The following is a 71,683-nucleotide window of genomic DNA, read 5'->3' as shown; positions in this document are numbered from 1 at the left end:
CAGAGTGCCCAGTCTACCTTGGGTTGTCACTAGATTTCAGAGCACATTACTTTCTGGGTAGTGGGAGGGTTTGAGCTCTTAAACAACAGAACTATTGAGTACTCAGTTGGCAAGGGCATTAAGGCAGTGCTCCATTTATTCCACTTACTTCACAGAGAACAAAGAGGCATTACTGTTGACAATGGTCAGTCAGACGCAACTGTGTGCGGGCCGTTTGGTTTAGCTGGCTGTTGAATTTTCAACTTGAAGTGTGAGAGGGAGTGAGAAAGTCCTGCCTGGTCAGAAAGCGGAGCTGTCTTTCCAGGATGGAGTGCCACTTCACCTGTCTTCCCAGAACAAACTATAATGACATTCTAAGCAGCGGATTTTTACTGTAAAATCATTCCTAAAGCTGCATCTATTAGATGAACTGGGATTTGCGACTTTTAACTGCATGGGCAGGCAACAACTTCTCACCTGCTCTTCAAGTCACATGCCTCAGGTCTTTGAGGATTTCTGGTTTGCTTTATTCTCAATCTCCTCCCACTGGCCACCTAATCTCTTGCCCATAACCCCTTAACTCCTTTTCAAACTTTGCTATTTTTCAAACTCAGTGTGTGTGGCCCACACGCTGCCTCTGCCCCTCCTTACTGGAGAACTTGGTGGTATAGAGATTTGCTTATGGCACTACCTCTAAACCTTGGTGGATGCTGGGAATGACTTTCCCCTTTCCATGCTTCACCAGCTCCAAAGGAAAGAGGGGAGGGCTGTGGTTCCATGCAGATGTTGGGAGGGGAGAGGAGGAAGAGGATGGTAGGTGCTCAGATTTCAGCTCAATTCTTTCCATCAGTGGAATCCTCAAGGCCTCCTTGCCTCATGTTGCATAGGGACACACAACTGCCATTGCAAATAGTGTTTCTGCTTTTCAGATTCATCATATTCCTCCTGTTAAAACGACTATGATCCTGTCAAATGACAGCCCCAGCCTGTTGTGTGAAGGAATATTTGACTATTCTGCTTATTTACAATAGAAGGGCCATTTAATCAACCAGGAAATGGGTCTACTGCAGTGGTTCTTAAACTTGAATGCACATTACAGTCACCTGGAGGGTTTGTTAGACCATGGAATGCTGGGCCTCATCCCAGAATGTCTGATTCAGTAGTTCTATGGTGGAGTCTGAGAACTTGCATTGCTAACAAATCCCCAGATGACGCTGTTGCTGCAGGTCCAAGGACTATTTCCTCTATTAGAATTACTGGGATGAATGGCAATACCCTTCCTCTCCTGGAAGAAGGAAGAAGGACTATCTCAGTTCAGCCCACATGGTAGTAAGTCACATTGAAAATGCTGTACAACTCATCAGTATGTTAAAACAACAGGCTTGAGTACCACTGTTAAAAACCGTTTAGTGAAGGGAGGATATACATTATCATATACATACACATACATATACATATATCACAGAGGCAAAATACAATCACCTGGGCAGAATGCCAGCATTAGTATCTTTCCTGAGAGGCAATCAGAACTTTTCGAAGACCACCTCTTGAAAATCAAATATTTCCTTAAATAGAACTGGGTTACTCATTTGCTTATTCCCTTAAGCATATTGCTTATTCCTGAAATATGCAATGACAAAGAGTGATGTTTCAATGAAATACAGATTATACCAGTTACTTGATGTGACCCTGGGTTTCAATGAGATAATTTTCTATTATTTTTCTGTCATAAGTGTATAATACTTCATTTCTTCAAATACCTCATTTATTCTTCAATAAATATTTGTTGACTGAAGAATGAATATTCAACATTATGAAAAAGAATATAATCTTGTATAACACTGTCAACTAAGCAGGAAGAATGACATAGTCCCAGGAACCCCAAGTTGCTGAGGGATGAATAACAAAGTAATAGGTGCTCGGAAGGAAGGGTGCAGTGGGGAGAGGTGTTTCTTTGCCAGGGAGCTTCTGGCAGGGCCACTGCTGTGCCAGAATGTATAGCCAAAGGCTCAAAGAGGGCCGAGCTCCAGCCTGCACTCTGCTCACCTGCTCTTCAAGCCACATGCCTAAGCGTGGGGATGCCTCAGCCTGAGGAAAGGGTAAGTTTGTCTCATCTTCCCAAAGACATCTGATGAGCTATTGGCAGCTCAGCTTACCTGTGTCTTGATTTTTCCCCAGGAGTCATCAGTCATGAGTCAGCCTGTAAACATTGGAGGGAGCAGAGGATAACTAGTTTTTTTCACATGACACTGCATTTATGGAACAACATCATGGATTTTCAAGTCTTTCTTGTCCTTCCCCATTAGCAGAGGCCTAAGATCTTTTCTGAAAACTTTCTGTGAACATTGGGGGACAGCTTTACTTTGTGGATTCGGGGTCCTGGGAAGGCATAAAAAATTATCCCCATAGGAATCCTACCCTATTTAACAATTGAAGCCTGACTTTCCAGTTTATCGTTTTAGTCCAATGATGTTGAAATTAAAAAACTGTGAATGATTTTGCTGTTAGCACACTGCTTTTAGCACTCTGTTTATGTATGTCACAGAACTTAGTAGAGATCACTGTACGGATTTACTTTGCTGAGCCACTTCCCTCAGTATAAGATCTCTGGAAACATGCTGACTGTCAGTTCAGGTTGATAGAAAAAATTGCCATAGGCTGGGTGCCTTACAAACAAAAGAAACATTTCTCACTGTTCTGGAGGCTGGAAAGTTGACATCCAGTGCCACCATGGTCCAGTTCTGGTCAGGGTCTTCTTCTGGGTTGCAGGCTGCCAACTTCTCCTTATATCCTCAAGTGGCAGAAAGTTCAAGGAAAGGGTAGGTTTGCCTCATCGTCTCAAAGACATCTGATGAGCTATTGGCAGCCCAACTTATCTGTGTCTTAATTTTTCTCCAGGAGTCCTTAGTCATCAAGATAACTAATTTTTTCACACAACACTGAATTTATGAAACCACCATTTATGTGGTTTCATAAATGCAGTGTTCTCTAGGGGGACAGAACTAATAGGATATATATATACACACATACACATATATATGTGTGTATATATATGTGTGTGTATATATATGAAGAGGAGTTTATTAAGGAGAATTGACTCACAGGATCACAAGAGGAAGTCCCACAATAGGTCATCTACAAACTGAGGAACAAGGAAGCCGGTCTGAGTCCCAAAACCTCAAAAGCAGGGAAGCTGACAGTACAGCCTTCAGTCTGTGGCTGAAAGCCCAAGAGCCCCTGGAAAACCACTGGTATAAGTCCAAGAGTCCAAAAGCTGAAGAACTTGTAGTATGATGTTTGAGGGCAGGAAGCATCCAGCACAGGAGAAAGATGAAGGCCCAAAGACTCAGCAAGTCATCTCCTTCCACCTTCTGCCTGCTTTTTCTAGCCCAGTTGGCAGCTGCTTAGATGGTGTCCACGCAGTTTGAGGGTGGGTCTGCCTCTCCTAGTCCACTGACTCAAATGTTAATATCCCTTGGCAACACCCTCACAGACACACCCAGGAACAATACTTTACATCCTTTAATCCAATGAAGTTGACATTCATTAACCATCACAGGGCATTTTCAATAATTCTACCAAAAGCTAGCTAGTTATCTGGGCTTTTCTTATAAGGGCACTAATACATTTAAGAGTGCCCCACCCTTATGTCCTAATTACTACCCAGAGGCCCTACCTCCAAATACCATCACATTGAAATTAGGGTCTCAACATAGGAATTTTGGGGGCAACACATTCAGTCCATTGCAGGGGTCTTGTCATATTTTTGGCAGTCTCATTTTCCCCAGTTCTTAGTGCAGTCCCTGTTACACAGTAGACCCTCAGCAAATGTTTACTGAATAAATAAACAGCAAGGATCCTATCCCATTCTTTGTTCCATGACTTCAGGAAAATTAAGACTTTATGTTCATAGTCTTACAACATTTATTTATTCTTAAGGAAGACTGAAGAATAATTTGATTTCTGATCTAGATTCTAAATCCAAATCAGTTCTTCACATCTTCAGGTCTACAAATATCATTTGGAATAAAAGTTCACAAAATTTTTTATGTCATCAGCATCTGTTTCTTTAATTTGATTCCTTGTGTTTATTTTTCAAAAAATCCTAAGATTCTATTCTGGCAGATATTATTTTCGTTGCTTTATTAACATTTTTGGCATTTGCTCTGGTACTATCAAAATAGGTCCTTGCACCATATAGAGCAAAGCCAGTTTACCCAGGAACTCCATTTGCCAGTCTCTATTGCATCAAGATGTGTCCATGTTTATTGCAATAAATGTGATTAGAAAAGTCTGCTATTCCTAGGTCAAGGATATTAAAAAGAGGTATGCTTCCTCCCTGTTCTGTCCTCCTTTCGCCAGCTAGTACAAGGCAACAACGAGGCCACAGGAACGGTTAATCTTTTCTTGTTTTTTTTTTTTTTTTTTTTTTTTTTTTGAGGTGGAGTCTCACCCAAGTAGCTGGGACTACAGGCACATGCCACCATGCCCAACTAACTTTTGTATTTTTAGTAGAGATGGGGTTTCACCATATTGGCCAGGCTGATCTCAAACTCCTGACCTCATGATCTGCCCACCTTGGCCTCCCAAAGTGCTGGATTATGTATGTGAGCCACCGCACCTGGCCAGGAAGGGTTAATCTTATTTGTACCATGCATGGATTGTTTGGCACACTGAAGAATGCTCTGCATCCCTTCTCAGACTAACATTTTATTTATTATTTTTTAAATTTTAATTTTTATTGTTTTAGAGACAGAGTCTCACTATGTTTCTCAGGCTGGTCTCAAACTCCTGGTCTCAAGTAATCCTCCTGCCTCAGCCTCCTGCATGGTTGTGATTAGAGGCACAAGCCTGGCAAAATAATGTTTTAAAATGCATAAAATAAAATAATAGAATTATAAAGGAAATAAATTATACTGAATACAATTCTAAAAACATTTATAAAGTTAGTGATATGGGCTGGGTGCAGTGGCTCATGCCTGTAATCCCAGCACATTGGGAGGCCGAGGTGGGTGATCACCTGAGGTCAGAAGTTTGGGACCAGCTTGGCCAACATGGCGAAACCCCGTCCCTACTAAAAATATAAAAAACATTAGCTGGGCATGGTGGCGCGTGTCTGTAATCCCAGCTACTCAGGAGGCTGAGGCAGGGAGAATCACTTGAACCTGGCAGGCAAAGGCTGCAGTGAGCCGAGACTGACTGCACCATTGCACTCCAGTCTGGGCAACGAAAGCTAAACTCCGTCTCAAAAAAAAAAAAGTTAATGATATGATATATGTATATACTAGCTCTCTATTGATATATAAGAAATTATCTCAAACCTTAGTAGCTTAAAACATTTATTCTCTCACATTCCTGGGGGTCAGGAATCTGGGACCAGCTTAGCTGGGTGGTTGTGGCTCAGGGTATCTCACAAGGCTACAATCAAGATGCCAACTAAGTAGGCAGTCATCTGGAGGCATTACCTGGGGAAAGATCCACTTCCAAGCTCACTCAAATGGCTCTTGGCAAGCTTCAGTTCTTTGTCATATTGACCTCTCCACAGACTCATGGCATCTCTCTCCACAAACTCTCGTTATCTCAGGACATGGCAGTTCACTTCCCCTGCAGCAAGTGCTCCAAGAGGGGGTACAGAATCTAGATTCAGTACACTTAATCTCAGAAATAACATCCCATCATTTCTGCCATATTCTGTTACTGGAAGGGGATTACACAAGGGTATGAATGCCAGGAAACCAGGATCACTGGGAGCTAACGTAAAGGTTTCTTACAATAACATGCTTTTTAAAAAATATATTAAAGTAGAGGATCTAGAGGCGGGTATACAACTGCTATAATCTTGAAAGCATTCCAAGTAGAAATGATTCTTTGAAAGATCTGCAAAACAGTATTTTTTTTTTTTTTTTCTGCAATGGAGTCTTGCTGTGGCTCTGTTGCCTAGGCTGGAGTGCAGTGGCGCCATCTCAGCTCACTGCAACCTCTACCTCCCGAGTTCAAGCAGTTCTTCTGCCTCAGCCTCCCAAGTAGCTGGGACTATAGGCATGCGCCACCACACCCGGCTAATTTTTGTATTTTTAGAAGAGACAGGGTTTCACCATATTGGCCAGGCTGGTCTCGAACTCACCTCGTGATCTGCCCGCTTTGGCCTCCCAAAGTGCTGGGATTACAGGCGTGAGCCACCATGCCTGGCCTAACAGTAATGATTTTTTAAAAATCGGTTTTTTATTTGTTTCAAAGTCGTAAGTACTGGTAATACTTCTGTGGTTTTGCCTACATTCATAATTAAGGGAAATGATAAATTTTAGTTTGAAGCTAACAAGGATGTACTTGTTGCCCAGGCTGGAGTGCAGTGGTGCGATCTCGGTTCACTGCAACCTCCGCCTCCTGGGTTCAAATAATTCTCCTGCCTCAGCCTCCCAAGTAGCTGGGATTACAGGTGCCTGTCACCATGCCCCGCTAATTTTTTTGTATTTTTAGTATAGACAGGGTTTCACCATGTTGGCCAGGCTGGTCTCGAATTCCTGACCTCAGTTGATCTGCCCGCCTTGTCCTCCCAAAGTGGTGGGATTACAGGCGTGAGACACCATGCCTGGCCCCAACAGGGATGTAATTTTTCCCATACAAATATAGTGACATCTCTGGGAGGTTGGGAGAGGTTATGAGGGATACAAGACTACATACTGGGTACTGTGTACACTGGTTGGGTGATGGGTGCACTAAAATCTCAGAATTCACCACTGAAGAATTCATCCATGTAACCAAAAACCACCTAAAAAACTATTGAATTAAAAACAACAACAAATTGTAGTGACAGCTCTGAATTCTATCCATGGATTCTTTGGGAATTGGTAGACCCCTGAGTTCTACCCGTGGAGTCACAAGATGGCTTGGGGCCCTGAATCACTGCATGGAGAAAATACTTACCAACCTAATTCAATTATCTTGGACTGTTTGAGAAAAAGCTGCTATTGCGTGTAAGCCATTATGTATTTTGGAGTCGTTATCACAGTCTAGTTTATACTATCTTTGCCAATATACATTTGCTAATTACTGTATTATTACTATTGTCTTCACTTTGTCCTTCAACATACACTTTTGAGTAAAATTTCAATTTCCCTTTGTGTTAAATTTCATATACGTATCTATTATTACAAAGCATCTCATACCACTAGCAAGTAATAAATTGAATTATGTATCAAAGACATATAGAGACTAAATTATATTTTTCCAGTGACTTTTACTCTTTTTTTCTTCCAATTTTCAGTTTTATGCAGCAGATGGTTGTCACCTAGATCTCTATGAATAAATTATAAATGGCCAATAACAATAAATATTTGTATAGTTCCTGCTCCTGAGCAATTTTTAAGAATGTGAATGAATTTGTTTTCAAGCAGTAAGCATCTCATCATGGGGTCAATAGATCATCTCACATGCCATTGACAGAAATATCTCCCTGGAATATATAATGGAGAACGAATGTGTTTAGGAAAAGCTATTGGATGGGCTTGTGTGGGCAGAAATTAACCTCATTACAGTACAAAGTTAAGCTTAATAATGTAGATTAAAAAAATAATGGCACAAATACTAGAAACACAAAGTCAGGTCTGTGCTTTTATTATACTCTCTAAAATTGAACTTAAGAAATCAGCCAGTGGTGCTTTTAACTTAACTAGCCAGACCCTAATATGACAAATAGAATTTTGAAAAATAACTGTCTTGCAAAGGATTAAGCCATTTTTAGGCCTAACTATCACAGTTGGTTGGAATTCAGTATAAAGGTTCCTTTTAAATGGAAGCAAACAATTTTATATATGTTTTCCTCTTATTGAACCAAGTACTCCCCTTCATTGCTCGACAGAAGATTCATGCAGCTAAAAGAGGGCTCTAGAGCACTCTAGGAAAAAAACCCCCAAAAATCCCACAAAAACAAATCTAAAAGATTCTCTCTGGAAGCAAATATTCTCCTAGCAGCAGTTTATAATTAGGCTTATCAAGATTGTGATTTAGTAATGGATATTTTATTATGTATATATGTATGTATGTATTTTTTAGAGGCAGGTTCTCTCTCTGTCACCCAGGTTGGAATACAGTGGCTCATACAGTTCAAACTCTGGGTGTAAGTAATCCTCCCAATTCGGCTTCCTAAAGTGATGGGATTACAGGCATGAGCCACCATACCCATCCTTATTCTTCTTATTAAATGAGAACTTTTACACTTGATTTGGAAGAACCATACACACACACACACACACACACACAAACTCTTGCTGGGCGCGGTGGCTTATGCCTGTAATCCCAGCACTCTGGGAGGCCGAGGTGGGCAGATCACCTGAGGTCAGGAATTTCAGACCAGCCTGGCCAACATGGTAAAACCTTGACTCTACTTAAAATACAAAAATTAGCCAGGTGTGGTGGTGCATGCCTGTAATTCCAGCTACTTGGGAGGCAGACGCAGGAGAATCGCTTGAACCCGGGAGGTGGAGGTTGCAGTGAGCTGAGATCGTGCCGCTGCACTTTAGCCTGGGCAACAGGGCAAGACGCCGTCTGAAAAACAAAAACAAAACAAAACCTCTCAGTTTTCAGGTCTTCATTATCTCACACAATTCAAATAAAATTCAATGGTCTACATTTTTAAAAGTTTTTTTGATATTAATATTATAAAAGTAATTTTTACTGTAGAAATTTTGGAAAATACAGAACAGCAAAGGAAGAAAATGGTTTAAAAATTGCCAATAATGTGGCCACTCAATACAAACGCAGATCAGTATCATTTTGAGGTTGATTCTTCTGTTTCTACAGATAGATAAACTCTTAAATGAGATTTTTAAAATGACTTATTTATTTATTTATTTTTAGAGACAGTCTCCCTATGTCACCCAGGCTGGAGTGCAACTTCAAGGTACCCTAAGCCAGAACCACCCAAATAATCACTCTCAGATTTCTGACCCACAGGAGCTGTGAGATAGTAAACATTAAGCTGGTAAATTCAGGGTCATTCATTACGCAGCAGTAGATAATCAATACATTTGATTTCACTTACTTCCTACTTCATAGGAATTGAAACCAATACATTTGATACTAAGTGAAACCAATACATTTGATTTCACTTACTTCCTACTTCAGTCTCCTTTACTGGCTTGGCCTCCTCTTTTAACAAATCCCTAAATGTTGGGATTCTTTAGGGTTCAGTCCTGGGTTGTCTTCTCTTGTCTGCCTATATTGCTCATCCTAGGATTTTATTTTATCTTATTTTATTTTATTTTTTTTAGAAATGGTCTCGCTCTGTCACCCAGGCTGGAGTACAGTGGTGCAATCATGGCTCACTGCAGTCTCAACATCCTGGGCTCAAGAAATCCTGCCTCAGCCTTCCAAGTAGATGGGACTACAGGTGTGCACTACCACATCCAGCCAATTTTTTTTACTTTTAATAGAGACGGGGTCTCCCTATGTTGCCCAGGCTGGTCTTGAACTCCTAGGCTCAAGCCATCCTCCTGCCTTGGCCTCCCAAATTGTTGGGATTACAGGCGTGAGCCAATGCACCAAGACTCATCCAATAATTTAATATATAATCTTTTTGCTTTATCTCTTGGCTAGAACTCACCCCTGAACCACGGATGCACACATTTAACTTCATACCTTCCCTCTGTACTTAAAAGTTTCACACATGTATCAAGCTTAATATATTCAAAATTGAACCCCTGATTTCCTTCCCTTTTCCCAATCTATTCCATTCTTCCCTTCCCTATCATTCTCTCCAATCTGTCCAACTATTATAATGGTATTGGGAAGGGTGCTGTGGCTCAGGCCTGTAATCCCAGCACTTTGGGAGGCTGAGGCGGGAGGATCAAGAGGTCAAGACCATCCTGGCCAACATGGGGAAACCCCGTCTCTACTAAAAATACAAAAATTAGCTGGGCCTGGTGGTGTGCGCCTGTAGTCCCAGCTACCCGGGGGGCTGAGGCAGGAGAATCGCTTGAACCCAGGAGGTGGAGGTTGCAGTGAGCCAAGATTGTGCCACCGCACTCCAGCCTGGCGACAGTGGGAGACTGTCTCAAAAAAAAAACCAAAAAACAGAAAAAAAAAAAAGCATCACTGATCATTAGAGAAACGCAAATAAAAACCACAATGAGATACCATCTCATATAGTCAGAATGGCTACTCTTAAAAAGTCAAAAAAATACGAGACGCTGGCGAGGTAGTGAAGAAAAAGAAATTCAATATACTGTTGGTGAGAGTGTAAATTAGTTCAGCCCTTGTGGAAGGCAGTGTGGCAATTCCTGAAAGATCTAAAAAAGAAATATTTGACCCAGGCAGGGCACGGTGGCTCACGCCTGTAATCCCAGCACTTTGGGAGACCAAGGCGGGTGGATCACAAGGTCAGGAGTTCAAGACCAATATGGCGAAACCCCATCTCTACTAAAAATACAAAAATTAGCCCGGTGTGGTGGTGCGTACCTATAGTCCCAGCTACTCAGGAAGCTGAGGCAGGAGAATCACTTGAACCTGGGAGGCGGAGATTGCAGTGAGCTGAGATCACACCACTGCACTCCAGCCTGGGCGACAGAGTGAGACTCCGTCTCAAATAAAAAAAAAAGGAAAAAAAAAAAAAGAAATATTTGACCCAACAATGCCATTACTGGGTATATACCCAAACGAATACAAATCATTCTATCATAAAGATAACATGCGCACACACGTTCACTGCAGCACTATTCACAATAGCAAAGATATGGAATCAACCTAAATGTCCATCAATGATGAACTGGATAAAGAAAATGTGGTACATATACACCATAGACAACTATGCAGTCATAAAAAAATAATGAGATCATGTCCTTTACAGGGACAGGGATGGAACTGGAGGCCATTATCCTATGCAAACTAACATGGGAACAGTAAACCAAACACCACATGTTCTCACTTATAAGTGGGAGCTAAATGATGAGAACATATGGACACACTGAGGGGAAAAACACACACTAGGGCCTTTAGGAAGGTGAGGGTGGGAGGAAGAAGAGGATGGGTAAAAACAACTAATGGGTACTCAGCTTAATACCTTGGTGATGAAATAACCTTTACAACAACCCCCCAGGATGCGAGTTTACCTACGTAACAAATCTACACTTGTACCCCTGAACTTAAAAGTTAAATAAATAAATAAATAAATAAGGTCTCCTTCTTTGATTTTATGTCACTTCCTGATTGATAGCAGACTTTGTGTCTGCTTACATGTGTTCTGTCTCCCTCACAGAGAGGAAGTCTACCTGGGAGCAGTGTCAGCGTTAGGCTTCATCACTGCTCCATTCTGAGCACCTGCCTTAGTACCTATAAATGACATATGCTTCAGGCAAATTTGCTGACTAAATAAACAAATTAATAAATGACAGGTGAAATCCCACTCATTTTTAAAATGCTAGTTCTTTCCCTCTTTCACCATTGGTACTTGCTTCCATGTAGATCTGATGTGAGAGTTATATCCTATCTCTGCTGGATTTTGAGTTACAGCAGAGAAGCAGCAATGATGTCTTATACTGCTTTGCAGGCTATAATGGCGGTCTCCAACCTTTTTGGCACCAGAGACCGGTTTTGTGGAAGACAATTTTTTCACAGACTGAGGGCGGTAGGATGGTTTTAGGATGATATAAGTGCATTACATTTATTGTGCACTTTATTTCTATTATTATTACATTGTGATATATAGTGAAATAATTATACAACTCACCATAATGTAGAATGGAAATAGTTCAGATGTTCCACCTAAAAAGATAAACAAAACAAACCAAACAAAACCAGTCAGGTCTTGGAGCTTGCCTTTGTGCTAGACTTCCAACTCCATCCTCATTCCTATCTTCTTGTTTTTGTCCTTTTCACATATCCATTCTTCTCCATTTCTCTTTTTCCTTTTCTTTCTTTTTTTTTTTGAGATACAGTCTTGATCCGTCGCCTAGGCAGGAGTGCAGTGGAGTGTACTCCTTGGCTCACTGCAACCGCCACCTGCTGGGTTCAAGCAATTCTCCTGCCTCAGCCTCCCAAGCAGCTGGGACTGCAAGAGCCCTCCACCAAGCCCGGCTAATTTTTGTATTTTCAGGAGAGACAGAGTTTCATCATGTTGGCTAGGCTGGTCTCGAACTCCAGACCTCAAGTGATCCGCCCGTGTCGGCTTCCCAAAGTGCTGGGATTACAGGCGTGAGTCACAGCATCTGGTCCATTTCTCTTTTTCAATTATCTTAAAATCAAACCAAAACAAAAGGAACATCTCTCAAGAAAGAGTTTTATAATCATATTAACAATAACTTCTCCATGACCATAAATTAAAATTACCTTGCCTGGTGCGGTGATTCACGCCTGTAATTCCCACACTTTGGGAGGCTGAGGTGGGTGGACCACTTGAGGCTGGGACTTCAGGACCAGCCTAGCCTACATGGTGCAACACTGTGTCTACTAAAAATACAAACATTAGCCGGGCTTGGTGGCAGGAGCTTGTAACCCCAGCTACCTGGGAGGCTGAGGCAGGAGACTTGCTTGAACCTGGGGTGCGGAGGTTGCAGTGAGCGGAGATCGCGCCACTGCACTCCAGCCTGGGAGACAGAGCGAGACTCTGTCTTAAAAAAAAAAAAATTAAAATCAGCTTACTAATTTATCTCAGCATTCTATTTGTATCTTCTTAGCAGTTTTGGTCATTTGTTTACAACTATATTTCTTCTTGAGATAATGTTCTATTTTTCCCCAATGCCCATTTGTTAAATGTGCTCCTTTTTCTTTTTAGCGTTTGTATTTTAATAGGAAAAAACATTTATTACAAAGAATGAATATGTAATGGTGGAATTTCAGGTTTTGAAAATAAGAATGTGCATAAAACATCTAAATTCAAGAACCTCCTACTTTGTAGATTGGGAAAGCATCACGTATCAAATGGATCTATTTCAAGAGAAGTCTGGATAACTTCCATTTACTAAAGGCTTTGTTTCAAAGGATCTCCTTTGTTACTACCTCATGTTATGTAAATAAAATCATAATCAGTTATATTGCCTCAAATAGACGACTTCATTTTCAACACATGTGCAATAGAACTGCAGAGGGTGGTTCAAGATAATATCCTAGCCTGTGATTTGGTGTATTTTGAATAAATGAATAAAAGCTGTCGGCCCTGAGCGCCCCGACTCCCAGTACATGCAGAATAGCAGAGGTGTATTGAGCCTTTATTTATTTATTTTAATATAGTTCATTCACTCAACAAACATTTACTGGGAATATCTCAGACCAGCTGACGCTTAGGGAAATAGAAAAGAACAAACGTTGAATATCGGGGGTGGGGTTTCCCCTGATACCTGCGAATGCTTGGGACATCAGGGCACAACAAAAAGGCTAAAGATTCCTGTGTCCACATCCTGAGGTGGTAATGGGGTGACGGACAGATTGTACAATAAAAACCTAGGATTCACTCCATGAAAATGTTGTCGTTTTTCTAGTTGAGCTGGTAAATTGGACTGTGAAGAAAGAATGCCCTAAGCACAGTGGTAAATTCACAACCAAGGCCCAATACTAGATTCGATTCATTCACTGACACTCTGGTTGCTAATTACAAGTCTGAAATCGATTCATCAAGGTAGTTAACATCCCTAAACATCAAAGTAATAGCTGTTTTAGGCCCTAAGAAAGTGCAGCCCGGAGAAGTATAAATGGAAAATGTGCTAAGGCTGTTATTTAAATTCTATTCAAATCAAATGTGGCTTGCCTATTTTCAATCTGACTTATAATTTTGGCCAACCAAGCTACGTTGGGCTGTGTTCCTCGGCTGCCACAAATCATCCTCACAGGCTGAAAGCTCAACTGCTTCGTGCTCTTTATTTTTTTATGCCTATGCCAACGTTGCCGATGTGGTAAAGCTGTCACCACGCCGTCAGGAGGGCTGCCTCCTCTGGCGCGAGCAGCCTAAGAGGCTTCCGGCTGCTGCGGCGTGAGCTCCGATTTGATCAGACGCCACTCAGGAAAGGGATTTAGATAGTGGCCATTTTTCAACTAAGTGCGTCTGCCGCACTTAATAGCAAAGCAAAAGCCACGCTTTCTAATCTCCAGTTAGGCGTCCAAGAGGAAGAAAAGTGGCACTTGCTGGCTGAGGGAGCAGCGTGTCTGCAATCACAGCCGCGTTTCGCCTCCTGGTCTTTTCCTCAATGTGGGATTGTCTTTTTGTTTTCTGCCTGGTCTAAGCTGGCCCCACAGAAAGAACAGACCAGACAAGCTTACTGAGGTAAAAAGTGCGGGCGGCGGTGAGGTCTAGAGGGTCTCCTCGGAACTAGGCAGAGACGCCAGCAAAAAGCGCCTTACGGCCAAGCTAACTCAGGCCTAGCAAAATACCCACCCTACTCTACCGCCTCTCCGGCCAAGGCCGTCGCTACGGACCAGAGGGCGGGGCCGCCACACCTTCGCGCGAGACCAGCCACGCGACTTCCCAGAAGGCCTCAGGCAACATCTTAATAGCAGCCAGGAAGCCGGACCAGAGCGGAAGGGTGGGCGGGGCTTGCCCGCATATTTAGCGGCACCCGAGGCCACGCCCCACATCGGAAGTGACGGAGACGAGCTAGCGCGTCGAAGGTACCTCTATGGTTTTCCTCGCGTTCTTGAGTCGGGAAATGGCCGCTGTGTGGTTGCAACGGAGATAAATCCCTGGAACCGCGATTCGGCGTGTCAGGTAGGCCTCGCGCTGTATTCAAGTTACTCAAGAAGCAGTGAAGACCGAGGACAGGCCATATTTTTGACTCTTCTGTGGGTGGTGACGGGTTGGCGGCAAAAGGAGAACCAAGGAGACGTTGCGCCGTTATTTGTGCGTTTTTTCGTCAGCTTCCTTAAGGTTTTCGAGGCACTACGAGCCGAAAAGGCCGGGCGGGGGCGCTGAGCAGTGCTAACGGCGCGCGCGCTCGTGTTTGCGAACCTGGCTCGAGACCCAGAGCCCGCGCGGCCTCCGGTGCGCGTGCGCATATATTCCTCTTCCACCCTTCCCCCATTTCTTCAGCCTGTATCCCTGCGCGCGGCCGCCTGAGCCTTCCGCGCACGCGCGCTCGTTCCTTTCTTTCTACCCCGCCTACGGCGCCGACGGCCGCCAGAGGTGCAACTTGTGTCCGCCTTTCATTGGCTGGGACTGCCACGTTTCTTCCTGGCCTTTGGGGTTTTGAGAAAATAACTGTGACCCGCAGCAAAGTGCGTTGAGTAGGTCTGCCCCTTTTCTCGTGGTCTTTAAAACAACTCCCCAGCTTCAGACTACCCGTCAGTTGATGCCTCGTTTTTGTGATGCTACTAGGTTTTAGGGCTCTGTTCTGCCCCTCGCTGCTGACCCTGGTTCTCTGGAGTTAATTTCAGTACCCCCTGCAACCCGCTGTTTTGAAGCTAGCGCGCGCTGTTGACTTGTGGTGGTTGCCTAGTTACGTTTCCCTAGCGAGGGGATTGGGTCTTAGCTGGTGGTTCTGAGCCTGGCCCTGCCCCATCCGGCTGAAAGTGCGGTTCTTCACGAGTACTAGCGAAGCCGAGTCTTCAGCAAGTGATTCAGCCCGTTTAGTCGTGTCAGAAAAGTTGCAGCCACAATTGCTAGACAGCTGGTGTGAGAAATGGGTGGGAGTGGCGAATTGGACTTTGCCTTCATTTTAAATTCATGAGTTGGTTTTTAAGATTCGCTTTTAAAATTTATTTCTTCAGAATCAAGCTGAAGTACCAGCAGCTACTTTGCTACCTCAGACGTTTTGAAAAAGCATTTTAGAATTGGAAAAAAATTAAGACAAGTTGAAAGCAAGTGTGGCTAACACTGATGAAAAAGATGAACTACTTGAGACTTGTATCTCATTGCAACAGCGTCTTTCAAATTTTTTGGTATTACAAAGCAAAACAAAATGTATTGCTCCTCGTGTGAATTCTCATTTCAGTTCGACTCTAGTTGAAATGTTAGGATACTGTTTAGGCAGTAAATAACCTTTACGTAGGAAAAACTGCTACAAGGTTTGTGCATTTTTGATCATAACCAATTCAGGATAAATAATTTGATGGGAGGGAAAAAGTGACTCCTCGGCGGGAGTTGAGGCTGCGGGGAGCTATGCTCGTCCCCCTGCACTCCAGAGGGGGCAACAGAGCGAGACCTTGTTACTTAAAAAGGTAGCTCATGGTAAACAACCTTGGAGCATCTTCTCTTAGTGATATCATACTTTAACCATTACATTGTGGTGAACACTGAAATATCTTCTTTAATTCAGGTAATTAAAATGGTGGCAAAGGAGACTGTTTAGCCAGAGCCCTTCTTGACTTTGAAGAACAGTGGTATTGTAAGACTTGGTGACAGACCTGTAGGTCTGATAGGCCCACTGGTAGGCTCAGCTCAGGTCTGGTTTATTTATTTATTTATTTATTTTTGAGACGGAATGTCGCTCTGTCGCCCAGGCAGGAGTGCAGTGGCCCAATCTCGGCTCATTGCAACCTCCCGTCTCCGGGTCCAAGCGATTCTCCTGCCTCAGCCCCCCGCCCCCCTTCCCCCCCAGCAGCTGGGACTGCAGGCGCCCGCCACCACACCCGGCTAATTTTTGTATTTTTGGTGTAGATGGGGTTTCATAATATTGGTGTCGAACTCCTGACCTCAGGTGATCCACTCACCTGGCCCACCCAAAGTGCTGGGATTACAGGGGTGAGCCCCTGTCCCCGTCCTCGGTTGAATTTATTAAACTTTTGTGGGCAGCAAGCTGTAAGAGGTTAATTATGTGATGAGAAGACTTAGAAATGGAGAAAGTTTTATCAGTTCTATGTAGGGCTTAGGTTGGGAGTTTCCGGAAACTACGTTGGAAATCAGTAGTTGCACACTAGCTGAATTCAGCTGTGTAATTTACAGTGGTTTGTTATTTAGTAAATAAGTAGAAGAGGGAATTAAGAAGCTAAAATCTCTGGGTACTTGTTGGATATGAATTTGTTAATTGTTTACACTCAGGTAATAAGTGTTACCTCAGTCATAGCATTTAATATGTTCTGACTGTCCCTAAGGCTGAAAACCAGCTAGTATACTAACACGAAGATAATACTAGCCTGTATTTGTGTAGTATTTTAGAGTTTTCAAACACCTTAATTTTATTTATTTATTTGTTTGAGACAGAGACTCGCTTTGTAGCCCAGGCTGGAGTGCAGTGGCGCCATCTCGGCTCACTGCAACCTCCGCGTCCCTGGTTCAAGCGATTCTCGTGTCTCAGCCTCCCAAGTAGCTGGGACTACAGGCGCCCGCTTGCCACCATGTCCCGCTAATTTTTCTTTTTTCTTTCTTTTTCTTTTTTTTTTTTTTTTGAGACACACGCTTGCTGTGTCGCCCAGGCTGGCGTGCAGTGGCGTGATCTTGGCTCACTGCAACCTCTGCCTCCCAGATTCAAGTGATTCTCATGCCTCAGCCTCCCCAGTAGCTGGGATTACATGGGATTACAGGTGCACGCCACAAAGGCCGGCTAGTTTTTCTTTTTCTGTTTTTGAGATGGTGTCTTGCTCTGTCATCCAGGCTGGAGTGCAGTGGCATGATCTTGGCTCACTGCAACTTCCACCTCACGGGTTCAAGCGATTCTCCTGCCTCAGGCTCCAGAGTAACTGAGATTAGAGGCGACCGCCGCCACGCCCTGCTAATTTTTATATTTATAGTAGAGACAGGGTTTTGCCATGTTGGCCAGGCTGGTCTTGAACTCCTGACCTGGGGTGATCCGCCCACCTTGGCCTCCCGAAGTGTTGGGATTACAGGCGTAAGCCACTGCATCCAGCCCAGACATTTTATTAAGCATGTCTGGAAAGACTTCTAAATGATGCTGATTAATGCTGTATCAAAAATATTAAGGTAACCTTACATGCAAGAATCATTTTAAGTAAACGTGGTTAGCTTGTAGAAAGGCTGCCTAAACAAGGTTTACCAATAATGATGGCTAATGCTAGATTGTATACCATGAGCCAAACATTAAACTAAGCTGTTTACGTACCTTAGTTCATTTAACCCTGTACTTGTAAGGAAGTACCATTAGTAGCCTTAAAAAAACAAACAAAAACAAAAAACAAAAAAACACCAACAGAATTTGAAGCTGACAGATTAAGTTAACTTGTTCAGTGTTGGTCAGTTAGTTAATGGCTGAGCCAGGATTTGAATCTAGTCAACTGGAATAATAGTCATGGGCTATATTTTTAGGATTTGAAAAGATGGAAATAGCATTACTTTGTTTACAACAATCTGGGGACCAAACTCCTTGAGTCTGCTAAAATGAAGACTAGGATCAAGTATGCTTGAAATCGTAATCTTAAAGAATTCATTTTGGGTGGCTTTGTCTTGGATATTTTGTTGAATCCAGTTTCTTTGCTCTGATCAAATTTTCTCTTTTTTTTTTGAGACAGCCTCGCTCTTGCCCAGGCTGGGGTGCAGTGGTGCAATTTTTGCTCACTGCAATCTCTGCCTCCTGGGTTCGAGTGATTCTTCTGCCTCAGACTCTGGAGTACCTGGGACTATAGACGTGCACCACCACGTCTGGCTAGTTCTGGTATTTTTAGTAGAGACGGGGTTTCCCCATGTTGGCCAGGGTGGTCTTGAACTCGTAACCTCAGGATCTGTTCACCTCGGCCTCCCAAAGTGCAGGGATTACACGTTGAGCCACCATGCCTGGCCTGATATAATTGTTTTCTAGCTAGTTTCTGATCACTTATGTTCTAGCTGGTCATTATGTATTATTTCATGAAAGATAGGCTCTGTTTAGATATTTAAGAACCTTATTTTTAAAAATAAAACCTGCTTTATTTTATCCTGTGTTCCTCATTGGTTAGTGTGTCAATTGGCTAAAGATACGTACTGCAATTTATTCCTTATCTCTCTATACAAGTGGGAATCTATTAAATGATCTTGGTTGTAATAAAGGGAAGATTAATTTGGCATTTTTAATTCTGTATTTGGGTTTTGGCCACCTCAGGCACCTTTTAGGGTATTGAAGAAAGAGCACTGGAGTTGGAGTCAGGAGATTTCAGTCAAATTTTGGATTAACCATTTACAGTCCGACTATGGGCACAAAAAACGGCAAACATATCTTTTGTTTTCTCCCTCAAACTTGTCCTTCTCCGAGATAGGGTTTCTCAACCAAGTAAAATCCTGACCCCTTTTGGTGATCTACTAGATGCTATTTGATCTGGTCCATTCCTCCTCCTGCTGCCTTATTTCATACGCTCAACTCCTTGATCACATTGCCTCAACCTTCTTATTGGTGTTTCTGTCCAGAATTTGCTAAGTTTGTGTCCTCTGCCTAGTATGCTCTTTCCTCTGTGGATCTTTTCTGTGTTCCCTGTCCTTAGACCCAAATGTTACCTCCTTAAAGAGGGCCCAAGGATCCACCTAAGTAGTGTCCCCGCCCACCTCCTCTGCATGTCAACTTGTACTTTTTCCCCCCTCTCCAATGTGGCACTTGCCACTATTTGATTTTTTTCTTGTTTTCTGTCTTCCCCTCTCTGAAAGCTTCAAGAGAGTAGGGAACTTAAAGTCCTTCTTAAAATGCTGTATTCCCAGCATTAGAATAGTAGTGTCTGTCATGTAAGGCACTTACTTCAAGTTATTTGCAAAGTTTAGAGTTCTCTGTATTTGAAAGATGGGATTAATATGTAGCTCATGAGATTATCAGGATCAAATATGAGATTATTTTATTTAAGTCACCTAGCACGGTTCTTGGCACATGGCTGGTATTTAGATGTTTAGTTTACTATGATTTATTGCTGATATCTGTTCTTGCTTTGGTTTTTGGAAGGCAGGGACCACTTACAGAGACATATTTCCTATAGTAACTAGTATTGTGCTTTGTATGTAGACTTTCATTTTTTAAAAATTAGCTGAACTAATCAGCTTTGATACTGATTTATTTATTGTATCACATTTTGTGTGTTATTTGAGTTATTGGTGTGGATCCTTGAATATATTTATAGATTGTGAACAGGAATGTATATCCACTGGTCTAACAGCCTATGTTCCCTCTTCTGTCAGTTTTTTGTATCTAGTGTTTATTTTCTTTGAACTTCAAAATATCATGACTTGCAGTAAAGAGATCTGGCAGTTGAGTCTTCTTTGGATATATATAGAAATTAGCCTTTTGAAATTGTTTAGGAAAATGTTAGCTAAAATGAGCCTTGTATCACTTCTAGGAGTGAATCAGTAGTAATGACTTTCCAGGTCAGAATACAGTTTTTTATCAGTACTCCAGTTTAAAATACTGCCATTTTTTTCCTCTGGCCACTTGGGGTTTTGATATTTTAAAAACTAAACTTATATGTCCTTTAGAAATCCTTTTGTTTTGTACCCAGCCTTACTTGGCTTTTTGACTTTACTACTTTTTTAGTATGTTTCCCATAATAGGTTCCGATTCCTCCTTCCTAGCCTGAACTTCAAATCTCTCCCCAGTTGGAGGGCCATGGATATTTTAGGAGACACTATTCTTGATTCACCAGTTTAATGTTACTATTTCTTCTTTGTATTTCCAGTCTCATTTTATTTTTAAAATTGGATCTTGGTGAGAGTTACAGATTTCCATTTAAACTTGTTCATGAATTCTTCTGAGTGCTGGCATATATTAATCTTGTATTCTTTAGTTTCTGTTCCCCTAGTGCTTTAGACTATCCTTTGCACATACTTGATGTGAATATACACAGAGCTAAACCTTTCAGTATTGGTAACTTGAATATTTTGTGCAAAGTGTATTTACAGAGTAATGATAAATTATTTTAGGAAGAATACTTTCAATAGATAAAAGTTTCATTGCTGACTGTTCTTTTATTTGAATATACATGTATCAAGATGCTTTTAGGCACAGAATTTGAAGTTACTATGATGGCTGTTAATGTGGATTTTAAAATCAGTTTCACATGAAACTAAATTGTGTGAAAGGAAGTACCAAAGAGAATAAGTAGCAGAACATTAAACTCATATTTTAGATGTTATAAAGTAGAGCATTATGAAAATTATAGATTACATTTTTTTTTTTTTTTTGAGATGGGGTCTTGCTATGTTGCCAAGGCTAGAGTGCAGTAGCTAGTCCCAGGTGTGATCACAGCGCATTGCAGAGTGCAGTAGCTAGTCCCAGGTGTGATCACAGCGCATTGCAGCGTCAAACTCCTTCTGCCTCGGCTTCCCAAGTAACTGGGACTACTGGCTTGTGCTACCTTGCCCCTCTAACAAGATGGCATTATGTTAGCTACCTTGGAATTTTCTGATGGAACGACAACATATCATGTTTCCTAAAGCTCAAATTGCTAAAATTAGAATTCAGGTAGTTAAAAGTAAAAAGATGCTGTCAGTTTCATAATACACTACTGCATTGTGGTTTACAAAAAAGTTGAGTTTTAGGCTTTTATGGTTAAAAGTTTCCTATTTCCTGAATTAGTTTTTCCTTCCCTGACATTGTAAGTGCATTTATTAGAGTTTATTGCAGTGCCCATTATATGCATTGTAAATAATGGTTATTTAATTTAACATAAATCAATATAATGTTTTTTTGTCTTCGCTAGGAATTTGAATTTAGAGTTTAATCTCTCAGAGCATTCTCTCCAGGAGGAATATTTACAGTATCTGAAAGACTTCACTTGACTTCTTGATCCTGCTTAAAGCCAAGGTAAAGAGCATTCATTTTTCTAGTTTTCACTTTTGACTTTTTTGAGGAAATGTCACTACTGAATTGATGATTCAGTTTTGTGTTTATTTTGGTGGCTTGTGTGAAGTAAGTCAGATATTAAGTTAGTTTTAGGAAAAAGGTTCTTTTTCTGTCTTCTTCCAGGTTGTGTTCCTGCTTTTTCTATTTCTATAAACACATCTACTAAAAGACTCAGGACATACAAGATAAACTCTGTTACTTAACCCATTTTCCCTAATGTAAACAAGAGGAGATTCATAACTTGTTTCTACTGTAGTGTTTAGGTAATTCAAATTGATTGTTTCTTATGTGCTAGGTGTGTTAAGTGAATTAAGTTTATCAACTCATTAAGTCCTACAAGTCTGCGAAATAGGCACTGTTATTTTCTTTGTTTTACAGTTGAGGAACAGGCTCAGGGAGCTTAAGGAGTTTGAATTCATGTAGTTTAAATGCAGAGACCATGTTCTTAGCTTTTTTCCTAAGTATATTTTTGCAGTAGAGCAGAAGATATCCATTTCTTTTAGACTGCTATTTGATAGGCATGCTTTCTTTCCATTAGTTTTTGAAGTTTCAGGTGTAGCTATTAAAAAACAAAGCAAAACACAAACCTTTAAAAATAAACTTGCTGCTTTAAAAAATATCCAGGTTCTGGGGAATGCATACATTTGATAGTTACTTATTAAATACCTGTTGTGCTTATGTGCCACAAGCCCAGCTACATCCTGTTGACTGGAAAAGCCTACAGAATTCATGAAACCTTAACAGAAATTACCATCCAAAAAGCCTCGAGCCAAGAACAGAGATTCTGGAGATGCAGCACAACACAGCATCTCTAGCTCTTAGTAAACTCATAGTGTTTTATTTATGAATTAATACAATGGAAAAGAATGTTGCCTTATTGCTGGACTGGATCTCCAAAATCATTTCCAGCTCTGGTTTCTTCTTACAGTGTGTCTGATTATCTCAGAGTGGGATAAAAATAAATATCTTAAAGTAAATTTGATCACAATGAATGTAAATTACGTATTTATATTCTTCTAAAATGTTTGGGAGGACAGAATTTTGAAATCAGATAGCACTAGAATGTCGCAGTTCCCAGTGGCCGAGATTCCTTCCTTTACAGGCTGTAAATTTGGTTTTTGCCAATTTCATGATGTTGTCAAAACTACAGTTGCTAAACCAAATTTGTGTTCTACGAGGTATCAGATCTCCCTATGTTAATGCTAAATTTCTTTCTTCTGTGTTGTGGAATTCTTATTCTGCCTTTTTGAACCTTGAACCTATGTTTTATTTCTGTCTTTATGTATTTCTTGCTCCCTTGGGATTCAGAAGAAGAGTGAGAGAAGACAAAGGTGGTAGTCTATTAGAGGATAGTTATGTTCTGTTTTGAAATCAGCATGAATTTGTTATTTATATTGTTTGATGAGGAACTATCCAGGTATTACCATTACCTCTTCTATAAGTGAACTCATCTTAGTACCTCCAAGTAGTATTTTATTATACTGAACAAAGTCTAGGTAGGTAAAATAAGTGCCTTCAAAAATATTTGGTTGTAGGAGATACTATTTAAGTATTATGGGAATTGCAAGCTGTTAGAAGTTTAATAAGTTGATTTTTATTGAAATAAATACTTTTTGGTAAGTTAGTGTAAATTTGGAAATAGTTCTATGCAGCAAAAACAAGCTTCAGAGGCTAAGATATCTCAATCATTGAAAAGTTGAAAATGTGACATTTGGGATGTACATGCAGTGATTTGCTATGTATGTATATTTTTTCAATTTTGTGAGGAGTAGATCTTATAAATCAATTAGTTCTGACAGTTACTGATTTCTGTACCCATTGAGGTCTAATTATAGCGTTGGATACCATGTAGTGTTTAGAAAAGTTAAACTACTGGTGCCCAAGATTTTTTTCTTGTAGTTCTGATATATCTTTCTTGAAGTAATCCCTCCAATTCTTTATATTTTATTCTTCTTATATCTTCTTAACAAAGCTTCAGGGTGAACTAGTCGTCACAAAAGTCCACTTTATTCTGTAGTCATGAGTACTGAGAGCAGACCCACGGCTCCAGCTGTTCAGAAACTTTGTGTCCTGTATACTATATAGTACCACTCCAGACAGTATTGTGTATATGGAGTGGTCAGCTCAGTCTCATTTTCAAGGCCATAAAACACAAGATAACAGCCTAGTAGGTTTATTTTTTGTTAGTATTGTGACACTTTATTTTATTTCAGTTGCCTTATCTGTAATACCTTTATTATTTATTTATCTTTCTTACAGGAGAGGTAGGCATTTGTATTGGGCATGGAATAACACATAACATGCTGCTGCAGTCTGATCTCATTGCTCTTTCTGGCTTCTGTAGCTGCTGCCTTTTTGGATTGAGGCACCTAAGTGGGGCAGCCCATAAAAATCTTCAGTTGTGTCTTTAATCTACAGTATCTATCATGCAGGTGAAAACAGTTTTAGTCAGGGATAATTGACTTGTCTTCTGAATACTGATTTGAAAATGATGGTGAATAATAGCCTTTGAGAAACTTGTAAAAATCAAATTTTATCTGAAAATAACGTAAAATTTAAAAAATCATATTGTAATTTTAACCTTTTTTTGCCCTATCATTTGATTAGGAGAAAAGAAATGGGTCGCTCCAATTCTAGATCACATTCTTCAAGGTCAAAGTCTAGATCACAGTCTAGTTCTCGATCAAGATCAAGATCTCATTCTAGAAAGAAGCGATACAGGTGATTTAATGTGCTTTAAATTTTTAAAATAATGATATCAGTTATTATTTGTTGAATGCGCATCTTAAACACAGTGCTAAACCCCAAAATGTATTTTATTCTCTAAGAACTCTGAAATGGATCTGTTGTTACCCTTATTGTAAGCGAGAAGTTGAGAATGTTCAACTAACAAGCTCTAGTATGGCAGAGCTTGGATTGAAATCCAGTTAGTCTGACTCCAGGTCTCAAATTTTACTATATAGTATATGGTAGGTTTCTTTGTATTTGTCCACAATGTTAAGAGATGAATTGGGTAATGCAAGAATTTGACAGTGAAAAATCTGTGCGTATTGTTTTATAGTTTCTCATTTCCGACTTTGATTATTTGAATTCTAACAAAATAATTCTTTTTGTTAAAAAATTAACAATTCTGGTTATTTTTCTTTAAATAGTAATACATACTTAGCATAGAAAACAGAAACCAGAAGTTGAAAATACAAATGACCATAATCCCATTAAGAATTAATAGTAGTTGATGATTATTCTTTTTTTCCCCCCAGGCTTAACTTTATTTTATGTATATATTTAATTAATAGTATCTCACTGATACAGTTTTGTGTAATCTTTTCCCCCATTTAACTGTATATTATGTCATCCCATTAAATATTCTTTCACAATTATCAGTTTAAGTGCTTGCCTAGATGTACTACAATTTGCTAATATGTCCTAATGTGTGTGATATATATATAACACACGCACGTGTGTGTGTGTGTGTGTGTTTTGTGCCTTTATTTTTAAGGTCTTTAATGTATTCTCTCAGTATTTACCTTAGGCTTTTTGATTAGAAACCATAAACTTTTGTACAGATGAGGTTTTTTAAAAAAGTGTATTTTTATCTTTACCATTTATTTACATGTTATTTTCAACCAGAGTATTTAGAATGGTAAGATGAAATGCTTTATTTTTCTTGCATTGATATTTATTTCATTTTTAGTTCTAGGTCTCGTTCCAGAACATATTCAAGGTCTCGTAGTAGAGATCGTATGTATTCTAGAGATTATCGTCGTGATTACAGAAATAATAGAGGAATGAGACGACCTTACGGGTACAGAGGAAGGGGTAGAGGGTATTATCAAGGAGGAGGAGGTAGATATCATCGAGGTGGTTATAGACCTGTCTGGAATAGAAGGCACTCTAGGAGTCCTAGACGAGGTCGTTCACGTTCCAGGAGTCCAAAAAGAAGATCCGTTTCTTCTCAAAGATCCAGAAGCAGATCTCGCCGGTCATATAGATCTTCTAGGTCTCCAAGATCATCCTCTTCTCGTTCTTCATCCCCATATAGCAAATCTCCTGTTTCTAAAAGACGAGGGTCTCAGGAAAAACAAACCAAAAAAGCTGAAGGGGAACCCCAAGAAGAGAGTCCGTTGAAAAGTAAATCACAGGAGGAACCGAAAGATACATTTGAACATGACCCATCTGAATCTATCGATGAATTTAATAAGTCATCAGCCACATCCGGTGATATTTGGCCTGGCCTTTCAGCTTATGATAATAGTCCTAGATCACCCCATAGTCCTTCACCTATTGCTACACCACCTAGTCAGAGTTCATCTTGCTCTGATGCTCCCATGCTCAGTACAGTTCACTCTGCAAAAAATACTCCTTCTCAGCATTCACATTCCATTCAGCATAGTCCTGAAAGGTCTGGGTCTGGTTCTGTTGGAAATGGATCTAGTCGATACAGTCCCTCTCAGAATAGTCCAATTCATCACATCCCTTCACGAAGAAGTCCTGCAAAGACAATCGCACCACAGAATGCTCCAAGAGATGAGTCTAGGGGCCGTTCCTCATTTTATCCTGATGGTGGAGATCAGGAAACTGCAAAGACTGGGAAGTTCTTAAAAAGGTAAAAACTAAAATACAGAATCTACAGTATAATATTGTTTTTGTTCTTTGAATTCTATTTGGAATTAAAAGACGTAAATTTGTGATACATGTTTAACTAGCGGTTTTTACTCTTGACTTCCTTCATTTTAAGATAATTCCAAATTGTTTTTACTTTGGTGAACTTTGGAAGCTAAGTGTTTTAATAAAAATTAATGTATCCAGCTACTCAGGAGGCTGAGGCGGGAGGATCTCTTGAGCCCAGGAGTTCAAGGCTTTGGTGAGCTATGATTGTGCCTACTGCACTCCAGCCTGGGCAACAGAGCAAGACCCTGTCTCTTTAAAAAGAAAAAAAAAACAACCACTAATTTCTTTTCTCCTCTTAATTTTACCATTTTCAGTCCAGAATTAAAAATACAGATGAGGAGAAGTTGAGTAGCTTAGAGCATAACTAAATGATATATGTTAATAACTGTAAATCTTTTAGAAATTTTGTTTATTAAAGCATTGGAGGCTTATTTTGTTCTTTTCATTATTAGAATGTGACCTACATAAATAATGCAGCTATATTGCATGTTCTTAGGTGGCATAAACAGTCTGGCTGTCAATATTTAATGATTTCAGCCTGACTATACAGAAGGTAATGGTATTTCTCACTGACTAATGACGTTTGAAACAGATAACATTGTTTAAATTCTGATCTCAAGTGTTGCTGAAAGTTGCTAACAGTGAAAATTGGTTGCTTCATATATTGTGATTTGACTTAAAAGTGAGAAAATAGAGGAAACATGCTGTTTGTGGAATAGCACTGCACAACCTAGAATTTATGACTGAGCTGATCATTAGTTTCTATGAAACAGTGCCAGAAATCATTATTTTTGTAGAGCAAGTAGATATGAACTGTTTTGTGATGCTCATAAAGAGTATTACTGGAATGGTATTTAAATCCATTTGTGTGAACTCTTGTTTATATTAATAGATAAGTAAGTGAAACAGTCTGAATTTTGGGGGGTAGTTATCAATAGAATTCTAACATAATGTGTATTATCCTTAGTGGTTCTTAGCTTCAAAAATTAAATTCAGGCAATCTCTAGAAGTTCATGATAGTGCAGAATTGTGGATTGTGACTAGGACAGGTTTTTGGTTGGCTTTATTTTTTAAACTTCAGAAGTCAAATGTAAATTTATTTTAAAAGTTAGTACATAAGTTCTATATGGATGCTTTCAATGATTTTTAAAAGTGGGATCTGAAAAAGCACTTTTCAATAGGGTTTTTTCTCTCTTGCTGGTCCTGAGGGATTGGGCAACACATTTAAATATGGAAGCGATCTACAGTGAATGCAATCCAGAGTTACTATCCTCTTCTTTGCTTATTCGCAGGTTCACAGATGAAGAGTCTAGAGTATTCCTGCTTGATAGGGGTAATACCAGGGATAAAGAGGCTTCAAAAGAGAAAGGATCAGAGAAAGGGAGGGCAGAGGGAGAATGGGAAGATCAGGAAGCTTTAGATTACTTCAGTGATAAAGAGTCTGGAAAACAAAAGTTTAATGATTCAGAAGGGGATGACACAGAGGAGACAGAGGATTATAGACAGTTCAGGAAGTCAGTCCTCGCAGATCAGGGTAAAAGTTTTGCTACTGCATCTCACCGGAATACTGAGGAGGAAGGACTCAAGTACAAGTCCAAAGTTTCACTGAAAGGCAATAGAGAAAGTGATGGATTTAGAGAAGAAAAAAATTATAAACTTAAAGAGACTGGATATGTAGTGGAAAGGCCTAGCACTACAAAAGATAAGCACAAAGAAGAAGACAAAAATTCTGAAAGAATAACAGTAAAGAAAGAAACTCAGTCACCTGAGCAGGTAAAGTCTGAAAAGCTCAAAGACCTCTTTGATTACAGTCCCCCTCTACACAAGAATCTGGATGCACGAGAAAAATCTACCTTCAGAGAGGAAAGCCCACTTAGGATCAAAATGATAGCGAGTGATTCTCATCGTCCTGAAGTCAAACTCAAAATGGCACCTGTTCCTCTTGATGATTCTAACAGGTAATTCCATATTGATCCCCAGTAAATAATCTGTGGGTAGTTAATATTCCAGTTAATTATCTTAAACTTTCTGAACATACCATTTTTTTATTTAAACCAATGGTATATTTTGTGTGTGTGTGTTATCAATATGTTCCAGACCTGCTTCCTTGACTAAAGACAGGCTGCTTGCTAGTACACTTGTCCATTCTGTCAAGAAGGAGCAAGAGTTCCGATCCATCTTTGACCACATTAAGTTGCCACAGGCCAGCAAAAGCACTTCAGAGTCATTTATTCAACACATTGTGTCCTTGGTTCATCATGTTAAAGGTATGCTTAGTATGTTTAGTATTGTGAATTAAATTTCTCTTGCATGCAAATAAAAAAATGAGTAATTATGCTTAATAATTCATGTACCCCAGGGCTAGCAAATATACATCAATGCTATTAAAACTTGGAAAAGCAGTTTCATGGAAGAGTCCCTAGTCTTGATAGCATTGAAACTTAGGAAGATAGTTAATAAAAAGTGATTGAAATGCTGGAGAAACCATACCCTAAAAATCTGTATCATGGTAGAACATGATGTAGATTTGTTGAATGCTAAAAGTGTTTTTTAAGTATGTCATTGTAGTGTATTTGAAGTGCAGAAGGCTTACAGATAGTCTTTCATTGCATGCCTATGGCTTGTGATAGTAAATCTTGGCATAGATTTATAACAAAGTCAGACAGGATTATTGAATATTATTTACTAGGAATTTCTTTTCAACTTTTAAAGAAATACAAAGTGGAAAAACTTTCTTTTTTGCGCTTAATTTTTAATATATAAACTTAAAATGATAAAACAAAATTTATCAGGATTTTTAGAGGAAAAACGTTCAAGAAATTTAGAAGAATATTATATAAATACTGGCTACATGAATAGTCACTAATTAGGATGATGATGACACTTCTTTAGGTCCTAAAGATAAGGGTGTTTATTTCAACTAAAGTAATGATTTTTTTTTTTTTTAATTTTTACCAGTATGTAATTATAGTTGCAAAGTTACTAGTAATTTTCAAAGATTTTTAGGTATCTCTTTTGGGTTAGGTTAAGTTTTGTTTTTGTGTTTAAAAAGCAACTTACTGTGAGACATGTTCTTTCCCAGGAACTTCAAAGACTGTTGTCCTTTAAAATTAATCCCCTCCTAGCTTTTAAAAAATTTGTCTTTTGACATGAGAACAGCTCACTGTAATAGATGAAACTTGGCTCTAGCAGTTCTTTATGCAGTTGATATATCAGAACAGTGAACCAGTTAAATGAATTTCTTTTGGGCTGTAATTATTTAAACACGGTAACAAGACAGTTTTGCTATTTGGCTCTAAGTAGGTTTGTGAACCAGTTTATGACCATATTACTGTGGTACATAAAATATGAAACATTCTTTTTTTAAATTTTTTAATCTTTTTTGGCCTATCTCCACATTTTACAATTTATTGCTGAATTTTGAGATCAGGTTTTGATAAATTTTTTCCTTTTTCTTTTTTCTTTTTTAAAAAAAGAACTGTAGTGATGTTTCATAATTGGTATTGTGCAACCGATCTGAACAGCTCTTACTTTATATAGAGCTGAAAATGCCCAGTGATGTTTTCTTTTTCATTGTAACTAGGTCCTGGAATATGTTTTGAAATGGCAAAATCCATGTTTCAAAGTAAAATAGCTGTTGAAAGATACAGGCAAAGTTGAATCTTCTGTCTTCCTGGCAAAAATGGCATAAAAACTGAGTTGCTAGCTCAAATTCCTGGGTTTCATGGAATTATGATTGAGGCACTACCCTTGTAGTGGCCGTTTCAAGTTTTAATGATTGGTTATGAGACATGTGCTGGATATTGGGCGGTAAGTTGACACAGATGTATGTTGACCTGTTAAGCAGATAGCTTGCTTCATAATGTGACATTTCATGGCTCATGACTTTATACGTCTTTCTATTTTACATTTACAACATATCTTTAACTGGTTTTTAAAATAATCAGTATTGATATTACTAGTTTGAAAATTGTTTAAAGAGAGACAAAACAGCAATATCAAATGTGCTGTTGGGTTTGCCAAGATGCCAGATTTTTGGATAATTATTGAATGTTAGTTGATTTAAAAATATTTTTCCAATTTCAATGATAGTATTCAGTGTTTTTATAAATCCATTTTTGTTGATATGGCAGCATAGTCACTGATGAAATTTAATAGTTTACTCAAACTAGCTTTTTGGTTAACTCCATATTTTCCTGTTAATTTTTGTTTTCTGCAAATGATTACTTGAAGTAACGTCATTGGTTCATATTGGCAAGGTATTAGAACATCCATAGATTGTGTTCCTTTTTATTCTGAGGAAGTAGTGTATTAATGAAGTAGAATTAGAGACTCTTGATTTAATCTATTAATTGCTCTTGGATTAGATGTAGTATTGACAGGGACCTGTGAGCAACTTTCGAAGCACTTTCCTGTTGAGGTACAAGAAATTGAAAGGGTAGGAGTTCCTGGTAACACTTGATTCTCTTTTGCTAGGTTTCTTGAGTATTTTTATTTTCTTTTCACCTGCTACATGCCCTTCTGTCACAAACAAATCTCTCTTAAAGTAAACTAAACTAATTGGACAGTATTTCTTCTAAATCAACAGAGCAATACTTCAAGTCAGCTGCAATGACCCTAAACGAGCGGTTCACTTCGTATCAGAAAGCCACTGAAGAACATAGTACTCGGCAAAAGAGCCCTGAAATACACAGGTATGTATCCTGCTGAATTGACATATAAAAACGTTGTTTTGGTAGGAAGACTCTGTTAAAACAATATTGTATTGGAAGTTTGCTTTTGTCATTGATACAAATTTGGTTTTATTCCTCATTTATGCTTTAAATGTATTTCTAAGTCTTGAAAATTCTGTAATTCTCAATTTTCAGCTTAGTTGAAATTGGTTGTTAGAACTTGAAATATTAACTCTTACTTCTCTGCAGTATGGAATTAAATAGTTATCAGTTAGTCTGGTTTTTGGGAGGGGCAGTGAAGGCCTAGAGTAACCTTTGAATTTCTAGTAAGTTTGTGAAATAAAAAATGTTCCATGAGAGAGAGAGAACAAAAGCATGAGCACTGAAGTCAGATAGTTGTGTTGAAATCCTGGCTGTGTCTCTTCATTGCATTGTGATGAACAACTTAATCCCTGGACATCAATTTTTTCATATATGAAATGTGGATAATCATACCCATTTTGCAGGGTGGCAGTGACAGTGATACTGGCTATGAAGTATCTGACTTGGTACTTCATACACAGTTGGTGTGGTTTTAGTGATGACTGCTAAAGCAGCACTGGGTAGTTGCAACCGATACTGACTTAAAAAGGAAAGGCGCAGAATAAAACCAAAGGGGCACTGAATATCTAAAAATATTGAAGACAGGAGCAAATAATCCTATTCATGTGTGTTTGTTGATGTTTAAAATGATACCCAGTTAAAACACATTTTTTCTATTTTTGGTCAATAAGTTGGATGTTTTAAAGGCCAGACTTCTATATAAAAATATCTGGTTGGAGCATTTTAATTCATTCTTCGTGGATATTTTTTCTTAATTATGTATTAGTAAATTAATAGTCTTGGTGTGCTCAATTAGTTGATTGGGAGAGAAATAACTGTCTTAGGAAAATGGATAATCGTGTGGATGTTTTCAAACCAAAAAGTTAGTAATATGACTAAAAATATACTTTATTTTACATTAAGGAGAATTGACATCTCACCAAGTACCTTGAGGAAGCATACCCGTTTAGCAGGGGAAGAGAGAGTTTTTAAAGAAGAAAATCAGAAGGTATGTTTTTGAATGTAATTTTTTTCATGTTAAGTTCAGCTTAGTTAATGATATTGTACCAAATATAGTTTCTCAAGGTAAAATGTCTATAGATATCTTCTACTTTTAATTCATAACTACATCATGGTAGTATGCATACTGTTCCTTCCTGGAAGAAATTAAGCTGACACTATGCTATCTTAAATTTAAACCAGGAGTATTTTTTCAAAACGCTAATGAAAGGAAAAAAAATAGTCCTAAGAAAAGCGTAAAGAATCAGTGGGTAGACAAAGGAAAATTACAAAATCAAAGATACAAATTAGAATTTTGAGATGAGATTCATTAGCGAGAGTAAATATTTCTCGATTTGTGTGTCTAAATTTAATATCTCTAGGTTCTTCACAGATAACAAGAAGTAATCCCCATGCTACTGGGCATTTTTGATGTGGATTAAGAAATAAGCATTCTAAGTACTGATTTACAAAAAACGTTTGGAGCAAAGACTGTTACCACTCTTGGAATATTTGGGGAATGGGGGAATGTCTTTTAAACATGAGAAAGGAGCCTGTGAAAGACATTGAGGGGTCTTGGTGAGAATGGAATTCAGTGGTTAAGGGGTCTCCAATATACTCTGACAATTCAAAATGACCTTTGCCAGGTAGACTAATCTATATCAGGCCATAAAATGTCTAGTAGTAGAAATGTGGGGAAAGATAGGGAACAACTGTTTTGAAGAGATTAGGGGACTTGGAAGTACTGCTTGATTCTAATTCTGGCTGTCACTAAGTACTATCTACATGATAACTGGAAAATAACCTCTTGAACTTTGCTTTTCTAATTAGAAAAACGAGAATGCTTCTGTTTTGCAGAGTTGTTGAATAATTGGGTTATTTTGAAAACAGGCACATTTGTTACTAGAAGCTATTACGGACAGTGGTAGTGTACAAGTTTAATAGGGCATGCTATTACTAGATGTGGAATCTAGAGCTTACAAATAAGGTGTTTTTTTTGTTTTGTTTTGTTTTGCATGGGGTGTATTGATCTTGAAAGAACAGATTCTGAGAAGTGAATGCTTTTTTTGGTTTTTAACTTAAATAACACCTTGGGTTCAAAGTTGTTAATTTAGTTTTCCCAACAGTTTAGTCTGTCCTCATGCTCTGACAGTGAGTATCTTCTCTCCTGATTACTTAGACCAGATTTTGATCCAGAGGAGAAAAAGTAGAGATAACTGATGAATAGATAAGAGGATATGCCATTGGTTTTTATCTTCCTGTCTGGATGAATAACATGTTAATATGTAATTATGTATATATAGTTTGTAATTTGCAAAGTGGTTTCACTTATATTATCTTGTTACTTGTGGACTTGGTAATACCTAGGTGAATAGGAAGGTTTTTTTGCTCTTGATTAGATTTTTTTCTTTGTGACTTTGGGAGCAAATAGGTGAGTAGTTGATACCATTTGGAGATACGTACTTTCAGTTTTATGAATGCTTATGAATATTATAGCCAGACTTCCCAGAGTAAATACTACTTATTGTTGAATACTAGCAAGGATGTCCACATTGCTTAGCATCTTACTGATGTATAATTTCTCTTCATTCCTAGATGCCTCTTTCCATCTTCCTAAATTATATAGTATTTGAAAAAGCAATGGAACAAGAAGGAGGTGAATTGTGACCCAGTTAAACTAATGTCCGTTGCAATACCTGAATTGAGAAAGGGCAGTATATGGCCCAAGATACTGAGTACAGGATTGCGAATATCTTTCTGGCTTTGTTTCTACCCTTGTTCAACCTCAATTGGTTTCATTAATCATATTTTACGTGCATGTTATGGAAATTATAGAATTCTTTTGAAGTTTTTTTTTTATTGGGTTGGTCAGATTATTTGGGAAGAGCTTGATCATAATGAGGCTTAAGTAATGAGAACCATTATGTTAGGATCTCTCTTTTTTAGGTAGAAGGCTACATCACAACTACAGATTATAACATCTGTATTCAACTATTGAAAACAGCATTTGGAAGGATGAGGGATAATAGGATATGCTGAGTGGAAAAAATATTTGTATCATTTACTGTACAAAAATTTATTATAGATTGTTTTGGATAAAAACCTGCAAAATTCTCAAGATACTTAGCTTTTAATAATTTCCCCAGTTCCACTGCACTTTGTATACCCTAAATGTTTAGTAAAAATAATCAAGTACTTTTTAACAAAAACTAAGTGATAGTATCTTATATGATTCATTATTTTCTGATACTAAAATGCCAGTTTAGAAGCTGGCATAAAATTTAACTCTATAATATGTGTATATATATTTTTTCTATTTCTCCCCTGAAATCTGTATTTTACGTCTGTCTTTTATAGGGAGATAAAAAATTAAGATGTGACTCTGCTGACCTTCGGCATGACATTGATCGCCGTAGAAAAGAAAGAAGTAAAGAACGGGGAGATTCCAAGGGCTCCAGGGAATCCAGTGGATCAAGAAAGCAGGAAAAAACTCCAAAAGATTACAAGGAATACAAATCTTACAAAGATGACAGGTAATTGTTCAAACTGACTAAGATAGGTTTTAGCTTCTAATTAGCCTTTAATAATTGTCAGCTTAATTGCTTTCAATTTTGACTGTGTAATCGAATGTTTAAATTTAAACAATTAAAATTATTTGTTTTACAGCAAAAATGTATTTGTCTTTTACACGGCTTATGGTGGATGAGGACAAAAACTTTGGAATAGCAAGCTAACACTGAAAAAAAAAATGACAAATTAATGTGTCCTATTATCCAGGCTACATCAGGAGGTTGGACTTCAATGCAGTGCATTTCTAGAAACAGTTTGTGTAAGAACTTTGGTTCGTTATGCTTGATTCCGCACTTTTTCAACTCATAACACCCAGAGTACAAGAATTTTAAACTGATATCTAGTGGTTTAACATGGGAGAGATGGGGGGGAGGAAGGACTAGAAATAGCAATGTGTATTAGTCTTTCAAAATAATATTTCCATGGAAACTGTTAGCAGTGGTAAGAGTTAACCACAGGTATGACCTTTTCGGGTGTTGCATTAAATCATGTAAATTTGATCATCATAGAGGCAAATAGGAACACAAAGTATTATAGATAATCTTTTTCCTTGCTATTCATTAGGTAAATGGTGGATTTTATTTGTGTTATTAAATTTATGGCTGTTATTTGTAATGTCATATGCTTTTTATTTGCTATAATGGTACTATAGCCCAAACTATACCAACTATTTTCACCCAGAGTGTACAAACTGCAGTCATTTTGAAACTTGGCCTTAAGAACATCCTTACTTTTTCCTACTCTTCTCTTCCTTTCGTTAAAGTAATAAAAGATATAAGTTAATTTAAAAATACTAAAGAACTGAACCTTATTCTTGACCTTTACAGACTACTATTTTCTAACTGGCAGGCCCTAGCATGTTTTTCATTATTGATGTAAAACACATATTGAAGGAGAATGGAAACAGATTGTGTCAAAATTTAACACCCAATTATTTTATTTACATAATTTTATTAGGGGATAGTGTTTTTGACTTGAAAAATATCTCTTCTATTGTAAGATTCAGCAGGGTCTTTATCTTTTTAAAAGTAGCACATTTTTTGTTTTCTTTATTTTGCAGTAAACATAAAAGTAGAGAGCAAGATCATTCTCGATCTTCATCCTCTTCAGCATCACCTTCTTCTCCCAGTTCTCGAGAAGAAAAGGAGAGTAAGAAGGAAAGAGAAGAAGAATTTAAAACTCACCATGAAATGAAAGAATACTCAGGCTTTGCAGGAGTTAGCCGACCACGAGGAACCTTTGTAAGTGAAAAAATTATCTTTGATTGTTTGGTGGGAGTTTATCTTAGAGTATAATGTACATAAGGAAGGTCATATACATGACTTAGAGATGTTATGTGTGTCATTATTCCTAAAGTCAGAGGTAGTATTGAAACACGAAGTGGTGTTTGAAGTGCTGTCTTCATTTAGAAATGCCATTTTGAGATCTAGAAGCATCTGTATAAACTAGGTACTTTTCTTGACTTCGAGATCAATAACTGTACCTAGTCCTTAAAGACCAAGAGTCAAGGAAAGTTACTGATTGGTAATAACATTTCTTTAATCACTTAGTTTTTGAAAAAGTACCTTAACGCCTTAATAAAACCCCTGTATGTTCATCTCTGTATTACAGTTACATTCATTTTGCCTGCTTTCTTCAAATCCTTGCTTATATGGGTATCAATCATAGAAATCACAAATATTTCATATAGCGTATACATTATCCCCATGTTTCCGTAAGTCGTTATAATTATTAATATAATGACTTTATGGTAGTGCATCTTCTTGCCTCTTTAATTTCTAGATTCACACTCCTACCTTGAGCGAGTATCTAGTTGGGTTTTGGTGGAGTTCATTAATTAGATAATTTGGGAAAGAGAAGAGCTTTGCTTATGTAGTGTTAGGTATGGCTGGATACTTGGGGCTTCTATGGTAATTCAAAGAAATTAGATAACTTTTGGCTAGTAAAAAGGAAAAACAGCTTGATTATTTAAAAATGTTAGTTCAGGCCGGGCGCGGTGGCTCATGCCTGTAATCCCAGCACTTTGGGAGGCCGAGGCGGGTGGATCATGAGTTCAGGAGGTCAAGACCATCCTGGCTAACACGGTGAAACCCTGTCTCTACTAAAAATACAAAAAATTAACCGGGCGTAGTGACGGGCGCCTGTAGTCCCAGCTACTCGGGAGGCTGAGGCAGGAGAATTGGCGTGAACCTGAGAGGCAGAGCTTGCAGTGAGCCGAGATTGTGCCACTGCACTCCAGACTGGGAGAAAGAGCGAGACTGTCTCAAAAAAATAAAAAAATTAGTTCAGTCCTTGAAAGTACAGTATTCTAACACTTAGGTTGATCATTTCTTCTTAACCTACTCAACTTTTAGTTGGCAGAATTTTTTGCCTATGATATAAAATGGCCATCCTTTTCATCCTCAATGGCTACGAGATTTAGATAGGAAATTAGGGCATATGTTTTTTGTTACTGCAGTAAAATTAGAGTTTGCATGTAACTAAATACCTTTTGATTGCATCACTAAACAACTTTGTTAATGTTAATCAGTTTCGAATTAGAGGCAGAGGAAGAGCCAGAGGAGTTTTTGCTGGGACAAATACTGGTCCAAACAACTCAAATACTACTTTTCAAAAGAGACCGAAGGAAGAGGAATGGGATCCAGAATATACCCCAAAGAGCAAGAAGTACTTCTTGGTGGGTGTTAGACATCTGTGTTTATTTGGTTTGCATTAATTTTCAAAGCATACTAGGTGAATACATTTGAGTACAGATAACCACTATTATAAGAAGATTCACCGTTATGTGGGAAACCTTTTTTAAAATAATTACCCAGATGATTTGAAATTTTGAAAAATGTGGGTCCCTTTAGTCCTGTTCATACTTTCTTGATACTAAACATAGGCTGATCAGGGTAAGCGAAAAATATACCTGATTTGTTACCCACATTCAGAGAAGAACATCATATTATAGTTGAGCTTAATGTTTGTTTTATATCTGTCTATAAGACAGTGACAGTTGTAGAAACTTCACATTAAGATGTACCTTCCATCATCATAGCTATTTGTTTAAATGAAAAGGAGAAGAATTTTTTCAAAGTACGTGTAATTAAGAATTTTAGGGAGGCTGTCAGCTTTCACTGGTGAAAAAAGATGATGAAAAATTACAGAAAAGTTGCTGCTAGGTAAACTAATTTGGTGCTTCCTGTGGTAGAGGTGCTTTTCCCTCTGAAATAGTTTTTCAAGGATGAAGCTAGAGGTGATAGGTCTTGAAGGATTCTCTAGATAAGGATGGGCATTTTCTGCTGTTTGGCATGGGGAAAAGGGTCCCTGCTGCATTATAGAGGTGTACAAGAATATACCAAAACTATTACCAGAAGTATTCATTTTTTTATCATGGCTTTTCAGAGAATTTATGTTTCAGAGACTAGTTCTGAAAACTAGTTGCTTCCATGGAGGAAAATTGTATTGGACTTGGAAGAGTTGACTTTTTCAGTTGGCTTTTTATGAATATATTTGAATAAACCTCAATGTCCATGACATACCTACTTAGAGATTATAGCTGTAGTTCGAAGTGGATCTCTGTTTTGTCTGGAAAAACAATATATTTGTTTCAAAAATATATTTCCATTTGCCTCTTTTTTGGCATGTTAATGACCGAGAACCAAAAAAAAGGTTATAGAGTGCGTTATGCATGATGTTTTCTCAGTTTATGCTTCTTGAGTGGCTTGAATTGACATTCTGGAAAGTAAAAGGCATTTGATACGTAGAAAAATGTGAAAGATCCATCTACTTCTTGGTTCAATAATTTATGTATTAACAGACATGTTTATGGTAGGTACTAAGGATGGAAAGACAAGTAGGATTATGTTTATGCTAGGTACTAAGGATGGAAAGACAAGTAGGATGTGATTCCAGTTTTTGACTTAGAGGCTAGTAGTAGAGAAACAGACATTCTAAATATATATGGTGGCTTTTTGCTTTTCCCAAAGAAGGAATAGGTGGATTTTTGCAAAGGAGAGAGTGATTAGAAGAGACTTTTGTAGAGGAACTTGACCTTAATTAATCTTGAGGTTAAGAGGTAGGCAAGTGTACTGCACATAGCAGAAGGAGTGAAACAGCATGGTATAGAGGACTATAGTATTCAGATGGCTAGATGGTTGGTATAAGTTTGGGAAAATTGAGTACAAGGAGTCACAGTGTCAAAGGTCTTAATACTTTTAAGAAAATAGAGTTTTAAGCAGAGTTTACATAAATCATGGGTGTTAAAAGTTAAGCAATTTGAGAAAATATAGTGTCTGAACTAAGGGGCTAGATTTGAGAAAAAGTAACATTTATGGGGACTTGAATTCAGGGGTGTTGGTAGTGAGAGGAAGGAATCTAAATCTATAGGAAAGAAGCTGCTTTAAAAAGATTAAGTTCTGTTCTGAACAGGTTGAATTTGAAGTTCTTGGGAGAAATGGATCTGTCCAGTGGATAGTTGGTAATTCAAATTTAGAGAAACAAAAAAAAGTGCTGTAATTTTATAGGTCACTGTTAAAGCTGTGGTAAGATCACAGAAGAGAAGAGATAAAGACCAACATATCAAAGGTGGGGTGAAAAGTAAGAGAGAGAGTAAAAATGCCAGAGAAGTAGACCAGGTATGATAGGTCAGGAGGTGAAGAAGGAATGAGAGGTGAACATGTAGATAGTAATTGTTTACCACTTTTAACAACTTACAAATACAAAATTTAGGCCTTTTTTTCTATGGCATTCTCTTAAGAATCTGCTATCCCTTAAAAAATACATACTCATTTTAGGTTGGCATTTAATTAGGCAGTAGTTTCATTAAGAAGAGTGTCTTATTTTAAGAATTTAGCCATATATAAGTAGCAGTAGTATTTTTATATGTTGCTTTGCTGGGTTATATTTAAAAATCTTGGTCTCTGTATAAAACCGTACACATTGATTTGCCACAGACTGATCATGTTCACTAGAATATCAAGCAAAATTACACACTGTTTCCTTATAAATCAATTCCCAAAGTTAATTATTTTCGTTTTTACTTAATTATGAGCCATTGAAATGGCAACTTTGGTTTTCACATGGATAGTTAAATTAAAAAATTTTGTATCTTACATGTAAAGGAATGTTGAGGGAAAAAAAGAAAAATACGATTCAGAAGGAAAATCTTCTAAAACTAGACATTCATTCCCTTAGGTTCTTTCAGAACAATTGACCAGTTTAAGAGAGTTTGCCCATTTGGATGAAACATTAATACTTAGTAATAACAGGCCAGGCACGGTGGTTCATGCCTGTAATCCCAGCACTTTGGGACACCGAGACAGGCAGATCACGAGGTCAGGAGTTCAAGACCAGCCTGGCCAACATGTGGAAACCCTGTCTCTCCTAAAAATACAAAAAGTAGCGGAGCGTGGTGGCGCGTTGCCTATAGTCCCAGCTACTCAGGAGGCTGAGGCAGGAGAATCGCTTGAACCCAAGAGGCGGAGGTTGCAGTGAGCCAAGATTGCGCCACTATACTCCAGCCTGGGAGACAGCGAGAATCTGTCTCAAAAAAACAAAACAAAGCTTAGTAATAATAGATAACATTTATTAAGCATTATGTACCATGCTCGGTGCTGTTGTGAGTGTTCCGTACGTATTAATACTTTAAAAAGCCTTTTGAGTTGCGGCTGTTACTCCATTTTTGTGGATGGAAAAAACTGAGGTACAGAGGTTGAGTAGCTTAACCAGAGTTATGTGGCTAGTAGCAGTGGGGTCAGGACTTAACTCATTGGGCTCCAGAGTCAGGGTTCTGAAAGGTCTTGTTTGTACTATTTGTTGTCCAATACTGAGTTATAGTAATCTTTGTTGCATTCTTTTCTGAAATTTCCTATCTCTAAGATTTGTTTTATGCAAAGGTGTGATAATGTTTTCATAATAAAAATTCCAGGAAAGATACTAGTTTTAGTTAGAACCTGAAATTCTATGGAGTGATGAGTGTGAAGAGTTGGAGCAAGTGGGAAAGTACTGAAGGTTCTCAGTGTTGAGTTGCTGCCTTCAAAGGAAGAGAAAATCCCTGGTGGGGAAGGGGGTTCAGGATTGGAGTTTTGGTAATTAACTGTTTGAAACTTGATCCTTGTATAGAGAAGAGAGAAGATGATTCAGAAGGTCTTGGTTCTAATACAGACTCCTTTGTTAACATGTTCTTAGCTGTGTATAAATATCTAACTTCTGGCCCATCTTAATCTGAGATAATTAAAATTTAAAAATTTTAATAATGAGATTGAAATCTTCGATATAAAACTTGAGTATTAAGAATATGTTTAGCATCAAAAATCTCAATTAAGTAGCTGCCAGGATACCCTACGAAAGACACAGTTATTGTTTAGGTGCTGTTGTGTTTGCCAGGTTTCAGATGATTGTATATTAAAAGCAATGGCTAGTTTAACCCCAGTGTTTAGCTTTGCCATATGGCTTTTCTGTTTCTGCTAACTCTTAACTACCTGGTGTGGTAATCATATATTGCCACCAGGGTATCTGGGAAATGTGTTTTATGGGTGATGGTCACAAGGGGTAGAAGTAAGGGCTAGCTCTGTGACCTTGGGCAAGTTACTTAATTTCTTTGTGCCTCAGTTTATTTATTTCTAAAATGGGGATAGTAACAGTATTTTAGAGGGTTGTTGTGAGGATTAGATGAATAAGTACATGTAAAGTGTTCAGAACAGGGCCAGACCCATATTACACACTATAGAAACATTATTGCCACCGTTTGTTGAGTGCTTGCTTGTCAGACACTGGGCCAGGCACTTTCTACTGATCTGTGTTCCCTCAAGGAACATATTATTAAAATGAAGTAAATTCTAGAGAGGTTGCCCAAAGTCACACAGTTTGTGGTGATTTAAATCCGTGCTTCTACTTCAAAACCTCTTCCCAGAATCCATGGCGTATTGTGTAAATATCATAAAAAAGCTCTCAAGAGTTGGGTATGTTAATGTGATAAGGGAGCATGAAATTATGTAGTCAAGTGGGCATTATTTTTAGTGGCAGGCTGTTTTAAAGTAGTTTATTTTGGGTTTGCAATAAACTGCTGTATTTAAATTTACACTTTTGATAGTTCCAAGATTCATTATAGAGTCATGTACACCTCTACCTAGTAATCTTTGAATGGTTTGATAAAGATAGATTATTAGCAGTTGGTAAGTTCTCTTTCATATAGCCTGTTAGTTACCCATATAATTGAACTTTTCAAGTCATGAAGGGGGTTAATCAGTTAAATGAATATGTCCAAAGGCAAAGTCTTCTGTTTTGGGGAAAAAAAACTCATATCACATATTACGTAAAAAAAGTTTTAGTGGCTTTTGGATGATTGCTCACTACTAGTACTCTATAGATTACACAACATTTTGTTTGCATTATACCGCTTTTCTCATGCAGGGGCATTTTGCTTTATTTCTCATTTTTGTGGGTGACAAAGTTAGTAAGTTAGCAGTTAATTAAATTACATACAGGACTCCCTTGGCCTTTTGTATGAATGTAATACCCATCTCTACTCATCTACAAAGTCTAGTACTTTTCAGTTTTGCAGATTGTTTTGCTTAGTAGAACAATTCATAATTTAGGGAACATCTGTATTTGAATATAATTAATAATTAAAGCTGGGATGTGATAACTGCAGTACTTTAGATTGATGAAGAAGAACTGAGTGAGGTGTTAATTCTAGGGACCATGTCATGATTTACCGTTGAAATTCTCTAACCCAGAACATTGATATGTACTATACATTGATCTAGATTTCAATCTCAGTATATTTAAAATCTACTTTTATATGTAAAGTATAAAATTCATACCACCAGTTTCATTTTAGTGAACGTTAGTGATATTTTTATGACTTTCTGCTGCATCTTTATGACTAACATGGTTAGAAATAACCAGAAAAACTGGTTATTTTATCTCATTGCATTTGGTGTAATAAGTGGACTTGGATTGACATAATATGAAAACAAAACTGAGAATTCTAAAAATCAGTGGTAATTTAGCAGTTGAGATTCTCCAAATGATTGGGTAACCCTCAGTGCTTGGGTTGCTAAGTAGTAAGATGTGGTTATTCTCTTGACGATGGAATATATTTTTGTTGAAAAATGCAGTTTTACTGGTTTTGTTTTAGAATATTACCAATCTCATATATCCAATCTTCAGAAGATTAATACTGTGGTTTATGATTGGAGAAATGATCTTTACAAGAAACATTTCATTGACAATTGTTTTTAACCTTTCTGTAGCATGACGACAGAGATGATGGTGTGGATTATTGGGCCAAAAGAGGAAGAGGTCGTGGTACTTTTCAGCGTGGCAGAGGGCGCTTTAACTTCAAAAAATCAGGTAGCAGTCCTAAATGGACTCATGACAAATACCAAGGGGATGGGATTGTTGAAGATGAAGAAGAGACCATGGAAAATAATGAAGAAAAGAAGGACAGACGCAAGGAGGAAAAGGTATAAAATTTCACCTTGTGATTCTGACAGATTTTTTTTGATACAGGTTTGGTGGGTGAATTAGTTATTTCATTTTTAGGAACAATTATTAATATGGTTCCTTTTCACTCTCCACATCTTGTGTTAATCTTTAATTTTTTTTCTCTCTCTTTTAGGAATAATAAATAATGAAGTAAGATTACAGCAGAGCAGAACTTGCACCCACCATTTTTTACCTGATTTTTGTTTTCAAATAAGAATGTAAGCATTTTACTTAAATTTTACTGTTTGCAAGTAGTCTATAGAAATTTTGTTTTAAGTTTTCAAATATCTTGAGAAATAGTAGACTGTATGTTGAAAATTGTACTGAAATAAAGTAGAAAATTGTTACGTACCATATTTGTAACTATCAACTTTTAAAAAAAACTTTTAACGTTTTTGTTACATGCATTGTAATTCTGCTTTGTCTATAAGATACGGTCAAGTACAGCTCTGTGAAAGTTCTGATTCTCTTCCTTCCCTGTTTGTCAATGTTTTATTCTGAAGTAAACGTTAGCTCTACATATAAATCCTGGAACAGAAATTGTTTATAGAGATTACACTAATTATTTTAACTGTATACATCTGTTTAATTTGAACACACTACATTGTAGGGTGACTAATTTTTGAAGTATACCACAGACAAAAGGTTGTTACTTTGGTAAACTAAGCTAGTTTAACACTTGAGCAAATGCTTAAGAAGGAGTAAAAAAAAAAAAAAAAAGCTTTGCCAATAGCTAAAAAGTACAAGCTATTAAAAATTAGACTGAAAAGTTTTGAGAAAATGTTATTTTTACTGAAAGCAAGCAGTGGCCTATAAAGAACATTCTTAGGAGCCTTTTCTATTTGCGTTCAAAACCGAGTGTTCTCTTTCTATTCCTATTTGATAGTTTGAGTCATGGTCTTAGATATTAGCTATTTGTGAGAGGAAACTGGTTTGTAATAATACTGCAAATAGAAACCCCATTTCTACTGAACATCCTAGTTTTAAACAGAAGAAAAACTGTAATCCTGGGGTTGGTATGGAGGAGGTTTATCCTGCAGAATAAGTTGATACATTAGTACCTGATTTCATATCTTACATATTTATTTGAGCTGAACATTAGTTTGTAGTGTAACTATTAGTAAAAATAGAGAAACACAACATACTGTTCATTAATAGTATTTTAAGAAAATTGTTTTTCAAATGTCACCAATAAAAGTTTTGGCAGGAAGCTTGTTGCCGCATTGATCTAACTTGTTTCCCCCCCCCGACCTCCCCCCTTTTCAGTTGCAGTTTGTGAAATGGCTTTTTCTTTTTTCTCTTAAGGGTTCTATTCTTCAGGTAGATAATTTTTCAAATGTGAATTATCTTTTGTGTCTATATATTGATAGCTCTTAAAGGAGTGAAAATCTAAAATATTAAATTTCAATGTTAAGTCTATCTGCTTTATGGGCATATATAAAAGTAGACACATTTCATTTGTTAATTTAGTTGTGTGTGTTAAAAGGAGCTAATGCTTATTCTGTTAATGTAAACTTTTGAAGATCTTAAGTGTATTGCTCTTTCATCTTAAAACATTTTCGAGGATTTGCAATGCGTCTAGCACCTCGATTACAGCCAGGGACGTTGGTTAAGAGCTGTTGGAAACAAAACTAAAAGCAAACTCAACATATGTGATGTTTATGGCCCTCAGATCCTTAGTATTGTGTGATTTTTTTTCCCCCCTTAACATGTCTTTCTGAAATTGTCTATTAAAGCAGAGGAAATACCTGCCAAAGGAAGTATGTATTGCATTAATCAGGACATAACTGATATTTTCCTGTTCAGAATAATACGTGTGAAAGCAACATGGATGTGATCCCCAACACAGAATTTTCATGACCCTTTTATTGTATACAAATAAATACATAACAGTTACTTGGTTAGACATCAAATCTGTGTGCATGACTATGTGCTCATCCACTTAAGACAATAGATAAAAGGGGATTTGAGAAATTATTTAATAGGGAGTGGAAATAAAGCTACTTAATTCCTGTGGGCAGGTTATATTTTAAGTTCAAATGCACTGCTTTAACCTTTGGTTACTTTTATTCTATTAAACAAAATTGAGGAAAGAGTGTTATACCAGAATATAGTAGGCTAGGGTGATGGTAAGAACTCTGTAATAGAATGTCATTATGGATGTTATCTTTTTCAGATCAAGCATATAAAAAGTAGCCTGTATATTTTTTTAAAACACATCTTAACTCCACACTTTACGACATAAAAGTTGAATGGTTCCTCTTGGCAAGGATATTTGCTTACAAATGCTAGGAAATAACTCATTGATACCTGCGTTAACATATTTTGCCTAGAGAAGGGCAATAAAAACTGAACCAAAGGATATTTCCAGAAAGGATTAAGAAAGCTGTTTAAGAAGGCCATGACTCTTTAGGTGTGTATGTGTACCTTTCAGCATCCTAGGAATTTTTATATTAAAAGCAAAACGTTTTTCCAATTACAGTCTACTTCAAGGAATTACTATTCTTCCTTTTGTCACAGGTAAAATCAGTGTCGGGAATTATAATTTGAGAAAAATATTACCCAGTAAGTAACATTGAATGTAGATGGCTAAACGATTCTTACTCAGTGTGATGTATAATGCAACAGGGACCCTTGTAAATTGTCATACGCCAATAAAATGTCACAAGTAATAACCGCTGTTGTTTGTTTACCTGTGTCTGTTTCACACAACTTATTTCCATGGCCTATTTTAGAATACTAGCACATCTGTTAGGAAGATTACTGGTGTGGTAAGGCTTGATAAATGCTTTATAAAATCCCTCAAACCTCTCTGTACTGTTTTTGTGTTTTGTTTTGTTTTTGTTTTTGTTTCCCTTGTCTCCCCTGGGAAAGTGGGAAATTTTACAGTTGGTAAATCTAAGCCATTATTTTGAAATATAGGAATTCTGGATTTCTAGTTTGTCCTCTTTTTCTTATGTTAATCTGGGACCTTACACCCATAATAATATGGTGATTACTTCTCTTTCTAAAAATGCAGTAGCTAGTGAATAACTAAAAAGAATGGTCTTTTCATTCACTTTGAGTAAGATCTGGTATAATTCTTACCATGTGCCATTCTGTCACTTTTAACAAAGCATTTTCATAGAAGTTTGCTATGACAAACTGACACATTTTGACTCATGCAAATGGCAAATTAGTCCTTAAAAATTCTGTGAGAGAAATAAGAACACTGTGTGTACATATATATGCTTGTAAAGGGTTGTGTAAGATCATTGGTAGCTTAGTTATACTGGATAATTGTAATGATATATACAAATTTCTTATATAAGTATGCTGCATTATTAAGGACATTTATTAAACTTACTTTTTCTGGGTTTCAACTGGAATCCCTTTGGTGGGGATGTACCTATAATTTCCTTGTGGAATAATACACTGTCACATCCAGAAAGAGAAGTACAGAGGCCTTTCTCAGTTTACAAAGTTGAAGGGGAAGGCAAATGGAGAAATAAACTTGTCATTGGGATTAATTTGGCTAGACTCAATCTCTTGAGCCTTAATATGAGAAAGTAATATCCATTATATGTTTGGAGTTCTCAAATAGTTGATACTATTGTTAAATCTGTTTCAAATTTTATTGGGGTAGATACTAAAAATTAGTACACTGTCCTAATGAAGTTTAAATGAACAAGTTTTACATTTCTTAGGATTCGGGAATATATGGAATCTAGTTGTATTTAATTGAGAGCCACAGAGATTGTTGATTTATGAGTTGGACTCCTATTGTTTTAGAAACAATTTTGTGACGGAGTCTTGCTCTGTCACCAGGCTCGAGTGTGGTGGCGCAATCTTGGCTCACTGCAAGCTCCACCTCCTGGGTTCAAGTGATTCTCCTGCCTCAGCCTCCCAAATAGCTGGGACTACAGGCGCCCGCCACCACGCCCCAGGCTAATTTTTTGTATTTTTAGTAGAGACGGGGTTTCACCAGGTTGGCCAGGATGGTCTGGATCTCTTGACCTTGTGATCCACCCACCTCAGCCTCCCAAAGTGCTGGGATTACAGGCGCGAGCCACCGCGCCTGGCCTATTACTCATTTTCAATGTTAAACTTTCCTCACATTATTTTAAATACCACTTTTATTCAAAATTTCCAAGCTTACAATTATACAAAGTTCTCTTGCCATTTTACTATTTGAATATTCCAAAAGATAAGCTATTGTTTAAAAGGAAGTAGAAAGGCAATACAGATTTCAGATGAAGCCCTGAAAGTAATTGGAAGAGCCGTAAAGAGTTTTCATGGTGCAGTCATATTTCAGGTTAGTGTTAAACATGTTCTAGCACTTCAGATCCAGCATTTCACAGGTATTGTCTATGACTAAGTTTACAAAGTGAGGGGGTAGCAAAAATTAGTAAATAACATTGGTATGTGGAAGGAACAAGAATGGAAGTACTTTGTGAATGACAGATTTTCAAACATTTTTATCTAGATGGTGGTGACTCTGAAATTTACCTCTTAAACTTCTCTCCTGAACTCCATTTTTTTCTCTCCACCTCTTCCCTGGATAGTTCTGCTGGAACTTCAACACTCCAAACTGAATTCATCACCTGTACCCCATCCTACTGCAAACTGATGTTCTTTCCTTTATCCATTAAGCTAGTTGGACATCCCTATAAAGTGTATGTTCTGTCTTTTCCTCTCTACTGCTGCCCCCCCCAAAACCCCCACCCCCAATAATAGATGCTTATCACTATCCCCAACTGCTGCATTGGTCTCCTAGTTTGGACTCTACCCATAAATTTAATCTTTATATTGCCATCTCTGGGATGTTTTTCAAGTACAAAATTACAATCATTTTAAAACCAAAATTTACTCATTGATGTCTTCCTGTTGTCTGAACCTTAGCCATGATGAACTATAGGAACTCCCTATGAACTGTTTTTGGCCGCTTTGCCTTATGCTACTCCTTGTTCACTTATCTTAAAGTCTTACACCCTAGCAAAACATTTCCAATTCCTGTTTTTGTTCTGAGGCCACTGAATGCAGCACATATTAAACTAGTAATTCATTCCACATATGTGTCTCCGCCAGAATAAAATATTAGCATTTAGTATTGTGCTTGGCACACATACTGTAGTTATGTAATAAATGGTCCTTGAGTGTATAAATGAAAGAATGGTAATTCCATATTTATAAAGGCTTGATTTAATTTTATGGCTGCTGCTGCTTGAAACATGTACAGTCTGAGTTGTGTTAAAAATGTGCTGGGATTACAGGCGTGAGCCACCGCTCCTGGCCAAGATAGGTTCTTGATTGCTGTGTTGAAATCCTTAAAGGGCATTCCCAGATAAGAGACACTTTCAAATCACATAGGATCAGGAGACTGGTATTTGATACTTCCTTGTCCGATCTCCTCATTTTAACATGTTACATGTTTAAAGGACAAATCAGTCAGTAGGTAAAAAATCTTAGGGACATAGGCTTACCAGCTCAATATAATGAGCTAATTCAATATAATGAGCTAATAATTGACAACTAGATACTTTTACATGCAGCTTGTGAATAGCAAGTTTTCTGCCTGGATCAAACTGGGGGAGGGGAACACAGGAAAAACCTCAGAAAGCAAGCCACCATATTTTTTAACACTACTCAGAGACAACAGAAAAGCTAGCTTTGTGGTGTCAGAAAAGCTTTCTTGGACCTTATCATTCTAAGAGTTCAGGAAAATCTAATTTCATGTAAAAATGAGCAATGGAAAAAATGTCCAATCACATAAAAGGATTTTGTCAAAATGGAATTATGAATGCTTTAGTAAACCGTGGAGGAAATACCTCTGAAGAATTTAGAAGAAAGTTGTCAGCAAAGCATTCATGGATGTAGTATTTGACCTGGGTCCTCCTTGTTATCTAAATCAGTTGGAATATTAAGCTATGCTAATAGTGCAGCTGGAACAGTAGTGGTTCCCTTCTTATTCTGCAGGAATGTTTTCATTCTGACTCTGCTGTTTGATAAGAGAGTGGGAAAGGGAGGGGGTTATAAAGCCGTGATTTATTCACAAGGGCATAGGGAAGGACAAGGAACTTGAGAAAATGGTGACTTACTCCATGTGGGGTTTCTGATCCATCATCATCCTTGTTCTGCACTTTCAACCATATCCAACTCAGACTACTGGGCATATCACTGTAATTGCTATCAATTGTTTTGCTAGTTGTTTAGTCCCAAATCATTCTTTATCATCTTTTCTGTCATACCACATTTAGGTATTTTATTCAACAAACGAACTGAATGCCTATTATATACCAGACACTCTTCTAAAGCACTGGGGAAAGATACAGCATGGATCAAAACAAATTCCTGTTCTCCTGGAGTGTACAATTTTGTTTGGTGGTAGGGGAAGCATATCTGAATATGACGGTAAGTGCTATAGAGAAAAGCAAATGAGGGTTAGAATGGAAAGAGATGCCCCACTGGCATGTAAGCTCCAGGAGACAAGGACCTGCCCTGCTGATTAAGGCATTTTTCGTGCTTAGAATGGTGTCTGCTACGTAGTAGATATCCATTATTGGTTGAATGAGTAAATGATGTAAATTAAAAACTTATATTTTCAAATTATGTCAGTAGCAGACACACATCTTAAATTGTTATATTTACTCCAGTGCACGTCTAGCTGAAGTAAGTTCAGAAGAGGAAGCTATTTCGTATGAAGCCAATAATCTCAAATCAGAAATGAAAACAGATACCACCTGTCATCACTTGCCGTCCTCGGCTAAGCCAGGAGTGTCCGACCCATATTCGGTAGCCTGGATAGGTGTATTTAGTGAACTAACAAATGCATCCTAGCCACTGCAAAGCTTCAGAACCCTCGGGGGTAGTGCTTGGCTTCTGCTAGTCCCACAGGTATTTTAATATTAGCTGAATAAATGAAATAACCAAAAAATAAATCGCAACTGTGTCAGGTGACCTTGGGAAGGCGGATGCGCTTAGGGTCCGGCTGTAGTGAGCAACGCACTCCCTGCGAAGAGTTATATGGAGTACGAACTCTGGCCTGCGAGTCCAGCTCACGGCTTTGTACCTAAAACCTTGCCTTGCGCGAGCGCCGCCGCGCTAACGCGACCTGCCCTGCCCGTCATCTCCTATTGGCTGCCTCTTGGAAGACCCGCCTCTTGAGAAGGAAAAGCCGTCCCTTCCCGAATTGCCTGACGTCATGCAATGACCAATCAGAAGCAGCGATCTTCAGTTTTGCCCAGTGAGACTGGGTACGGGTCCTGGCCCGCGGAGTTTGATTTCGTCCTGGGATGCGGAAGTAGCTGTCCCGTCATGCGGAAGTAGCAGTCCAGTCCTAGGGACTAGAAGGTGGGTTGGTTGGGTGCGGGAGGAGGTGGGCGAGCTTCCCGTAACGTTACCCTGGCTGAACGGGAGGCTCCAGAGCTGGGCACTGGGTCGACCTCTTGTTCCTCGCTGAGGTCATCGTTACCGCCTGTGGCTGCAAGCCGAGGCGCGCGGGTGGAAACTGGGTCGAGGTCTGGGTAGACGTCTGAGCGATGTGGACAAGGAGTGGCGCAGTCTGGAATTTGATTGAGAATTCCTAACCCCTCCGCTTGATGTTCTGGTGATTCCCGGGGTCTCGGCTTCGGAGGAAGGTGAGCAAGGCTACCACGCTGTGTTTGGAGAGCACCAGGAAGCTTGTGGCCAAAGCGAGGGACGCGATCCGGCTCTGGTCACGGCCTGTTACTAGATGAGTGACCAAGTCACGTCACCTATCTGGAATTCATGCTCGTTATTTTAAAAGAGCGAGGAGGGATGGGCAGTACTTCGATATGTGTGTGAGAAGAGCTGTTCATTTTTTAAAAACTTTGAGTCGGGCCCTTGCCTGCTTTCAAGGGTCGGCTAAACTCACCCATCTGCTGAGTCTCAGCCCAAAGCTTTCAGGAAAGCGAGCTTCGCTGTGGCATGTAACTTGAAGCCTTGCCTAAGTAGATGTCCAGTTTGTTCTTGATTGGTCTCTGTTAACTAGGCCCCTTCATAAGCTCAGACATCCTATGAGGTTTTAATGTAATTTAACCAATAAATTGAAATTTTCTTTACAACCCTCTCTTTCCCCCAGACTTCCCCTTCCTTTCTTTTTCTTTGACTTCCTTCAAAATAGTGCTGGCTAGGAGAAATTAGTTGACGGTGTAGTGTGTATCAAGAGGACTTTTCCAGGTTATGTAGTACAATTTGTGTGGCATTTATTTGTCAAGAGTAACATTTTCTAAAATTTTCCCCAAAGGCACCAAGAAACTGATAATGTTCCTTTGAATTGGCTTCTGTATTTGCTTCATCAATGTCTCTCATACTGAATATCTTAAGAGAGATGCTGGAATATTTTGGCGTTCCTGTAGACCAGGTAAATATCTTTTAATGGATTGGAATGGATCTGTTGTATTTGTTCTTGGGTTTCATTTTGAAATGACTTGTATGTAGTCATTTGATTTAAGGCAAAATTGTTGCTTCTTTTTAGGTGGGACAAAGGTGAGTTTGCAATAGTATAGCTTTGATGGTTTGAGTTAGAAGAGGGATGAGATTATTGAGAACATATTTACCTGATAGGACAAATGCCAACAGAAGATACAAAGGAAGCAAAATACAGACATGACCTTCACAGAATTACATTTATTGCACAGATACATTAAAACTTCTATTCAGGGTAATTTATAAACAAGTTCAATATTTAAACCTCAATAAATCCAGAATAAATCTAATGGAAAGAGGGTGATTTAGGCCTGAGAATTATAAACTGTATTAGTCTGTTCTCATGCTGCTAATAAAGACATACCCAAGACTGGGTAATTTATAAAGGAAAGAGGTTTAATTGACTCACAGTTCCACATGGCTGGGGAGGCCTCACAGTCATGGCTGAAGGCAAATGAGTAGCAAAGTCACATCTTACATAGTGGCAGACAAGAGAACTTGTGCAGGGGACTCCGTTTTATAAAACCATCACATCTCATGAGACTTATTCACTACCATGAGCATAGTATGGGGGAAGCTGCCCCCATGATTCAGTTATCTTCACCAGGCCCCACCCTTGACACGTGAGGATAATTACAATTCAAGGTGAGATTTGGGTGGGGACACAGCCAAACTCTATCATAAGCAAATCAAATTTTATCTACTTGTTGAACATCTACTGTATCTAAAGACAATATGCTTGTTTCTGCAGGTAATACAGAGGAGTAATACATGGTTCTTGTATTCATAATACTTAAAATATGAAGAATAAGAAACAATAAAGATAACTGTAATATGAGATTGACTATAAGGAAAACAGGTGGGGTGAATTAGAAGAAAGTAGTCACGGATAATTTAATATTTTTTTTAAAGCAAAAGTAAGTTGAAAAATGATGGTGCCATTATTATAAATGGGCATATTAGTATGAGAAAGTAGTTTGAATATGGAGATGAGGTGAGTCAGAGGTGATGTTAGAACATATAAGTAGAAATATCCTTCAGACAATTGGATATATATATATGGTTTTAGAATGTAGGAAAGAAAAAGATTCAGTTTGGGGAGTTACCTGCTTTGTTTTGATATTTGAAGCCATGGACCTTGATAATGGCAAATGTCATTAGATGTGATTGAAACATTTTACATTTCAGTAATCAAGAGACTGAAGATAACAGCTGAACAGTTGTTTATCACTACTGCATTATTGGTGCCCCTAAGAATTTCTGTAAGTGGAGAATGGGACTGTGTTGGAATAGTTTGAAGAATGTCAGGAAGGGAAGTGGGATCAGCAACCTTCTTTTGAAAAGTTTGCTTGTGAAAAGAAATTGAGAGAGGCCATCAACCTGAAGGGGCTGCAGGATGGAATTTTTATTTTTATTTTTAAAGTTAAAAGTAACTTCAGCATATTTGTCATCACTCTGGAAGAAACAGACAGGAAGAAATTTAAGATACACATGAGAGAGTGATTGAACAACACCTTTGAGAAGGTAGTTGGGCAAGGGATCTAATTAAATAAGTCTTGGAAAGGAGAGAGACTCTTCTGCCTTAAAGAACAGAATGAAAGTGAGAGAGAGTGAAAAGAGATTTTTTTTTTTTCCCCTAAGGTTGAGTCTTGCTCTATTGCCCAGGCTGGAGTGCAGTGGTGCAATCTTGGCTCACTGCAGCCTCTGCTCCCAGGTTCAAGTGATTCACCTGCCCCAGCCTGCTGAGTAGCTGGGATTACAGGAGCCTGCCACCAATGCCCAACGATTTTTATATTTTTAGTAGAGATGGGGTTTTACCACGTTGGACAGACTGGTCTTGAATTCCTAACCTCAAGTGATCTACCTGCCTTGGCCTTCTGAAGTGCTGGGATTACAGGCGTGAGCCCCCGCGCCCGGCCTGAAAAGAGATTTTGAATGGAGCTAAGTAAGAGAAATTAAGTTGAGGTATGTCAAATTGAAGTTCTCGGTTTTCTCAGTAAGAGCAGAGACAAGGTCACTTGCAGGTAATGAAGTGGTGGGATTTGAGAAGGGATTTCAGAGATTGGAGACTGCTCTGGGCAATGTGGTATAGAATCTAACTTGTTATGAAGGGATTTCAGAATACCTGTGAGAACCCAGCTGAAGTCATCGTGGAGTCATAGTTTTTCTAAATATTGTCGTGTTTTTTTTTTTTCCCTAGCTAAGAGTAATTAGGGTCGTGTATTCATTAGCAATGTGGGAGCACATAATATCAAAAGAATGAACCATTTTTGAGTGACGTTGAACATATTACTGAAATAATTAACCAGAAAATCCATGCTTGGTAGGAAAATTAGTGAAGTCGAAATGTGGATGCTAGACCAGGAATAGAGGGAAGATGAAATAACAAGAATGATGAAGATGGCCAGATGTGGTGGGTCACTCCTGTAATCCCAACACTTTGGGAGGCTGAGGCAGGCAGATCACTTGAGCTCAGGTTTTCAAGACCAGCTTGGGCAACATGTTGAAACCTCGGCTCTATAAAAAATACAAAAATTAACCAGGCATGGTCGTGTGCACCTGTGGTCCGAGCTACTTCAGAAGCTGAGGTAGGAGGACTGCTTGAGCCCAGGAGATGGAGGTTGCAGTGAACCCTGATCATGCCCCTGCACTCCAGCCTGGGTGACAGAGTGAAACCCCATCTCAAAAAAAAAAAACAAAACACCTCAAAAAGCAAACAACAACAACAACGAAAGTGGTGAAGATGTCCAGGGGCAATGAAGGAATGAGAGGAAGGACAGGAGTTTATTAGGATAGAAACTGCCGAGCAAGATAGGAAGGTATCATTTAAATTAACTAAGAGCTAACCCAACTCTTGGGTGACTGTATATGCCATAGGTAGCCCTCATGGTAGCAAAGCCTCTATGCCTGTGGTTCTTAGCAGGGCTACGCAGATGAATGGTCTATAGAATATTTTAAATATAAATGCTCAGTCCTCCAAATATTCTACTAGTAATAGGTCTGGGATCTATATCCTCTAGGCTGTGAAATCCAGTATGATAGCCACTGGCCACATGTCACTTTTAAGTACTCAAAATATCTGAATTGAGATCTTCTGAAGGTGTAAACTATATAAGGGATTTTGAAGACTGAGTGTGAAAAAAATGTGAAATACTCTTAGCAATTTAAAAATATTATCTGTTGAGCATCACTCAAAACCTGAAATCTGAAATGCTCCAAAATCCCAAACTACTTGAGTGCCAGCATGACACCACAATGGGAAAATTTTACACCTAACCTCATACGATGGGTCACAATCAACACGCAGGTGCATAACCCACAGTTTACTTAGCCTGCTGTTGTTGGTTGTTGCTGTTGTTTAACAGCTGAGACAGGCTGTTTATTGGATGTTTTAACGAGGATGCTTATAGGATGCTACTTATATCTGTTGGGATATTAGGAAAAATGTCCAATTTATTATATCTTTTGGCTGGTGGGGGAGCGTGGTTCCTGTGGCAATGGTTTACACTAATTTGGGAAGCCTACACTAAAGGACGAAGTATTATTTGAGCTATAGTGGCACATTTTCACTTCTAATACCTTTTCAAGAGCTTACTGCCAGCAGATACATTTTGCTTTATGTCAATAACTCTTTGAATTGTCTAGGACCTGATTTATTTATTCCCTTTTTTATTTCTCCTTTAAAGGAAATTACATAAGTATACTCTGTATTACCTCGTTGCTTGATAAATTGAAATTGTCAATTTTTGGCTGGGCCAAAAAGATGAGATTTGTAGCTGGAGGAGGGGATGCAATTTTTTTGAACAAAGTTTCCTCCAGGGTATTTGAACATTATCAGAAACAGAACAAAATGAATTGTGCTTTTTAAAAGATCTTCCTGGAATGTATATATGTTTACTACCATCTTTTTTTTAGACAAATACTCATAAAGTTCTATTCTTGAAGAGAGGCTCTGCCATTCTATACTTCTTTTTAAAAATAAATGTATTTTACAGGACTCCCTGTATTTTAAAAAAAATGCCACCGCATCTTTTTTACATCTCCTTTTTTCATACTTATATAAATCTGCTTAATCAGAGTGCATTTTAATTCATACTTTATGTTTAAAATAGGTTTTGCTGATTTGGGAAAATAAAGACTATGGATCAACTAGGAGTATTGTTCGTATCATTGGGAAAATGCTTCCATTAGAACCTTGTCGAAGACCTAATTTTGAGGTAAGTCAGTCAACATAAATTGTTTAAGTACCAAGTACAAAATAATCCTAGGTACTCTTACAGATACAGGGTAGAACAACAAAGGAAGAAACATTTCCTGCAAGCCAAAAACCTTTAATTTACCCTTGGGAACAAGCCATTTCATATATGTTTTTGTGGTTTTGTTTTTTTAAATACAATCATGCATCATTTAATGATGGGGGGATACATTCTGAGAAATGCATTGTTCAGTGATTTTGTCATTGTGCAAACATCACAGAGTATACTGGCACAAACCTAGATGGTATATGGCCTACTGCGCACCCAGGCTATGTGGTAGGACCTGTTGTTTCTAGTCTGCAAACCTGTACAGCATGTTACTGTACTGAATACTGTAGGCAGTTGTTACATAATGATAAGTGTTTGTGTATCTAAACATAGAAAAAGTACAGTAACAGTCTAATAAAAAGATAAAAAATGTTACCTCTGTATAGGGCACCTACCATGAATGGAAGACGGGAAGTTGCTCTAGGTGAGTCAGTGAGTGGTGAGTGAATTTAAAGGCCTAGGACATTACTGTACACTACTGTAGACTTTATAATCACTGTACACTTAGGCTACACTAAATTTATACAAAAACTCTTCAATAATACATTAACCTTAGCTTACTGTAACTTTTTTGTAAATGTTTTTATTTTGTAAAAACTTTTTGACTCTTTTGTAGTAACACTTATCTTAAAACACATTGTACAGCTATCCAAATATTTTTTGTATCCTTATTCTATAAGCTTTTTATGATTTAAAAAATTTTTTAATTTTTTGTACTTTTTAAATTTTTTTGGTTAAAACTAAGACACAAGCACACATGTTAGCCTAGGCCTACCCAGGGCAGAATCATCAGCATCACTGTCTTCTACCTCCACATCTTGTCCTATTGGAAGACCTTCAGTGGCAATAACACGCATGGAGCTGTCACCTCCTACGATAACAATACCTTCTGGAATACCTGCTGAAGGATCTTCCTGAGGCTGCGTTATAGTTAACTTTTTATTTATTTTTATTTTTTTTTTAGATAAGGTCTTGCTGTCGCCCAGGCCAAAGTGCAGTGACATGATAATGGCTCACTGCAGCCTCAACCTCCTGGGCTCAAGTGATCCTCCCACCTCAGCCTCCTGAGTAGCTGGAACTACCTGGGAGGTGCATGCCACCACACCTGGCTAACTTTTTTTTTTCGTCTGATAGAGACAGGATCTTGCTATGTTGCCCTGGCTGGTCTTGAACTCCTGGCCTTAATTGAGCCTCCTGTCTTGGCCTCCCAAAGTGCTGGGATTACAGGAATGCACTACCATGCTCAGCCAACTTTTCTTTTAAAGTAGAAGGAATATACTCTAAAATAATAATAAAAAGTATAATATAGTAAATACTCATCATAGGAATATTTCAGTTTCATTGTAATCTTATGTGACCCCATGTATATGCAGTCCATCATCAACCTAAACGTTACGTGGTACATGTCTGTAATGACATTCACAGATGGGCAAGTGTGAACAATAACTGAAGAGCTTATTTAATTTTATTTTGCATTTTATGATAGATGAAATTAACCAGAGGAGAGAATATTGCTTAGTGCTTAGACTTCAGCATAACATTTTTCCCAGTGTTCTTTCTTGCTAACAGGTGCATGTGTTTCTATTGAATATTCTTTTTCTTTTTCTTTCTTTTAGATCATTAACTAATTTAATACCATGGGGCATGTGTCTTCTCCTGACTCCCTGCAGAGCTCTGACTTTTTTTTTTTTTTTTTTTTTTTTTTTTTACTTTAGTTGATCCCGCTCTTGAACTCTGTAGACTCTGAAAATTGTGGATCTGTGGTTCCTTCTTTTGCTGATATTTTGTATGTGGCAAATGATGAAGAAGCCAGTTATCTCAGATTTCGGTAATTTTATATGCTTACCTTGGGAAGTGGGCTATAAACTGAATTCTTGCTTGTGTCGAAGCTTGTTCCGATTGATGGAGCTTTTTTTGTTTTGTTTATCTTCAAACTGTGCTGTGCCCTACTGTATCTTCCTAGTAAAGAAGCCTGGCTGGTTTTCATTTTTTTAGCCAGTTTTTTTTTAAAATGCATATTTAAACCTAACACCAGGCCTAGGAGGGAGTGGTTATCAAAGGGATATTAGAATCATATATTTAGCCAAAACTTACATAGTGTTTACTGTGCACCAGGCAATGATGTTAAATGTAATTCAAAATTTGGATGTGTTACTCCTAGAGAGTATTGCCTTATATGTTAGTATATTCAGATACAGGCTCTAAGCACAGTGTCAATTCTTTAAGTATTCTGGCTGATGTATCAAACTGGCACCAATTTTCAAATAGTTAAAAGAACATACATTTCACCCTAATGTAATCCTGAATGTAAGACTCTTTATTAACTTACATAGAACTTCTAAATAAATTAACTTACCTGCATTTAAAGTTAATAAGTAGAGCAATTGCAGAATAATTATTTTTGTTTTATAATCTAAAAGCAGGGTTTCTTTTGTTCATTCCCTGGTCACTGAATGGTCCTTTATTGGAGGCTACGTTCTGTTTATATTGGGAATACAAAGCTAAATAAGATGTCTTCCTTGTCCTCAGTGACTCTAGAAACAATCATGGGGGGTGGAGAGTAGTTTTTTTTTTTGGAGACAAAGTTTCACTCTGTCAACCAGGCTGGAGTGCAATGGCACGATCTTGGCTCACCGCAACCTCTGCCTCCCAGGCTCAAGCGATTCTCCTGCCACAGCCTCCCAAGTAGCTGGGACTACAGGGCCACGCCATCACACCTAGCTAATTTTTAAAAATATTTTTAGTAGAGACAGGGTTTCGCCATTTTGATCAGGCTGGTCTCAAACTCCTATCCTCAGGTGATTCACTGCCTCAGCCTCCCAAAGTGTTGGGATTACAGGCGTGAGCCACCGTGCCTGGCCTGAGAGTAGCTTTTATTTTGTTTTATTGTCTTTTGATTTTCATTTCTTGTTTTTTTCACCCACAGAAATAGTATATGGAAAAATGAAGAAGAGAAGGTGGAAATTTTTCATCCTTTGCAACTAGTTCAGGATCCATTGTCACCTGCTGTAAGACAGAAAGAAACAGTGAAAAATGATATGCCTGTAAATGAAGCTGCAATTAAAAAAATAGCTGCCCTTGAAAATGAGCTGACTTTTCTTCGCTCTCAGATTGCAGCAATTGTGGAAATGCAGGAACTGAAAAACAGTGCAAATTCTAGTAAGTAACACCAGGAGTTTTGTTTCAGTTAGATGATACTCATGGTATAGCCTATACCAACCTGTACAGCATGATACTGTACTGAATATAGTACATACAGTAGCATACAGGAACATCTAATATTTAAGTGAGTACAATTCTGAATAAGTACCATGAAAACATTAAATGCACATAAAAGGATGTTGGATATACAAAATTATTATATCTGATGTTTATTCAAGATAAATTAAGACACATTTGTAGTGAGGGGATGGCTTTGATTTAAAGAAGAACTAGCTTTACTATACTAGAAGATTGTATTTTTGTATTAAAAAGTCTGTTGTCTTCTATGTAAGCTTTTCTTTTCTTTCTTTATTTTTTTTTTTTGAGACGGAGTCTCCCTCTGTTGCTCAGGCTGGAGTGCAGTGGTGTGATCTCGGCTCACTGCAAGCTCTGCCTCCTGGGTTCACGCCATTCTCCTGCCTCAGCCTCCTGAGTAGCTGGGACTACAGGTGCCCACCACCATGCCTGGCTAATTTTTTGTATTTTTAGTGGAGACGGGGTTTCACCGTGTTAGCCAGGATGGTCTCGATCTGCTGACCTCGTGATCCACCTGCCTCGGCCTCCCAAAGTGCTGGGATTACAGGCATGAGCCACCGTGCCCGGCCCTCAGAAAGCTTTTCTAACTCTTCATGAAAGCATTGGAGATTAAAGAGGAAGAATGCATTGGTTTGAAAGAGGATATAGGTTTGAGGATATATGTTTATAGTTTTTAGTTATTGCTGCTACACTTCCAGCAAGTTGAGGTGAGTAATGTTTTCCTGATGATTGTTTTATAAATTTATAGAGATACAGCTTGCTTTAAACATATGCACACACACACACGTGTATGTATTTGTGTATGTGTGTATAAAATGTAAAGCAATCTAGGTACTGAATGCTTTTCACAACAGATTTGGCTGTAAAGGGCTGTGTGTAAATATAATTGCTAAAAATTGTTTAATATGTATACAAATGCATAAATACACATATAATTTAATATATTTATACAGTATATATTTATAACATAATTTACATATAAACACATTATATAATATACAATAACTTATATTTATACATAATAAGTAAAATGATATATAACTATACACAGTTTTCTTAAGCAATCATGTTTACCCACAGTCCTTTAAGAGCAAATCTGTTGTGGAAAAGTTAAATACTCAGTACCCATCTTAAGCTTTGCTTAGAAAATAATATGCTTATTTCTCCAATGTCATTATAGAGTGAATACATCAATTTGTATTTCTAACTACAAGTTGTTGATTATGTTTTAGCTTTTTAAAATAGAGGATGAAGTTTAGAGTGTATGTGAATTACTGAAAAAACACATTTTTTTGTTTGTTTGTTTAAATGCATTCTCCAACCCCCTCTGCTCTTGGGCCTACACTGAAAATTCCTAACTGGATTAAAAATGAATTCACAATTTGACCTGACTCTTAAATTACTAAGCAGATGGAATTGATTCTCTTTCCTTGCTACTATATCGCTACTTTTAGTAGCATTACAGAAATTGCTCCTGTTTTGGTTCTAATTAGTGTTATTAATATACATTACGTTAGAGATAATTGTGCATGATTTTGTAATCAACCACTTTGTTTGTAGGTTCCTTTGGCTTGAATGACAAGCCCATTAGTTTGGGCCAGTTGTCATCATCGCGGGCTGCCCGTCTGAGTGTGGAGCCAGATCAGTTTCCAAGTTCAGTGCTTTCTTCTCCTCCTCCTCCACCACCACTTCCTCCTCAGTTTTCATCTCTCCAGCCACTGTGTTTTCCTCCAGTACAACCAAGATCTAGTAATATTTGTGACTCAGATAATCCAGCTACTGAAATGAACAAACAGAACCTGGCTGCTAATAAGACCAATTATAGTCATCATTCAAAAAGCCAGAGAAACAAAGATATTCCAAACATGTTGGACGTTCTAAAGGATATGAATAAGGTTAAGCTTCGTGCAATTGAGCGGTATGTTGTTGTGATTTGAAAAGTGAACTGAAATTTTGTCAATTATATGTTTAGAAAAATTATTATGTTTATGAAAATTAACATATGTCTTTTTTCTTATTCTTTACCCCTGAATACCTATCCCAGAGATAATGACATTCAATTATTTTTGACTACTTCTTCTACTGTCTCTTATCACCATATTTTTGAAACAACATACTTATTTGCTATTTCTTGATATTTTAATTATATTGACTTCCAATTGTAGGATATTAGGAATATATTTTCTTAGATATTCTACACACACATATCTTGCTACGTTTTCCTGAAATAGTGAAACCACAATCTTTAGTTAAATGAGTATTCAAAATTAATATCCTTATTATAATGGTAAACATCCATAGTAAGCCATTTCTCATATTGTAACCCAGGCTGGAGGGCAGTGTTGAAATTATAGGTCACTGCAGCCTCGACCTTCTGGGCTCAAGTGATCCTCCCACCTCAGCTTTCTTAGTAGTTGGGACTATAGGCATGTGCCACCATGCCTGGCTAATTTTTGTATTTTTTGTAGAGATGAGGTTTCGCCATGTTGCCCAGGCTGGTCTCGAACTCCTGAGCTCAAGCGATCTGCCCATGTTGGCCTCCCAAAGTGCTGGGATTATAGGTGTGAGTCACTGTGCCTGGCCCCATTTCATATATTTTGACTACATTTTGTTTGTTGAATAATTTTTTTAGAGTTAATAATTGCCTCTCTGAGTTGCATTTGTGTGTGTGTGTGTGGTGAAAAAACATAATGAGCTCTGTTCTGCTAACAGATTTTTATGTGTGTAATACGGTATCATTAACCATAAGCATAATGTTGTACAACAAGTCTGTAGAGCTTTTTCATCTTGCATAACTGAAATTTTATACTCATTGAACAGTAATTGTTTCCCTCTCCCCTCATCCCCTGGCAACTGCCATTCTTCTTTCTACCTCTATAGTTTGATTGCCTTATTTTTTATTTTATCTTATTAAAAAAAAATAGAGACAGGATTTCACTGTGTTGCCCGGGCTGGTCTTGTATTCCTGGGCTCAAGCCATCCTCCTGCCTCGGTCTCTCAAAGTACTGGGATTACAGGCGAGAGCCACTGTGCCCGGCCTAGTTTGATTACTTTAGATACCTCATATAAGTGAATCATGCAGCATTTATCTTTTTGTGACTGACTTATTTCACTTAGCATACTGTATATTCTATTATATGTATATATCCTGTTTCTTAATCCATTCATCTGTTGGTAGACATTTAGTTTGCTTCCATGTCTTGTCTATTGTGAATAGCGCTGCAATGAATGTGGGTGTGCAGATATGTCTTTGAGATACTGATTTCACTTCTTTTGGATAAGTACCCAGAAGTGGGATTGCTGGATCATAGGGTAGTTCTATTTCTAATTTTTGGATGAACCTCCATTTAGTTCTTGGTGGTTCTCCTTGAGGATCCCTCTGTGCCCGAAGGATTTTCTTCGCTTACCTCTTGAGCATTCTTGCCCCCTTTTTTTCTGTGCTGCATCACTGATTTCCTAAATATCGTATCTTCCTGTAGCTTCTGGAGAAACATAAAAGGTAGATTAGTTTAATACTTTGCATGTCCAAAAATGTTCTTTTATTCTTTTTTTTGAGATGGAGTCTGGCTCTGTCGCCTAGGCTGGAGTGCAGTGGCATGATCTTGGCTCACTGCAACTTCTGCCTCCCAGGTGTTGGTTCAAGCAATTCTCTTGCCTCAGCCTCCCGAGTAGCTGGGATTACAGGCACGTGCCACCATGCCCAGCTACTTTTTGTAGTTTTAGTAGAGACGGGGTTTCACCATGTTGGCCAGGCTGGTCATGAACTCCTGACCTTACGATCCACTGGCCTCAGCCTCCCAAAGTGCTGGGATTACAGGTGTGAGCCACTGTGCCTGGCCCACATTTTTAATTTTTAACAGCTGTTGCTTTTTCTTCAAGTGCTTCTTTTTAAAATCTTTTTGGTTTTATTGGTCTTATCCCACTGACAGTATTAAACGTATAGGTTTGTTTTAAGTTTTTCTGTCTTCTTGAATTACTCTATTTTTTGTGAGTTTCTTTTTTCCTTTTAGCTTTGATCTCTGTCTTTAGTTTTGTAGCCTTGTGTAAGCATCTGGTGATTCTTATTTAAAAATGAGACAAGGAAAAGCTGATTGCATGTTCTTTGTGTGAGGTGGGCTTATCAACTTGGGGGCTTCACAATTTAGTGTTTAGGGAGAGGACCATTTTGTTGGCCACATCCCAGAGCTGTATGTCTTTTCTTTTGGGCTACAGGATTTTCCTTAGAAAGTTCTTCAGTCGCCCTTATGGTCAGGAGGGGTGGGGATTACACAGTGGGTGCAAGCCAGGTCATTGGAGAGCTGAGTGGGGAAAGACGAGCAAGAGAGAAGTGTCTATTCAGCACAGACTTTTCACTCATGCCCCACGCTCTCACTTTCATCATCTTTCCAGCTTCCAGCATCTGGTTGCAATTCTTATCTCCTGTCCCCCTTCTAATCTCTTTGTCCTTGTGGATATATAGACCTTTTTCATTTCTTTACTGTCATTTTAGTAGGATTTCACAAGGGATTTGCCATGTTTACCTGGAAATCCCTTAGTGAGGTTTTTGGTGAGAAAATAGATGTATTTTCTGTATAGTAATAGTCCTAGGACAGATAAGTCAGTTCTGTTTTTAATGAGGTTGTGAGTTTGTTCCTTGCAATGATGCAGAAGGGCTCATTTTAAGTGAAATCCTTGTGAAGAGGAAAGAGAAGGGAAACCAGTAACCAAAGGAAGAGCCTGAGGCAGCTTGTTGAGAAAAATCCCATGGCTGTAGGTGCATGCCTGGCCCCAGCTAGATCTTGTACTTATGTCATCAGGCTTAGTATCAAACAGCAACTCTGTGACTGTTACTATCACTGGAAAAACAACTAAAAGGCCAGTAGACTCTGCCTCCTGTCCGCCTGCTCTCTCCTGAATTGCCTGTACAGCTAACTTTGTTTTGTACCTTGCTGAGCAATCAGATGAGCTCTCTTACCTCTTTACACCTACAGATTCCCCATGCAGATTCTCTGCCTTCTGTCTTGCTGTTGTGAGCGAAGTGTCATCATTCATGGCCAGGCTCTTCCTTTGGTTACTGGTTTCCTTTCTCTTTCCTTTTCACAAGGATTTCACTTAAAATGAGCCCTTCTGCATCACTGAATCTTCCTTCTTTACCTCATCCTTCTCCTCATACCTAAGTACTTCCCATCTTCAGAACACATGTACTCTCAGCTGTTGTTCTGTTCTGCTCCCCTTTCTGATAGGAATTCTTGAAGTCATCTATAATTTGTTTCTATTAATGCCGCCTTCTACCCACAGTGACTCCATTGGAAACTGCTTCACTAGTGACTCTCCATGTGGCTAAATCCAGTGGTCTCTTTGCGTTGCTCGTCTTACTTGACTTCTTCGCAGCATTTGATACAGCCCATGGTGGTCCCCATCTCCTCCTTGGACACTTTCTTTTTTTTTTTTTTGAGACAGAGTCTCGCTCTGTTGCCAGGCTGGAGTGCAGTGGCACGATCTCGGCTCACTGCAACCTCTGCCTCCTGGATTCAAGTGATTCTCCTGCTTCAGCCTCCCAAGTAGCTGGGACTACAGGTGTGTGCCACCATGCCAGGCTAATTTTTGTATTTTTAGTAGAGATGGGGTTTCACCATATTGGCCAGGGTGGTCTCATCTCTTGACCTCGTGATCCACCTGCCTCGGCCTCCCAAAGTGCTGGGATTACAGGTGTGAGCCACTGCACCCAGCCTGGAGCACTTTCTTTACTTGGTTTCTGAGAAAGCATACCCCCAGGTTTCCTCTGACCTCATCGGCTATTCCTTCTTATTCCTTTAACTCTTCCCCCTGGGCCTGGTCTTTAAATGTTGAAGTACCTGGTTCAGACCTCAGTCCCCTCTCTTCTCTGTCCATGCTGTTTCCTTTGGTGAGCTCACCTAGTCCTGTGGCTCTAAATACTAGCTGTATGCTTATGACTCAAATGTTTATTTTTCTAGCCCTGATCTCTCCTCTGAGCCCGGGTGCATACACCCAAATTCCTACTTGACATCTTTATTTGCCTGTCTCACAGGTATCTCGTTTCACAGGTCCAAAATAAGACTTTTCCTTCCTACCTGTTCTTTTCCGCCACCTTGAAAACCTGTTCTTTCCCATGTCTTTTGCATCTTAGCAAATGGCAACACGATCACCCGGTTGCTTAAGATCTAGGAATCAGGCCAGGTGTGGTGGCTCACACCAGTAATCCCAGCACTTTGGGAGGCCGAGGTGGGCAGATCAATTGAGGTCAGGAGTTCAAGACCAGCCTGGCCAACATGGTGAAACCCTGTGTCTACTAAAAATACAAAACTTACCCGGGCATGGTGGCGCACACCTGTAATCCCAGCTACTAGGAGGCTGAGGCAGGGGAATTGCTTGAGCCCAGGAGGCGGAGGTTGCAGTGACCCACTGCACTCCAGCCTTGGTAACAAAGCGAGACTCCGTCTCAAAAAAACAAAAACAAATATCTAGGAATCATCATTCATCTTTATTTTCTGTTCTATCTCCCACACTTCCCATCAGCACATAGCTCAATTCTGTGGACCCGCTTGACCTCCACTGCCACCTCCCCAGGCCAAGCCCATTCTTATCTAGCTTGAACTTCCACAGCAGCCTCCTCAGTGGTCTGTTTTCATTCTTGCCTCGTTATGTTTTCTGCAGATAGTGACCAGAAGTCAGATCAGGCCATTCTGCTGCTTCAGACTCTTCTGTGGGTTTCCATTGTGCTTTGAATCAGTTCTAGAGCCCTTGCTGTGTCCGTAGGTCCCTCCAGGAGCCAGCCCTCGCTTCTCTCGCTGAACTCCTCTCCTATGTCCCGTGTTTGTCCACTGAGCTCCAGCTGCAGTTGGTTTCCTTTTTCCATTTCTCACACATGCCAGGCTCCTTCCTGATGCACCCCCAGATGTTTACACTAAAACTGACCCCTTGTCATTTTCTTAAAGAGGATGTTGCTTCCTTAAAGTGGCTTTGTTTCTGATCATGTCTCATCTAAAGTGCTTCTGTCCCTAGTCGCTACTACATCTCCCTATTTTTTATTTTTTAATTTAGTTTTTTTTTTTTTTTTTTTTTTTTTTTTTTTTGAGACAAGGTCTTGCTCTGTCACCCAGGCTGGAGTGTAGTGGTGCCACGACTCACAGCAGGCTTGATCTCCTTGGCTCAAGTGATCCTCCTGCCTGAACCTCCCAAGTAGTTGCCTGGCTAATTTTTAATTTTTTTGTAGAGACGGGGTCTCGCTATGTTACCCAGGCTGCTCTCGAACTCCTGAGCTTAAGCAGTCCTCCCACCTTGGCCTCCTAAAGTGCTGGGATTACAGACACGAGCTACCATGCCCAGCCTCTGTTTTGTTTTATTCACAGCACTTATTACCATCCAAATGATCTTACTCACTAGTATATTGATGATAATCTTGCTGTAAGAATAGGAAGCAGAATACTCCCAAAGCATAAAATGGAGCTGGATGTAGTAGTGGGCATTCAATGAAGACTGAATGAATGAATGCCCAAACCAATGAACAATTTGCCTAATTTTTTTTTTTTTTGCATGAACTCTAGTCCTTTTAAAAGTTCTTATTTGAATTTTCCTACCCATTAGGAAATTAGAAAATTACAATAATAAAGATCTTCAGCATAGTGACATCTGACAAATCTCAGGTCCTAACAGGGTTATGGCAGAGTCCCAAGTCAGATTGGTTCTTGGTTTTTCTGATTCTTCATTCATTGTGCTTTCCTTATTTCATTGCAAAAATTTCTTGAAGGTTAGATTATTTTCAGTCTCTTGGAAGACTAATTAAATTGTAAGATATTATGCTTGTATTCCTACTATGTTTGTCAACAAGGAGCTAAAATTACATCCAAGTTTTAATAAATTCAATTTTTTTTTAAAAAAAAATAGGTCACCTGGCGGTAGACCCATTCATAAGAGGAAAAGACAGAATTCACATTGGGATCCAGTTTCTTTAATATCTCATGCACTTAAGCAGAAATTTGCATTTCAAGAAGATGATTCTTTTGAGAAAGAGAATAGATCTTGGGAATCTTCCCCATTTTCTAGTCCAGAAACTTCAAGGGTAAGCTACACTAATGGAATATTAATTTTTCAGTTTTTCTCAGATGTATTGTTTATGTTACAGTTTTGTGTTCAAGTTCTCTTGAAGTAATTGTGCAGAATGGGCTATATAATTGTTTATTGATGCTGCTAATGTTTCTGGGGTTTTTTTTTTTTGTTAATTTTATATGCTCATTTTCACTTTTAGCCTATTATGAGGTCTTTTGAAATAAAATACTTAATTTTAAAAATATTTGTGCGTATGTTTATAATGACTTATCTTAGGTGCCAATTTGATGTTGCCATCTGCAGTATGAACTGGGTGTCTGACAGTTTGAGAGGGCCGGGGAAGAATGGTGCAATAGATTCCCCTTAACCATATGGAATGTGAATACGCCAAGATTTTTCTCTGTCAAATATACAGACTTTGGATATTTTGTTGAATCTAATGTTAACTCTGCATGTAAAAAAGCAAATGGGATTATAGTTATCTTTAGTGACAGCACTTACTGGATGCCTAGGATGATAAACACTGGATTTTAAGCATTTGAGCCTTAAGACCACTATTTACTTGAAGTCTCTTTTCTTAAATTTAGAAGTAATTCTAATTTTGGGGTGGTTTTCACATGTCTTAATTTAGTTGAGGTAGTATTAACACATAAAAATAAGCCCTGGACAGGAGTGTGGAAGAGGAACAGCATCTACAGTCAGCTAGATAGCACTGAGGAAGGACAGATGTCAGCAGAGGAAGAGACTGGAAAGCTCAGATGCATTGAGTCCTCAAAGAGTGTAACAGGGCCGGGCATGGTCATCCCAGCACTTTGGGAGGCTGAGGTGGGCAGATCACTAGGTCAGGAGTTCGAGACCAGTCTGACCAACATGGTGAAACCTCGTCTCTACTAAAAATACAAAAATTAGCCAGGCGTGGTGGTGTGCGCCTGTAATTCCAGCTACTCAGGAGGCTGAGGCAGGAGGATTGCTTGAACCTGGGAGGCAGAGGTTGCAGTGGGCCAAGATTGTGCCATTGGACTCCAGCCTGGTGACAGGGCGAGACTCCATCTCAAAAAATAAAAATAAAAAAATGTAACAGAGTGGAGGGACTTGTCACACACATACATTCCCACTCCAGTGCTAGCAACCTCTTAGCTCACCATTGTGTGTGTGTGTTTGTGTGTGTGTACTTTAATATCTGATGTTTAGCATATTGACTTAGAAAATTATATTCTTTTAACTATTTAAGAAGACAAGGCCGGGCGCGGTGGCTCAAGCCTGTAATCCCAGCACTTTGGGAGGCTGAGGCGGGTGGATCATGAGGTCAGGAGATCAAGACCATCCTGGCTAACACAGTGAAACCCCATCTCTACTAAAAATACAAAAGAAATTAGCCGGGCGTGGTGGTGGGTGTCTGTAGTCCCAGCTACTTGGGAGGCTGAGGCAGGAGAATGGCGTGAACCCTGGAGGCGGAGCTTGTAGGGAGCTGAGATCTTGCCACTGCCCTCGAGCCTAGGTGACACAGCGAGACTCCATCTCAAAAAAAAAAAAGGAAGACAAGAAGTTTGCTTTAGAACTATTACCATAAAAATGCAAATGTGTCTAAAATAAATGTTTAATTTTATCATTTGTAGAGCAATTTGTAACTTGCAGAGTACCTTTTTTACTCATCTCACTAGATCTTTATAGCGGTAACCTCCTTCCCCCAAAAAATACGAGGAAAATGAGCCCTGTAGTGCCTATAATCCCCTATATAAGGGGCAGAGCAGAGACTAGAACTTGGTTTCTTAAAATTTCAGGATGTTTGAAAACCTGCAGTTATCTGAGAAGTTCCCGTAGGCGGGACACACCGTTTCCCAGTGATAGTGGATAAGCGAAGTGTTACTAGCTTGTCATTTACTGCTTGCTGTTAGTTCAGTGTCTCTCGCACTTTCTTTCCAACCAACTACAAGTTTTTTAGAGAATCATCTTTTTTTTTTTTTTATGTAATTTTTAGCACTTAATTTCAGGCTGGGCACACAGGGACTCAAATTTTAGTTGCCTAAGAGCTCAGTCTGTGCCGCTGAGAGTGTCTCGTTCACGTTTGTCCTTGGCTCTGAGTGTAGTACCTGATACACAGCCAAATAACGATGTATTATAGTAATACATACAGTAAGTAAATATTGTGTGTTAAACCTCAGAGGGTCATCGGCCCTTTGTCTTGCCGTTCTTTTTTTTTTTTTAACATTAGAATAATTTGTATGTTAAATATTTGCTTTGTTTCAGTTTGGACATCACATTTCACAGTCAGAAGGACAGCGAACTAAAGAAGAAATGGTCAACACAAAAGCTGTTGACCAAGGTATCAGCAATACAAGCCTTCTAAACTCAAGGATTTAAACTCAACTTAAGGTTGAACCTTAAACTTCTAAAACTTCTTCCTGGATGATAAATTATTCTTAGAAACTGATTTGGACTGTTAAAGGCTAAAAGTAGATGTATTTAAAGACTTTTCTTGACACATTTTGCCTACACTTGCTATGTAAATATCTATGCCTGTCATTTTTGTTTCCTTTGTTCCTTTCTACATTTACACTCTGTTCTTCTGTACATACAGCTTAAAATAAACATTCCTTTTGAACTTGCTTGTGTTTTGTAGCAATTCAAATTCATGTTTTCTCACCACATAGTCTGACCTTTTTGTTTGTTTTTTGTGAGGAATTTCATAGGTAGTTTCTTGGATAATAGAAATGAAACATAAGTTTGCAACAGATATTTTGTCCCTCTTCACCCACATACTAATGTGATATGGAAATGTACATGTTTCCCTGGACCCTTCAGACTGTGTGCAGCAGCCAGGGAGCTCAGGTCACCATTGCGATGGACTCAGCCCCACCCATTTTGCCAAGCTCTTCACTTTCAACAAAGCCCAGGTTTCCTACAGTTTTCTTGTTGTGGCAGAGAGTTGCTTGCCTGGCCCCACCTCCATTCTCAACCTTTTCTCCTGGCCATATTCCAGTTAGGAGTGGCTGTGGGGCAGTTATGACCATGAAGAAAAGGGTTAGAATCACAGAGATGACATTGCTGAGCTGTTGAACCAACATCAACAAGTCCTGTTTGCAGACTTCTTGTCAGAAAGATATATTAGAAAAATATGCCCTGTGGGTTTTCTGTTACTTGCAGCCAAAAGCATTTGTAATGACACCACAAGCATAATAGTGTAGTGGTTTTTTTTTTGTTTGTTTGTTTTTTAAGAGATAAGGTCTCATTCTGTTGTGCAGGCTGGAGTGAGTGGTGCAGTCATGGCTCACTGCAAGCTCAAATTCCTGGGTTCAAGTGATACTCTTCCCTTAGCCTCCGAAGTAGCTGGAATATAGGTGTGTACTACCGTCCTGGCTAATTTGTAGAGACAGGGTCTCATGTTGGCTAGGCTAGTCTCAAACTCCTGGCCCCAAGTGATCCTCCTGCCTTGGCCTCCCAAAATGCTGGGATTATAAGCGTGAGTCCCTGCACCTGTCGTAGTGTAGTTTCAATGCCTGCCTGTTCGTTATTCCTTCTGTGATTTTTTTTTTTTTTTTTTTTTTTTGGAGACAGGGTCTTGCTCTGTTGCCCAGGCTGGAGTGCAGTGGTGCAGTCATGACTCGCTGCAGCCTCCAACTCCTGGGCTTAAGTGATCCTCGCACCTCAGCCTCCTAAGTAGCTGGACTACAGGCACATACCATCATGCCTGGCTAAGTTTTGTATTTTTTGTAGAGATGGTGTTTCACCATGTTGCCCAGGCTAGTCGCAAATTCCTAGGTTTAAGTGATCCACCCGCCTCAGCCTCCCAAAGTGCTGGGATTACTGGCATGAGCCACTGCACCCAGCCTGTGATTGGTTTTGATATTTCTTATCTAGCTACCAACAGTTTTTGTTCTTGCTGTTGTTCCTGACTCTCTTAAACGTTTTCCCCACCCTGACTTTTCTCATTATCCTTGTAATAAGAGTTTTTTTTCTCTTGAAATAACTTTATTTTCCAAGTAGGTAGGCTTGCATTTTCAATTTTCTAGTTTCCTTGTTCAAAAATGTGTAATCAACAATTCCCTCAACAACCAGCAGGAAGATACTATCCTCTGCCAAGTGAAGTATATTATTTCTTGACAAACCCCAAGTTGGTTTTTTTGTGGGCTTTTTTGTTCTACGTTAGAATAGATTTCCTGCCTTCCCAAAGCACATTTCAACACCAGTGATGCATTAGAATTGAGCTGACTTTGTGCTCCCCTGTGTTTCAAAGTATAACTCCTGGTATCCTGGGGGACATGACCATATGCCCTAAAATCCTGGGAAGCCTCAGGGGCCTTATTTTGGGCTCCCGGTAACTGCTGTGTTCACTTTAGAATTCTTGAGGATTGGGGATTCAGTTTAGGCCTTCCTCATGAGCCTATACATAAATGACCTGATGCCTAAATGTTATAAAATCCAGATTTGATTACTTTTAAATTTGATGAAATTACTGTAAATGCTGATGCTTTCTCTCGCAAGTTATGTTAACAGCTTCTTTTCCTGACTTCCCTCTCTTGCCCTGGAAGAGTCCCTTCTCCCACTTCCTCAAATGCCT

At 38.6% G+C, this 71,683-nt stretch overlaps 2 protein-coding genes across 8 annotated transcripts; both read left to right on the top strand.

Annotated features, from left to right (window-relative positions):
- Positions 1-14,512: 14,512 nt before the first annotated feature.
- On the top strand, positions 14,513-46,047 carry BCLAF1 (BCL2 associated transcription factor 1). 5 transcript variants are annotated; one of them, XR_003118978.1, is made up of 14 exons: positions 14,513-14,668; positions 21,499-21,602; positions 24,249-24,362; positions 25,336-26,247; positions 27,605-28,270; positions 28,410-28,579; positions 30,901-31,006; positions 31,991-32,075; positions 34,424-34,599; positions 34,733-34,895; positions 35,697-35,877; positions 37,167-37,313; positions 42,877-43,089; positions 43,245-44,321. XR_003118978.1 is itself a non-coding variant. In XM_025381980.1 (13 exons), the coding sequence occupies exons 3-13, from the start codon at positions 24,259-24,261 to the stop codon at positions 43,248-43,250; spliced, it is 2,247 nt and encodes a 748-aa protein (XP_025237765.1). In that variant the 5' UTR covers positions 14,513-14,668; positions 21,499-21,602; positions 24,249-24,258; the 3' UTR covers positions 43,251-45,024. The 5 variants fall into 5 exon arrangements, 4 of the variants coding, with proteins under 4 accessions (XP_025237765.1, XP_025237764.1, XP_025237762.1 ...); XM_025381980.1 differs by lacking the exon at positions 34,733-34,895 and having other exon boundaries at positions 28,124-28,270; positions 43,245-45,024; XM_025381977.1 differs by lacking the exon at positions 34,733-34,895 and having other exon boundaries at positions 14,530-14,668; positions 43,245-46,047.
- A 4,321-nt stretch (positions 46,048-50,368) lies between these two features.
- MTFR2 (mitochondrial fission regulator 2) lies at positions 50,369-69,731 on the top strand. Of its 3 annotated transcripts, XM_025383085.1 has the most exons (9): positions 50,369-50,440; positions 51,357-51,473; positions 52,962-53,062; positions 55,651-55,755; positions 57,558-57,670; positions 58,769-59,001; positions 60,640-60,997; positions 66,964-67,138; positions 69,373-69,731. In XM_025383085.1, exons 4-9 carry the CDS (start codon positions 55,717-55,719, stop codon positions 69,484-69,486), a joined length of 1,032 nt encoding a protein of 343 aa, XP_025238870.1. In that variant the 5' UTR covers positions 50,369-50,440; positions 51,357-51,473; positions 52,962-53,062; positions 55,651-55,716; the 3' UTR covers positions 69,487-69,731. The 3 variants fall into 3 exon arrangements, with proteins under 3 accessions (XP_025238870.1, XP_025238868.1, XP_025238869.1); XM_025383083.1 differs by lacking the exon at positions 52,962-53,062; XM_025383084.1 differs by lacking the exon at positions 52,962-53,062 and having other exon boundaries at positions 50,369-50,727.
- The last annotated feature ends 1,952 nt before the right edge of the window (positions 69,732-71,683 follow it).

This window comes from Theropithecus gelada, chromosome 4 (genome assembly GCF_003255815.1).
Source record: "Theropithecus gelada isolate Dixy chromosome 4, Tgel_1.0, whole genome shotgun sequence".
Taxonomy (NCBI): domain Eukaryota; kingdom Metazoa; phylum Chordata; class Mammalia; order Primates; family Cercopithecidae; genus Theropithecus; species Theropithecus gelada.
This window is presented reverse-complemented; position numbering and strand designations above follow the sequence as displayed.

Coding starts and splice junctions, on each gene's coding strand:
- MTFR2 (XM_025383083.1), top strand. CDS start 51,411: ATGTCTCTCATACTGAATATCTTAAGAGAGATGCTGGAATATTTTGGC. Junction 51,474..55,650: donor TTGGCGTTCCTGTAGACCAG/GTAAATATCTTT, acceptor TGTTTAAAATAG/GTTTTGCTGATTTGGGAAAA. Junction 59,002..60,639: donor GAAAAACAGTGCAAATTCTA/GTAAGTAACACC, acceptor CTTTGTTTGTAG/GTTCCTTTGGCTTGAATGAC.
- BCLAF1 (XM_025381977.1), top strand. CDS start 24,259: ATGGGTCGCTCCAATTCTAGATCACATTCTTCAAGGTCAAAGTCTAGA. Junction 26,248..27,604: donor ACTGGGAAGTTCTTAAAAAG/GTAAAAACTAAA, acceptor GCTTATTCGCAG/GTTCACAGATGAAGAGTCTA. Junction 34,600..35,696: donor AAATCTTACAAAGATGACAG/GTAATTGTTCAA, acceptor TTTATTTTGCAG/TAAACATAAAAGTAGAGAGC.